Source organism: Malaclemys terrapin, chromosome 1 (assembly GCF_027887155.1).
Source record: "Malaclemys terrapin pileata isolate rMalTer1 chromosome 1, rMalTer1.hap1, whole genome shotgun sequence".
Taxonomy (NCBI): domain Eukaryota; kingdom Metazoa; phylum Chordata; order Testudines; family Emydidae; genus Malaclemys; species Malaclemys terrapin.
In genome coordinates, this window is record NC_071505.1 from 351,767,823 (window position 1) to 351,839,655 (window position 71,833).

The following is a 71,833-nucleotide window of genomic DNA, read 5'->3' on the forward strand; positions in this document are numbered from 1 at the left end:
CCCTGTATCAGCTTCAGGTCAGGAGATGCTGCCCTGCTTCACCTTGGGACACCTGAGCTCCTCTTGCTTCAGGGTGCTGGGCTGCTGCAGCCCGGTGGAGTAAGCAACTGGCCCCCACTCCCCTGCCTTTGGCCATGGTCCCACCAGGGGCTCCCCTCCCACAAAAGTTGTAGAGTGTGTGAAGGAGTCAAAGCAGGGGTGGGCTGCAGCCCTGGGATGGGGAAGAGCTGGAGCGACACAGCAGCCACACAGCAGGCTGAATGAATGGGGCATTTCTATGCTGGACTGTTGAATTAAATTTCTCTCTGTGTCAGGGCATGTAGGTTCTAGGCTGGCTGCAGGGGGTGGGGATCGGGGGAGACAGAGCTGCTTTGAGTGCGTGGGTGGGAGGAGCTGCTAAACAGAGCTACCAGGAAGTGGGGAGCAGAGAGAGATGGGAAAAGGGACACAGGTGGAGAGCAAGAACTGGGAAACATCAGGAAGGGGAGATACCAATGATAGACACGCTTTCAATAACTAGAATGAAAGTGTATCAATGTTGAAAATAGCCTCCCCTCAAAACTGGCAGAGTATTCCTCCAGCACCCACACCTTGCCTTTAAGGCAGGAGGCGCAGAAAGGAGTGAGCACCTGGTGGGAGGCATTTAGGGGAGGGAGTTTGCAAGAAGGTGGTTTTCAGGGGGGTCTAGGGGGATGGGGCAGGAAGAGGTGGAGTGGGGGTGGAGCCTTGGATAAGGGGGTGAAGCCAGGATGGGGCACCCACCCGCAAAACCAAAAGTCAGCACCTCTGAGTCAGGGTGACAGGGTCCCCCCCGCCTGCACAGGGTGTATTTGTTGCCTGTACAAACTTCCCCAGCAGTTGCACAAAGTTGTTGTAATTGTGTCACACACTGAACCCCATGCTGCTACCAAGACCCCCCTTACTCCCCCGCCTGGGCCCACCCAGCCAATCGCTGCCTCCCCAGCGCTACACGTGACCTTTGACTTATGTCAGTCATAGCGCTCTTTCACCATTGCACTCCAGCTTGGTTGGCGCTCTCTGCGCCTGCCCCGTAAGTGCCATCATGTCATTGGTCAAGGGGATGTCCAGAGGGTGGGATTTGGTGGGGACTCTATTCTGAGCGGTGGCGTGTTAAGGGGGCTGGGCCAGGTTAGGGGGGTTGGATATGGGCCTGACAGTCTCGGGAGCAGTCAGGGGATGGGGAATGGGGGCATTGGATAGGGTGTGGAAGTCCCAGGGGGCCTGTCAGGGGGCAGGGGTGTGGCTAGGGGTCGGGGCTGTCAGGGACAGGGGAGTTGGATAGTTGGTGGGATCCTGGGGGGTGATTGGGGGAAGAGGGGGTCTCTGGAGGGGGCGGGCAGGGGACAAGGAGCATGGGGGTTGAATGGGTTGGGAGTTCTGGGGATCCTATCAGGAGGCAGGGAGTGGTTGGATAGGCATGAAGTCCCGGGGGTCTGTCTGGGGGTGGGGGTGTGGCTAAGGGTCGGGGCAGTCAGGGGACAGGTAGGGGGTAAGATCCTAGGGAGGCAGTTACAGTGGGGGGTCTCAGGAGGGGGCAGTCAGGGGACAAGGAGCAGGGGAGTTGGGGTTCTGAGGGGGGCAGTCAGGGGGCGGGAAGTAGAAGGGTGTGGATCAGAATGGGGGCGGGGCTTGGGCGGGCCTCCCTGGGTGCACACCCTAATGAAATGTGCTGTTCACGCCTATGCTCTTCGCTCAGACTGATTGTGCTAAGGGACATGACGCTGTGGCGGAAGTGGGTCATTAAAGACTATCAGACCTAAGAAGAGCTTGCCCGGACAGAAGAAAGCAGTAGCAGGATTCTAAACAAAAGGAAGTTCTCTCCAGCTTCTCTGCAGAGGGGTGGGCATGGAAGGAATGGAACCTCCCCAGAAGAGGGAACAGAGAGAGAATCTGTTGGTCCAGCCTGTAGTGATGCCGCCTCTGGCAGGACACAACTGACAGTATTAATTCAGGACAAATCGCTCAGAGAAAGGCAGTCACAGCCCCAGGCTGGTGGTTCTCCACCTTTAAGGCAAACCAAACCAGCCAGACAGAGGACTTCGGTTTCACCCCACTGGCTAACCATAAGTTATACAAGCAATTCCCTTAGACACTCCAGTTTCCCAGTATAACAACCGGTGCCACTCTTTATGGGGACGAATGGTTATGAGAACCAATACCCCAGTAAAAGAAAAATGGTTCTCCCGATCCCAAAGGACCAAGCCCCAGACCCAGGTCAATATACAAGTCAGATCTTACCCACAAATCACGCTGTTGCCAATCCTCTAGAATCTAAAATCTAAAGGTTCATAAAAAGAAAGAAATACAGATGAGAGCTAGAATTGGTTAAATGCAATCATTTATATACAGTAATGGCAAAGTTCTTTGTTCACGCTTCTAGCAATGATGGAATAAACTGTAGGTTCAAATCAAGTCTCTGGAGTACATCCACAGCTGGGATGGGTCATTCAGTCCTTTGTTCAGAGCTTCAGTTTTCAGCAAGGTTCCTCCAGAAGTAAGATGCAGGATTGAAGACAAGATGAAGGGGTTTCCAAGGCCCTTTATATTCTCTGCCCATGGAAGGACACCCCTTTGTTCTTACTGTGGAAAATCACAGCAGCAAGATGGAGTCTGAAGTCACATGGGAAAGTCACATGTCCATGCATAACTCAGTTTGCAGGCCGACACCATTGTTTACATGTTAGTTTGAACATTCCCAGGAAGGCTCAGATGTGGATTGGCGTCTCCCTAAGTCCATCGTCAGTTAAGTGTTTCTTGACTGGGCACTTACTGAGAATAGCCCTTTCTCAAGAAGCTGACCAAATGCTTCACTGGTGCTACTTAGAATCAAATACATTTGAGATACAAGTACATAGCCAATATTCATAACTTCAAATACAAAATGATACACACATACTGACAGCATAATCATAACCAGCAAATCATAATGTTTTATAGACACCTCACACAACAATCTTTGTACAATATTTGCTGCAAATATATAACAGTGGTTGCAACAATGATCTATACGGTCACAGTTTATGTCAATAACATCACACTAACCATAAGCAATTCCCTTAGTCACTACAGTTTCCCAGTATCACCACAAGGGCCACTCGTTATGGGGATGACCGGTTATGAAAACCAAATCTCCAGGAAAAGAAAAAAAGATTTTCTCCCAATCCAAAGGACCAAGCCCCAGACCCAGGTCAATATACAAATCAGATCTTACCCATAAATCACGCTGTTGCCAATCCTTTAGAATCTAAAATCTAAAGGTTTATTCATAAAAGAAAGAAATATAGACGAGAGTTAAAATTGGTTAAATGGAATCAATTTCATACAGTAATGGCAACGTTCTTGGTCCAGGCTTGTAGTAGTGATGGAATAAACTGCAGATTCAAATCAAGTCTCTGGAGTACATCCACAGCTGGGATGCGTCCTTCAGTCCTTTGTTCAGAGCTTCAATTTGTAGCAAAGTCCCTCCAGAGGTCAGAAGCAGGATTGAAGACAAAATGGAGATGATGCAGTTGCCTTTTATAGTCCTTTTGCCTTGTGGCGTGTGCTGCCTTTGTTCCAATCACAAGCCACCCAGCACATGGCATGGGGAAACCTTAGAGTTCTGACCAGACTTACTCTCTATCCCACCATGCATATGTTGTTGAACTGGGCTTGTCGAGCAGGTGAGCTCCTCAGCAAGACATGGGTACCTGTGAATATTGGGGTAGAAGTGTCTTTCCTGGAATCCCCCTTAGGTAGCCGTGTCCCACACCTCTGTCATTCCAGTATCTGCAGCAACAGCTCACACCAAAAGCTGACACAGTGGTTTGCACCGTTTATAACATAGCTCTGTGCAATCCCAGGGGAGTTCCTTCTCTCTTTTGAAGAGAAGTAACGCATGCATGCAAACAGGCTGGACACCAGAGACACTCTAGCCAATCTCTCTCTTTCTATGTCTGCACTTCTGTGCTCTTTATCCAGCTTTAGGAATAAACAGTAATTAAGGGACCTTCCCAAAGGGAGTTGAGAAGTCTGGAAAAGAATAAGCCAGATGGTTACCACCTATCCATTACATCCCAGGGATCTTTATATCTTAACAAAAGCTAAATGCCCCGATCTATCATGGGCCAAGATCCCTACAGAAGGGCACCAAAATGGTGTTTGGACCTCTGTTAAATTTGAATCTGAAAATGATATGTCCTGTGCCTGCATTGAGTTTAAGGAAGCCGGCCAAGAAGCCTTGGGGAACGGAGCCAGTAATTGGGGACTGATCGCGGGCTGCGTACAAGACAAGGATGACCCTGACTCTCAATACTGTGAAAGAAAGTGGGAGATGTATTCCAGCAATGCAGGTATTGCAGAATCCCCCCCCCCCCCCCCGAAAAAAAAGGATCAGGCAGTTTTAAAGATGTTAAAGGAAGGTTTTAACTCCCACCTGCAAACAGCCCTTAATTTGGGAGTGAACCCAGGCTCTGTTTATGAATCCATCTGTATGTAGGCCTCTGAATGCAAAGCCAGACAGGCCAAAGAGATAAGGAGCAAAAAACTGCAGGCGCAAAACCCAGAAGCCTAGTCAGGGACAGAATCACGGCCAGTTGAATCCCTGCAGTACATCATTGTCTTTTCGACCTGGTCCTGGTCCTGTCCCCACTGCCCCCCCACTTCCCAGTGTTTTGTGTGCGGAGAGACCGGACATTGGGCAGCCGGGTGTCCAAGCCGAATAACCCTGGGTAACCAAGAACAGCTCCACCTGGTGTCTCAACCAATTGCCAACCCTTATTCACACCTGAGTAAAAAGGAAATGGCCAGGCTTTTAAATTCCATGACCCGCTAGGTATAAATCCCTCGTGATATAAATCCCTTGAGGCCACACTTACAACCATGAATAAGGGGCTGGCTATGCACAATTCTCGTGGACCCGGAAGCGTCTGTTTCCATTACTGACCTCCCCCTCCCCACTACTAAAAAGTATATTACTATTTCAGGGATAGGAAGTGCACAACTCATGGCTTATAAAAGCTACCCTGTTCTTAAAAAATCTAATCTATTCTTCTGGACTGTCTTTTTTTTTTATGTAGCTTCAAATGCAGAGGAGACTATTTGGGGCATGGATGTCCTCTGTGACCTTGTAGCAATTCTTAACCTCGCTCAGAGTATAGTTACTGATAAACTTATGTGTACTCATACCATCCCCCTCTGCAATGATACATTTCTTTCTTCTGATACAACTGCCAAATCTTTGGCTCTTACTTGGAATACATCTAACCCTTTTCAAGAATTATGTTCCACGTTCCCCTCTGTTTGGGCAGAAAATAAGCTGTCTTTCAGTTCGATCCCTGCTCATCTTTGCCCACCCATCCAGGTTACCAGTCAATTTCCTCCACCTACCAAGCAACCCCCCTCAAATCTGAGGCCATAGACGCAGTAGGTGACATTATTCACTCTTTACTTCAGCAAGGCATACTGGTTCCTTGTAAAAGTGCACCCTCCTAACCCCAGGACCCTCCAGAGACCCCCTCTTGGGCAGACGTACAGGAGGGAAATCAGGTCATGGTATTGGCCATACAAATATCTCTGTGAAAGTGCAATGAATTCCAACATGGGTTCATAAAACCAGAATTAAAATGTATAAATAAATTCATTTTGTTTTTATTGTATCCTTTTAGGTAACAAATGTGACTCCCCACGTTAATCCTCCTGGCAAACATACGTGATGCAGCCTCCTGGGATCTGCCCTTGGTATATGTTACACAAGATACCTGTTTCAAAGCTGGTCAGTATGCACAACTCCCTACAGGAGGCAGCGGTGAATGGGTAAAGAAACCAGACACTTGGCTTGTCCCCAGACTGGACCACCTGGGACCTATCGTGGTTACAGCTCGCCTACAAGAACATCTGGGCCTGGACATGCTACGAGTCCTAAACAAGAATCACACGGAGAAATGCACCAGCTGAATCAACCCAGCTCCCAGCCTTGTACCTTAAGAATATACCTAATATATAAGGTGTATATATATGAACTGGTTCACCGTTTCATGAATGGAAAGTGTTTATACACCAGCCTCTGTAAACCTGAGCAGATTTACCAAACACTTCAGACAAACTCACTGACAAAGATAAACAGTAAAACAAGTTTATTGATGACAAAAGACAGATTTTAAGTGATTATAAATGATAGGCAAAAAGTCAGAGTGATTATCGAGAGAAAAGAAAATATAGGCAAGCAGTCTAAACAATCAACCCTTTTAGACTGGGCAACATCTAGATTAAGCAGTTTTTCTCACCCCACTGGATATACATGTTTCTCCCTTGAAACCTGGGCCAGTCTTCTCATTGGGAGTCTTCAGTCTTCCGAGTGTCATTGTTGCTTGCAGCGTAGGTGGGAGAAGGAAAAAGGCCCAGCATGTGGCTATTGTATTCTGTTTTATACCCTTTGTGCATGTGCTTGGAGAACACAAGTCCAGGCATGTCTGGAGGCATTGCTGAGTCTCCAGGCAAGGTTGAGCAATTCCTTTGCTGTGGCCTCATGCAGGTGAGTCATTGAATTGTAGACAATGCTGGACCATTGTTTGACACCAGCCCGGGGACTGGTTACTTTCCTTGCCGTTGCCTCTGGGGAGCCAATATCTGGCTGATTCCCCAGATTACAGCATGTTTACTGACAACCATACATCACAATCTTATCAGTTCATATGCACTAATGATATAGACATTTAGATAGAACAGACTTGCATCTGAAGAAGTGAGGTTCTTACCCACGAAAGCTTATGCTCCCAGTACTTCTGTTAGTCTCAAAGGTGCCACAGGACCCGCTGTTGCTTTTTAGATAGAACAGTGACTTTCACCAGGTCATAAGCTCTCCCCTGATACCTTACATGGCATGCTTTATATGCAATATCACAATTACATGTAAATGAGAAATATGGGGGTTACAGGGGAATCCCCAAGGTATAGAGTGTCACATGATGCACATTCAAAGTGTCAGAGAGAAGGAGGTGTGTGTGTGCGGTGGTGGGGGTGAGTTACATAGGAAAGTGAGAGATGGACCAAAATGCATGGGCAGAGCGAGAGTTTCCAAGGGAGAGACAAACCACTTCCCTGAACCCAAACTGTGTCTGCCTGGTTCAGGGAACATTTACTTGAGGACAACCAGGCTGGATCAGTCCAGGAATCAGAGCATTCCAGGAAACACTGAGGGCAGAGGAAAATGGGCCACATTTGGGTGAAGAGAACATCTTGTGGAAACCTTCCCTCAGGTTTGGGATCTCCCAGCCCATCTCCCCTTCCACTCATAGTGGAGGGGCATTGGGGAAGGAGGTGGGGCAGAGAGGTGGCCTTGGTGGAAGAGGCAGGTTAGGGGGCGCGGTCTCAATAGTCCACTCACCAGCACTTATAAAGTGGATACCATATGAGTTGTACAAAGACAAATTCCCCAGTTTGTCACGCTGACAGAGCACAGTAAGGTCAGGAACGGGTTTAATGTCTCTTTGGGCTGGTCTATACTGGCAGGGGAGAATAGCGTAGCTGAAGTCCACGTATCTTTTTTCAACTTACCTCCCGTCCTCACGGCATGAGATTGACAGCTGCAGCTCCCCTGTCGACTCCGCTACTGCCGCTCGCCCTTGTGGAGTTCCAGAGTCGACGGGAGTGCGTTCGGGGATTGATATATGGCGTCTAGACAAGACGCAATATTTCAATCCCCAATAGATAGATCGCTACCTGCCAATCCAGTGGGTAGTATGGACATATCCTTTGACTGCCCAGTAAGTGATTCAGGGAAGAGGGTCTGGCAGCCAGTGGAGCTCAGGGCACCATGTCACCAGCCAGTGGAGCTCAGTCTGAGAGTCAAAGCACAAGGAGAAAAATCTTTAGGTCCCTTTGTGAGAAAAGAGCCGGAGCAGTCTGTTCCGGATCTGTTTGGTTCTCACCCCATAGATGATGGGGTTTAGCATGGGGGGCACAAGGAGGTACACATTGGCAATGAGAATGTGGAAATGCAGGGCCAAATTGTGCCCAAACCGGTGCATGAGGAAGGAGAAGAGAGATGGGACGTAAAAGATTAAGATGACACAGAGGTGGGAGCTGCAGGTCCCAAAAGTCTTCAGTTGGGTGTCCTTTGTGGGGAGGCTGAAAATGGCCCTGAGGATCTGGATATAGGACACAGCAATAAAAAATACATCCAGACCGGTCACCAAAAATGCCACAAAGAGGCCATAGTAACTACTGATGCGGATGTCGGTGCAGGCCAGCTTCACCACGGCTATGTGCTCGCAGTATGTGTGGGGGATAATATTGGTTCTGCAATATGGCCATTGCCTCGCCAGGAAGGGATAGGGCAGTACAAGCATGCCGCCACGCAGCACCACAGCCAGGCCAATCTTGGCCACCACAGGGTTTGTCAGGATGGTAGAATGCCTCAAGGGATCACAGATGGCCACGTAGCGATCCAAAGCCATAGCCACGAAGATCCCAGAATCCATCACTGAGAAGCAGTGAATGAAGTACAGTTGGGTGAGGCAGGCACTGAAATTGATCTCCCTTGAATTGAACCAGAAGATGCTCAGCATTTTGGGCAGGGTGGATGTGGACAGGACCAGGTCAGTGACGGCCAGCATGCAGAGGAAATAATACATGGGCCCATGGAGGCTCGGCTCCATCTTCACGATGAACAGGATGGTGAAGTTCCCCAAGATGGCTATGGCGTACATTGTGCAAAAGGGGATGGAGATCCAGATTTGGGCCATCTCCAGGCCAGGAATGCCCAGCAGGATGAAGGTGGAGGGGTTAGTGAAGTCGGTTGTGTTGGAATCTGACATGTAGCACGGGAGAAATTCCTGCATGTACCTTATGTCCCTTTGACTTTCTTTATGTGCCCAGGGTCTACGATGATGGTCGCAGGACAAATGCCTGGATGGAGACATAATGTTAATATGAGACACTACATTCACAACATCTACAGTAGAACCGTAGAGTTACGAACTGACCGATCATTCACAAATCTCATTTAAGCCATTGGGGGGAGGGATAGCTCAGTGGTTTGAGCATTGGCCTGCTAATCCCAGGGTTATGAGTTTAATCTTTGAGGGGGCTGTTTAGGGAACTGGGCTAAAAATCTGTTTGGGGATTGGTCCTGCTTTGAGCAGGGGTTTGGACTAGATGACCTTCTGAGGTCTCTTCCAACCCTGACATTCTATGATTCCATGAAAGAGCAGAAGACCCAAAACAAAAAAGGCAAATACAGGACACTTCTGTATTAAACATAAACAATTAAAAATATGAAAGGAACATTGTTGAAGTCAACGAATGGCTATGCAGGTAATGTCGGAGAGAAGGCTTTGGATTCTTCGACCATGGGATGGTGTTCCAAGAAGGAGGAGTGCTAGGCAGAGACAGGCTCCACCTAACAAAGAGAGGGAAGAACATCTTCACAAGCAGACTGGCTAGCCTAGTGAGGAGGGCTTTAAACTAGGTTCACGAGGGGAAGGAGACCAAAGCCCTGAGGTAAATGAGGAAATGGGATACCGGGAGCAAGCATGAGCAGGAGCGTGCAAGAGGGGAGGACTCCTGTCTCAGACTGAGAAAGCAGGACAATCAGCGAGTTATCTTAAGTGCCTATACACAAGTGCAAGAAGCCTGGGAAACAAGCAGGAAGCACTGGAAGTCCTGGCACAGTCAAGGAACTATGATGTCACTGGAATAACAGAGACTTGGTGGGATAACTCACATGACTGGAGTACTGTCATGGATGGATATAAACTGTTCAGGAAGGACAAGCAGGGCAGAAAAGGTGGGGGAGGTGCATTGTATGTAAGAGAGGAGTATGACTGCTCAGAGCTCCGGTATGAAACTGCAGAAAAAACTGAGAGTCTCTGGATTAAGTTTAGAAGTGTGAGCAACAAGGGGGATGTCGTGGTGGGAGTCTGCTATAGACCACCAGACCAGGGGGATGAGGCGGACGAGGCTTTCTTCCAGCAACTAGCAGAAGTTACTAGATCGTAGGCCCTGGTTCTCATGGGAGACTTTAATCACCCTGATATCTGCTGGGAGAGCAATACAGCGGTGCACAGACAATCCAGGAAGTTTTTGGAAAGTGTAGGGGACAATTTCCTGGTGCAAGTGCTGGAGGAACCAACTAGGGGCAGAGCTCTTCTAGACCTGCTGGTCACAAACTGGGAAGAATTAGTAGGGGAAGCAAAAGTGGATGGGAACCTGGGAGGCAGTGACCATGAGATGGTCAAGTTCAGGATCTTGACACAAGGAAGAAAGGAGAGCAGCAGAATACGGATCCTGGACTTCAGAAAAGCAGACTTTGACTCCCGCAGGGAACAGATGGGCAGGATCCCCTGGGAGAATAACATGAGGGGGGAAGGAGTCCAGGAGAGCTGGCTGTATTTTAAAGAACCCTTATTGAGGTTGCAGGAAAAAAACATCCTGATGTGTAGAAAGAATAGTAAATATGGCAGGCGTCCAGCTTGGCTAAACAGTGAAATCCTTGTTGATTTTAAATGCAAAAAAGAAGCTTACAAGAAGTAGAAGATTGGACAAATGAGCAGGGAGGAGTATAAAAATATTGCTCAGGCATGCAGGAGTGAAATCAGGAAGGCCAAATCACACTTGGAGTTGAAGCTAGCAAGAGATGTGAAGAGTAACAAGAAGGGTTTCGTCAGGTATGTTAGCAACAAGAAGAAAGTCAAGGAAAGTGTGGACCCCTTACTGAATGTGGGAGGCAACCTAGTGACCGAGGATCTGGAAAAAGCTAATGTACTCATTGATTTTTTTGGATCTGTCTTCACGAACAAGGTCAGCCCAGACCACTGCACTGGGCAGCACAGTATGGGGAGAAGGTGACCAGCCCTCTGTGGAGAAAGAAATGGTTCGGGACTATTTAGAAAAACTGGACGAGCACAAATCCATGGGGCCGGATTTACTACATCCGAGGGTGCTAATAGTTGGCGGATGTGATTGCAGAGCCATTGGCCATTATCTTTAAAAACTCATGGCGATTGGGGGAGGTCTCGGATGACTTGAAAAAGGCTAATGTAGTTCCCATCTTTAAAAAAGGGAAGAAGGAGGATCCAGGGAACTACAGGCCAGTCAGCCTCACCTCAGTCCCTGGAAAAATCATGGAGCAAGTCCTCAAGGAATCAATTATGAAGCACTTAGAGGAGAGGAAAGTGATCAGGAACAGTCAGCATGGATTCACCAAGAGCAAGTCATGCCTGACTAACCTAATTGCCTTCTATGAGGAGATAACTGGGTCTGTGGATGAGGGGAAAGCAGTGGATGTGTTATTCCTTGACTTTAGCAAAGCTTTTGATATGGTCTCCCACAGTATTCTTGCCAGCAAGTTAAAGAAGTATGGGATGGATGAATGGACTATAAGGTGGATAGAAAGCTGGCTAGATTGTTGGGCTCAACGGGTAGTGATCAATGGCTCCATGTCTAGTTGGCAGCCGGTTTCAAGCGGAGTGCCCCAAGGGTCGGTCCTGGGGCCGGTTTTGTTCAATATCTTCGTTAATGATCTGGAGGATGGTGTGGACTGCACTCTTAGCAAGTTTGCAGATGACACTAAACTGGGAGGAGTGGTAGATACACTGGAGGGTAGGGATAGGATAGAGAGGGGTAGGATAGACAAATTAGAGGATTGGGCCAAAATAAACCTGATGCGGTTCAACAAGGACAAGTGCAGAGTCCTGCACTTAGGGCGGAAAAATCTCATTCACTGTTACAGACTAGAGACTGAGTGGCTAGGCAGCAGTTCTGCAGAAAAGGACCTAGGGGTTACGGTGGATGAGAAGCTGGATATGAGTCAACAGTGTGCCCTTGTTGCCAAGAAGGCTAATGGCATTTTGGGCTGTATAAGTAGGGGCATTGCCAGCAGATCAAGGGACGTGATCATTCCCCTCTCTTCAACATTGGTGAGGCCTCACCTGGAGTACTGTGTCCAGTTTTGGGCCCCACACTACAAGAAGGATGTGGAAAAATTGGAAAGAGTCCAGCGGAGGGCAACAGAAATGATTAGAGGTCTGGAGCACATGACTTATGAGGAGAGGCTGAGGGAACTGGGATTGTTTAGTCTGCAGAAGAGAAGAATGAGGGGGGATTGGATAGCTGCTTTCAACTACCTGAAAGGGGATTCCAAAGAGGATGGATCTAGACTGTTCTCAATGGTAGCAGATGACAGAACAAGGAGTAATGGTCTCAAGTTGCAGTGGGGGCGGTTTAGATTGGATATTAGGACGTGGTGAAGCACTGGAATGGGTTACCTAGGGAGATGGTGGAATCTCCTTCCTTAGAGGTTTTTAAGGTCAGGCTTGACAAAGCCCTGGCTGGGATGATTTAGTTGGGATTAGGTCATTCTTTGAGTAGGGGGTTGGACTAGATGACTTCCTGAGATCTCTTCCAACCCTGATAGTCTATGATTCTATGATTTAAAATAAAAGATTTGAGAAGGTTAGGAAACAATGGAAAAGCTGGTATTGGAGTAGTTAAAAAAATAGTCTAGGGATATAATTAATGCAAGTCAGCAACATGGTTTATGGAAAACAGGTCTTGTCAAATACAGCTGATTTCATCCTTTTATGAGAGTTCGTGGTTGGCTGATCAAGGGAACCGCACAGATGCAATATCCTTTGATTTTCTGAGACATTTGATTTAGTAGGGGAAACTATTCAGAATAAAATATGAACACTATTCAGTATCAGTAGTGCACACGTAAAAGGCACTAAAAGCTGGCTGATTGAGAGATCTCAGAAAGCAGTTGTCAATGGGGTCTTGTTAGTGAATGGGGTTGTTTTTATTGGGGTTCTGCAGAGAGAATTTCTAGGCCTGATGCTAGTCAAAGTTTTCATCCATGATGTGGAAGGAAATGGAAAATCACAGCAGATGATCCAAAGACTGACAGAGTGTTTGCAATGAGGAACCCAGGGCAGGCACACCAATTGATCTGGAGCGTTTCTGGGCCCATGGGAAAAAATATTTGAATACAGTCAAATACAAAGTGATCCTCTTGGAACAGAGAATGCAGGCCTGACCCACAGACTAGGGCACTGTATTATGAAGCGCAGGGACCCTACAAAGGATTCAGGAATCATTGTGGACACCCAGCTCATCGTGAGCTCCCAGTGCAATGCTGTGGCCAAAAGGGCTGATGTGATCCTTGGATGCATACAGAGGGTGGGGTGAGTTGGAGCAGGGGAAGGACTTTACCTCTGCATGTGGCATTGGTTAAAATGATTGCATCCAATTCTGGGGTCCGCATTTCAAAAAGGATGTTGAAAACTTGGAGAGGGTCGCGAAAAGAGCCACACAAATGATTGGAGACTGGAGAAAATGCCTCACAGAGCAGAGAGATTTCAAGAGCTTCATCCACTTATCTAATGAAAAATACAATGAAATGGAGACTTTCCTGGGGAGAAAGCCCTGTGTACTAATGGGCTCCGTAATCTAGCGGAGAAAGGCAGAGCAAGGCCCAATGGCTGGAAACTGAAGCCAGACAAATTCCCGCTGAAAATAAGGGCCACATTTTTAGCACTGAGGGTGATTAACCACTGGAACAAACTGCGAAGGGAAGTGGTGGATTTTCCAGCTCCCCATGTCTGCAGATGAAGACTGGAGGCTTTTCTGTAAGGTCTGCTTGAGGGCTCATCTACACTTAAAACACTACAGTGGCACTGCCGTAGCACGTCTGTGTAAACAGTACTCATAGTGATGTCAGGGGTTCTTCCATCAGCTTAGTTCATCCATCTCCCCGAAGGGCGGTAGCTAGGTCGATGGAAGTATTCTTCCATTGACCTCATGCTGTCTGACAGGTGTGGATTTTTTTCTGTTGCACAAAAAGGTAATGCAATTTTCTTTTGCACTAGCAGAGGCAGAGCATGCAGGACACAAGAGGTAATAGTACTGCTCTCCTCGGTGCTGGTTAGGCCTCAGCTGGAGTACCGTGACCATTTCTGGTCACCAATGTATAGGAAGCTGTCAAGGTTCCTTCCCCACTCTGAACTTTAGGGTATAGATGTGGGGACCTGCATGAGATGCTCTAAGCTCAATTACCAGCTTAAATATGGTTTTGCTGCCACCACTCCCGAGTGCTAATTCCCTTCCCTGGGTAGCCTTGAGAGACTCCTCTACCAATTCCCTGGTGAATACAGATCCAACCCCTTGGATCTTAAAACAAGGAGAAATTAACCATCCCCCCTCCTTTCTCCCACTGACTCCTGGTGGATCAAGATCCAACCCCCTTGGATCTTAAAACAAGGAAAAATCAATCAGGTTCTAAAAAAAAGGCTTTTAATTAAAGAAAAGGAAAGTAAAAGAAGGCCCTCTGGGAGAGATTAGCATACCAGCTACTCTCACAGATAACAGATTCCAAACACGGGGGATGTTCCCCTGCGCAAAAACTTAGTTCCACAAAGAATACCCAAATACCCAATTTGTTGATTCCTCTAATTGCACAAGACAGGTTATAAAGAAATAAACATAAACCTATTTATTTCCTTCACTAATACTCACTACTTGATAAGAGGCTAAATTCTGGAGCTTTCCCACGCCAGTCCACAGTGAAACTCACACTTAGACAAAGGGAACTTCCCTCTTTCCCTTTGAACCATCTTGTCCTCCCATTGGTTCCTCTGGTCAGGTGTCAGCTAGGCTAGGTGAACTTCTTAACTCTTTACAGGTAAAAGAGGCATTAACCCTTAACTATCTGTTTATGACAGAAGCTTGTAGAGAAACTGGAAAGGATCCAGAGGTGAGTGACAAGGATGATCAAAGGGATGGAATGCAAGCCATAAGAGCAAACACTGAAGGAACTGAATATGTTTAGTATGGAAAAGAGGAGACTGATGGGGGGACATGACAGTGGTCTTCAGATACTTGAAAGGCTGCCATAAAAGAGATGGAGAAAAAATGTTCTCTTTGGCAATAGGTTCAAAGTACAGCAGAGCAGATCAGGCTACATCTACACTACAGGGGGGAGTCGATTTAAGATACGCAAATTCAGCTACGTGAATAGCGTAGCTGAATTCGACGTATCGCAGCCGACTTACCCCGCTGTGAGGACGGTGGCAAAATCGACCTCTGCTGCTTCCTGTAGACTGCGCTTACTCCCACCTCCGCTGGTGGAGTAAGAACGTCGATTCGGGGATTGATTGTCGCGTCCCAACGGGATGCGATAAATCGATCCCCAAGAGGTCGATTTCTACCCGCCGATTCAGGCGGGTAGTGTAGACCTAGCCTCAGGAAAAACTCCCTAACTGTAACAACAGGAGGAATATGGAACACATGCCTAGGGAGGTTGTGGAAGCGCCTTCACTGCAAGGTGTTAAAAGGAGGCTGGTTAGCCAGCTGTGTTGGATGGCTTACAAACAACAAATCCTGCATCTCAGCAGGGGACTAGGTTAGATTACCCTGTGGTTTTATGGTTCTATGATGTAACATCCTAATGTAGACCAGTTCTTAGTCAAACACAAGTCTTTGGGCTCATACAGGGGTAACAGGGTGAAATGCAATGGCCGGTGTGATACAGGAGGTCGGACTGGATGATCTAATTGTCCCTTCTGGCCTTAAACTCTATGACTCCATCAATAAAAAAGTAGATCAAACAGTTATATTTACTCTGTCTCATAACACATGAACAAGGGAACATTCAGTTACATTGAAAGTCTGAAGATATAACATTGACAAAAGATTTTTTCCCCATAATATATATTTGGCCTGTGGAACTCCTTGCCAAGGCATTAGTGGAGCAACGAGCTTAGCTGAATGGGATTTACAAATGGATTGGCCACTGTAAATTGTGCTGGTGGCACCAATCTTAGTTAAGGCTGTCTGACACCTTCAGTTAGAAGACCTCATTTTCAGTTTGCCACACTTTAACCATTTGGACTGAAATTTCCCATACTGGGTGTTTGCTTCTGGCAGAATTGTTCTTGAAAGTTTCAGGCATGACAGTTAAGCTAACGTCTCTAATGAAGCTAGGAAAGAAGAGGTCTTGGCAGTGAGGAATAGTACCTCCATGCCTTACAGCAGATAACAGTCAGGGAACACCCCCCCCCCCTCCCCCAATTAACAGTAAGAGCCCTATGATGCAAGAGGACGAGGTGAGAGTCTCTGTGCATTAACTCACAGCTGACTCCAAGGGGAGTTTCACCTAATGGGGCCTGAGCAACGTACGAGCCAGGGCCTCAGAATTTGATCTTGTATTGTCCATCTACTAACACCTTTCATCACGAAGGATCCACTGTGCCAGTGAAATGCAGCACTTTGGTGCTGGAGGTCATCAGCCAGGGGAACCCAGACAAGAGGGACATTTTGGTCAATGATTCTGGAGCCAACTCATCACCTGTGGCAAGAGCCCTGGGATATTTAATAGCTGTGGAGAGTGGAAAGTTCTGCAGACTTACTCTCTATCAGATCAGTCCCACGTTGCACTGAGTTTGTTGACCAGGTGAGCTCCTCAGCAAGAGACGAGTATCTCTGAATTGTGAGATGGAAGTGTCTTCCCTGGGAATCTCCTTTAGGCAGCTGTGTCCCACTACTCTCTCACCCCAGCATCTGCATCAATATCTGATGCCGAGAGCCAACACAGGTGTGTGCACCATTTATCTTACAGCTCTGTGCAATCCCAGTGGAGTTCGCTCAGCCTCTAACAGAAATGCAGAATCTGGATGCAAACAGGCTGGAGACAAAACTGCCTGCGGATCTGTGTTCTTTATTCACCTTCAGGAGTAAACAGTAATTAAGGGACCTTCCCAAAGGGACATAAGAATTATGGAGCTCTGTGCTGAGTCAGAGAGGAATTGGCTGCTCTGTGCATTTGTGTATATTTAAAAATCATAGTTAATTACTAAGAAAACGAGGTATAATGTATATGTCTCCATAGGGTCTGATACCCTGTATATGTCCAGGATGGCTGGGTAGATAATAGATAGACAGCTCTGGAGACAGATGTCTGAAGGGAGACATGAACACTTTCTGCAAACAGACAGAGTTGTTGCTAAGGGATCACAGATCAGTAATTCTCATCAGTAACAATCATCATATTGTGCAGCACCTTTCATTGAAGGATCTTGAAAAAAACTAGCAAAGGAAAGTCACTATGAACATATCCTCATTATACAGATAACACTGGTCTACAATTTTTGAGAGGTTGTCTGCTTCAGAGATAAAATGTGCTATTTATTATGTATTTTGATGTGCTGAATTCAAATATGACAATTAAAACAACTGATTTGCTACTGTTTCTAAGATATTGAAGTTTTTACATTTTATGTCTATGTATATTGTGTAGATAGTAGAGTTTTAATCATAAATTGTAAACCTAGGTCTTTTCATGTGTTTATGGTTGCTTTACATGATAAGATTTCACCTGTCCTGTTTATGTAACACTTTAAAAATCAGCAAAAGGGTTATATAAATACAATTTATTATGAAACAATCGGCAAAAAACTATTCTGTACATAGTTTAGTCCTATTCAGTGTCTACTCGGCGCTTCTTGGCTTGTCTCTTGTACTCATTAAATGGAGCATCCCTTGTCACTGTCCAGCAATAGTCTGCAAGCATTGATGGGCTCCATTTGCCTTGATAGCGTTTCTCCATTGTTGCAATGTCCTGGGGAAATCGCTCGCCGTGCTCGTCGCTCACTGCTCCGGAGTTGGGTGGAAAAAAATCTAGACGAGAGTGCAAAAAATGTATCTTTAGTGACATGTTGCAACCAAGGCTTTTGTATGCCTTGAGGAGGTTTTCCACAAACAACCTGTAGTTGTGTGCCTTGTTGTTTCCGAGAAAATGTATTGCCACTAACTGGAAGGCTTTCCATGCCGTCTTTTCCTTGCCACGCAGTGCATGGTCAAATGCATCATCTCGAAGAAGTTCACGAATCTGAGGACCAACAAAGACACCTTCCTTTATCTTAGCTTCACTTAACCTTGGAAATTTTCCACGGAGGTACTTGAAAGCTGCTTGTGTTTTCTCAATGGCCTTGACAAAGTTCTTCATCATTCCCAGCTTGATGTGTAAGGGTGGTAACAAAATCTTCCTTGATTCAACACTTTTCCTCCCAGGCTCCAATGACTGTCGGAGTGGCCAATCTTTCTTGACGTAGTGGGAATCTCTTGCACGACTATCCCATTCGCTGAGAAAACAGCAGTACTTTGTGTATCCAGTCTGCAGACCAAGCAAGAGAGCAACAACTTTCACATTGCCACAAAGCTGTCACTGATGTTGGTCATAGTTTATGCACCTCAAAAGTTGTTTCATGATGTCATAGGTTTCCTTCATATTGACTGCATGACCAACTGGAATTGATGGCAAAACATTGCCATTATGCGGTAAAACAGCTTTAAGACTTGTCTTCAATGCATCAATGAACAGTCTCCACTCATCTGGATCGTGAACGATGTTGAGGGCTGCCATCACACCATCGATGTTGTTGCAGGCTACAAGATCACCCTCCATGAAGAAGAATGGGACAAGATCCTTTTGACGGTCATGAAACATGGAAACCCTAACATCACCTGCCGGAAGATTCCACTGCTGTAGTCTGGAGCCCAACAGCTCTGCCTTACTCTTGGGTAGTTCGAAATCCCTGATAAGGTCATTCAGTTCACCTTGTGTTATGAGGTGTGGTTGAGAGGAGGAGGATGGGAGAAAATGTGGGTCCTGTGACATTGATGGTTTGGGACCAGAAGTTTCATCCTCTTCCTCTTCCTCGTCTGACTCAAGTGAGAATGATTCTGGTGCATCAGGAACCGGAAGTCCTTCTCCGTGGGGTACTGGGCTTATAGCTGATGGAATGTTTGGATAATGAACAGTCCACTTTTTCTTCTTTGACACACCTTTCCCAACTGGAGGCACCATGCAGAAGTAACAATTGCTGGTATGATTTGTTGGCTGTCTCCAAATCATTGGCACTGCAAAAGGCATAGATTTCCTTTTCCTGTTCAACCACTGGTGAAGATTTGTTGCACAAATGTTGCAGCAGATGTGTGGGGCCCACCTCTTGTCCTGATCTCCAATTTTGCAGCCAAAATAAAGGTGATAGGCTTTCTTAACCATAGTGGTTATACTGCGCTTTTGTGATGCAAAAGTCACTTCACCACAAACATAGCAGAAGTTATCTGCACTGTTCACACAAGTACGAGGCATCTCTGCTCACTTTGGCTAAACAGAAATGTATCCCTTTGCAAAATCAAACCCTGACTAATAAGAGAGCACGACACTGTCTGATTTCTAGAGCTGATATAAGGCAATTTGTTCAGCAGAGTGATGTAAGCTTCGTTATGATTGCATCATCCATGACTTCTAGGAATAACATGATGCAATTCATATAATGTATGACGCAATACCAGCTTCAGATTGCATCATTCATTGTTTTGCCTAAAAAGCAAGTACTGTCCAAACCCAGTCATAGATTTATTCATAGAGATCCACTCAAAGATGTATTTTAGTCATTTCTGGTTTAAATTGAGATCCCTTCCCTTTATAACTCACTTATCCTCCGCCATTCCCAAGTCAAGGGTCGTATATACTGACCCAATAGCGTATATTGAAAACTAGAGCCAATCGACAATTTTAAGCATCATTTTCGTTCTCAGTGACCCAGAATTAGTAAAGTTTGACTACATTTATTTCAGAAGCATTTGGCTTTAGAGCAGTGATATTAGAGAGACAAGGTAGGGGAGGGAATATCTTTTATTGGACCAACTTCTGCCTGTTCACCTTGAATGGTATCTTAGAATAGGTGCAAACTACTCACACTAAACTATCTGTTCCACCTTCTTATAGCTGGGACACTCTGAGTACCTTTCCCACACCTGAAGAACTGCTCCATGTAGCTTGAAAGCTTGTCGCTCTATCCACCAGAAGTTGGTCCAATAAAATATATCTTGCCCCCAACTTGTCTCTCTCTCTGTGTATATGTAAGACAGTAGGTGGTAGAGAGAGGGGGAATCAGGAGCTGCTCTTCCTCTCACTACACTAAAACAAGGGACATGCAAGGACGTGAAAGGTGGCAAATAAAAACAAGGAAATACTTTCCCACAAAACAAGTAATTAAACTGTGGAACTCACCGCGGCAGGATTTTGTTGAGGCCAAAACCTTAGCAAGATTCAAAAAGGGTTTGGACATTTTTCTTGGTATCAAAAGCACCCAGAGTTACCAGAGTTAATGACCACACACGTTTTGGAAGGGAGAGTGACCCCCATGGCTCAGGGTTTAAGCCAATCTCTGTTAGATATAAGGATGGGACGCAGGGTGTGAGGGGAAGATTATCCCATATCCCTCTCATGAGAGATTCTCACAGTTTCTTCTGAAGCATCTGGTGCTGGCAACTGCTCAAGATAGGTTACTGGGCTAGATGGACCTGGCTCTGATCCAATCTGGTGGTTCCCATGTTCCTCTACCAAGGAGCAGAGTTGACCTGCTGCACAGCCCTTATGGACTGTGAGAATTGTTGTTTAACCACAAATGAAGCTGGCACTTTCCAAAAGTGAGCTGCTGATTTGGGAGGCCTCTTTTCTCTAGCCCCCAACCTGGGACACACCTCAGCCAAGATTTCAAGAGGTGCTGAGAACTCGCAGGTACCACTGGAGTGGCAGGTGCTCAGCAGCTGTGAAAATCCAGACCCTGGATGACTCAAGCTCAGCATCGAAACAGGAGTGGCGGATAGGGATGCCAACTTTCCGATTACAGAGAACTGAACACCCTTGCCCTGCCCCTCCCCTTCTCCGACGCCCAGCCCCCCGCTCCCTCCATCCCTGTGGCTTCTGGAAGCCCTGCAGACAAATAAACCTGCTGATTTACACACTGGCTGAGAGTCACGGCTGTCTGCAGAGTCGGGGTGCAGGGTCCTTTGGCTTTCCCACAAATGCCTCCTTCACCATGGGGGTTTTCACCATGACCCGGATGATGCCGGGGTTGGCAGGATCACTGGGCAGGTGAGGGTGATCTCTCTGCTGTCAGTCATGCTTCGTGAGGCTCAGGGAGGGCAAAGGAGAGCTGGAGTGTGGGGGGCCTGGGTTTGTTTCACTGTGGTGATATTTTTAGTATTGTTCTTGCTGCTGGGATCACAGATCTATGGGTGGTGGAGCAAGGTTCTCTAACAGGGTTGGGGATAAAACCCAGATGTCCTGAGGCAGAGTCCTGATTCAGAGCCTGTGTGGATTTTGCCGCATTTTATACCTTGAGGGAGCATCCTGTAACCCCCATATTCCTCATTTATATTTAATTGTGATCTTCCATAAAAATCATGCCATGTGAGCTATCAAGGGAGAGGTTATGAACTGCTCAAAGCCACTGTCCTAGCTAAATATGTAGCTCTTTTGTGCATATGAAGTTAAGAGAATTGTGTTGTATGGTTGGGACTAAAACATGCTGTAAGTTGGGGAATCAGCCAGAAATTATCTCCCCAGAGACAACAACAAGGAAAGTAACCAACACCTGGGCGGGGTGTGAAATAGCCCATCAACAGCCATTGTACAGCAAGGGAGCTACAATTCAATGACACACCGGCATGATGCCACACCAGGGGAATTGCTCAACATTGCCTACTGGAAACCAATGCCCCCCAGACATGCCTGGACTTGTGCTTTCCAAGCACATGGGACTTAGGGTATAAAACAGGACACAGGAGCCCCATGCTTGGCCTTTCTCCTGCCCCCCCCCCCAAAAAATGCTACAAAAAACAAGGACACTGAGAAGAATGAAGATGTCCACAGAGGGGACTGGCCCAGGTTTCAAGGGTGAAAACCTTTTCAAGGGTGAGCTGTATAAGTAGGAGAATTGCCAGAAGATGGAGGGACGTGATCATCCCCCTCTATTCAGCATTGGTAAGGCCTCATCTGGAGTATTGTGTCCAATTTTGGGCCCACACTACAAGAAGGATGTGGAAAAATTGGCGAGAGTCCAGCAGAGGGCAACAAAAATGATTAGGGGGCTGGAGCACATGACTTACGAAGACAAGCTGAGGGAACTGGGATTATTTAGTCTGCATAAGAGAAGAATGAGGGGGGATTTGATAGCAGCCTTCAACTACCTGAAAGGGGATTCCAAAGAGGATGGATCTAGACTGTTCTGAGTGGTTCCAGATGACAGAATAAGGAACAATGGTCCCTAGTCACAGTGGGAGAGATCTAGGTTGGATATTAGGAAACACTATTTCATTAGGAGCGTGGTGAATCAGTGGAATGGGTTACCCAGGGAGGTGGTGGAATCTCCTTTCTTAGAAGTTTTTAGGGTCAGGCTTGACAAAGCCCTGGCTGGGATAATTTAGCTGGGGTTAGTCCTGCTTTGAGCAGGGGGTTGGACTACATGACCTCCTGAGGTCTCTTCCAACCCTAATATTCTATGATTGTGTGATTCTATGATCTGTGTATTATGAACTGCAATATCCAGTGGGGTGAGAAAAACTGCTTAATCTAGATGTTGCCCAGTCTAATAGGGTTGAGAATTTAGACAGTGTGCTTATATTTTATTTTATTTTGGTAACCAATCTGACTTTTTGCCTATCATTTAGTATCACTTAAAATCTATCTTTTGTAGTCAATACATTTGTTTTACTGTTTATCTTTACCATTGAGTCTGTATGAAGTGTGTGGCAAAACTGTCCACTTTCCATTGTTGAAGTGCTGAACCAATTAATAAATTTGCACGGCTCATCTTGAGCAGTACAAGACAGTACATTCCTGAGGTGGAAGGCTGGGAGCTGGAGGGATCTGGCTGGTCCCTTTCCCTGTGTGATTCATGAGCGGCTCTGGGAGCATTCATGCAATCTAGCTGGGTGTGGGGCTCCACATGCAGTTGTGCTGAGTGATAACACCTGCGGGGGTTTCCTGTTGGTCAATAGCAAAGCATTGTGAGAGACCGGGGGCACAGCCTGACCAACCTGATTGCCTTCTATAATGAGATAACTGGCTCTGTGGATTTGGGGAAAATGGTGGATGAGATATATCTTTCAGAGGGGTAGCCGTGTTAGTCTGTATCAGCAAAAACAATGAGGAGTCCTTGTTACACCTTAGAGACTAACAAAGTTATCTGGGCATAAGCTTTCATGGGCTAGAACCCACGTCATCAGATGCATGGAGTGGAAAACACAGTAGCAGGTATATTTATACACAGCATATAAAAGGATGGGAGTTGCCTTACCAGGTGCGGGGTCAGTCTAATGAGACAATTTAATTATCAGTAGAATACCAAGGGAGGAAAAATCAGTTTCGTAGTGGTAATGAGAGTGGCCCATTTCAAACAGTTGACAAGAAGATGTGAGTAACCGTAGGGGGAAATTAGTAAGGTAAAATTAGGTTTTGTAATGACCCATCTGTGACGGGTTGGATCACAGAAACCCCCTTGGAAACTGCCAACTGATGTGCCAAGACTACTTCTGCCCCTGCTTTCCCTGCCTTCCCAGCTTGGGACTTCAGTGCCCTGCCTGGTTTGAGCCAGACCCACCAGCCTGCTGCAAGCCCAGACCCAGGTCTGAACCACATCCCCTAACAGCTTCAGGCTTAATTGAAAGCAGGTTAAGAAGTGTTCCTGTCTTTAACACTCAGATGCTCAACTCCCAATGGGGTCGAAACCCCAAATAAATCCGTTTTACTCATAAATTGTTCGCCCTCTATAACACTGATAGAGAGATATGCACAGCTGTTTGCCTCCCCCCCGCCAGGTATTAATACATACTCTGGGTTAATTAATAAGTAAAAAGTGATTTTATTAAATACAGAAAGTAGGATTTAAGTGGTTCCAATTAGTAACAGGTAGAACAAAGTGAATTACCAAGCAAAATAGAATAAAATACGCAAGTCTATGCCTAATACAGTAAGAAAACTGAATACAGATAAAATCTCACCCTCAGAGATGTTTCAATAAGCTTCTATCACAGACTGGACGCCTTCCTAGTCTGCGCACAATCCTTTCCCCTGGTACCGTCCTTGTTACAGCTCAGGTGGTAGCTAGGGGATTTCTCATGACTGCAGCCCCCTTTGTTCTGTTCCACTCACTTATATATCTTTTGCATAAGGCAGGGATTCTTTGTCGCTCTCTGGGTTCCCACCCCTCCTTCTCAATGGAAAAGCACCAGGTTAAAGATGGATTCCAGTTCAGGTGACATGCTCACATGTCACTGTAACACTTCATTACCCACTTGCCAACACACATATATATAGGAAGACTTACAAGTAAACAGAGCCATCTGCAGTCAATTGTCCTGGTTAATGGGAGACATTAAGATTCCAAATCACCATTAATGGCCCACACTTTGCATAACTACAATAAGACCTCAGAGTTATCTTTCATATTTCTAGTTTCAGATACAAGAATGATACATTTATACAAATAGGATGAACACACTCAGTAGATTATAAGCTTTGTAATGATACCTTACAAGAGACTTTTTGCATGAAGCATATTTTAGTTACATTATATTCACACTCATCAGCATACTTTCATAAAATCACATAGATTGAAACGTCACACAATCCACTGCCAGTCTTTATTCAGGCCTAATTTGATGGTGTCCACTTTGCAAATTAATTCCAGTTCTGCAGTTTCACGTTGGAGTCTGTTTTTGACTTTTTTTGTTGAAGAATTGCCACTTTTAAGTCCGTTATTGAATGACCAGGGAGGCTGAAGTGTTCTCCTGCTGGTTTTTGAATGTTGTAATTCCTGATGTCAGATTTGTGTCCATTTATTCTTTTGCGTAGAGACTGTCTGGTTTGGCCAATGTACATGGCAGAGGGGCATTGCTGGCACATGATGGCATATATCACGTTGGTAGATGTGCAGGTGAACAACCCCTGATGGTGTGGCTGATGTGGTTAGTTCCTATGATGGTGTCCCTTGAATAGTTATGCAGACAGAGTTGGCACCGTGGTTTGTTGCAGGGTTTGGTTCCTGCATTAGTGTTTTTGTTGTGTGGTGCGTAGTTGCTGATGAGTATTTGTTTCATGTTGCGGGGCTTTCTGTAAGCGAGGGCTGGCTTGTCTCCCAAGGTCTGGGAGAATAAGGGATCGTCCTTCAGGATAGGTTGTAGATCCTTGATGATGCTCTGGAGAGGTTTATTTGGGGGCTGTAGGTGACGGCTAGTGGCTTTAGATATCTTGACTTTAGAAAAGCTTTTCATACGGTCTCCCACAGTATTCTACCCAGCAAGTTAAAAAAGTATGGATTGGATGAATGGACTATAAGGTGGATATAAAGCTGTCTAGATCGTTGGGCTCAATGGGTAGTGATTAACGGATCAATGTCTAGTTGGCAGCTGGTATCAAGTGGAGTGCCTCAGGTGTCTGTCCTGGGGCTGGTTTTGTTTAACAACTTCATTAATGATCTGGATCATGGGATGGATTGCACCTGCAGCAAGTTTGCAGATAGCACTAAGCTGGGGGGAGAGGTAGATACGGTGGAGGAGTAGGGTGCAGAGTGACCTAGACAAATTAGAGGATTGGGCCAAAAGAAATCTGATGAGGTTCAGCAAGGACAAATGCAGAGTCGTGCACTTAGGATGGAAGAATCCCATGAACGCTACAGACTGGGGACCGATTGGCTAAGCGGCAGTTCTGCAGAAAAGGACCTGGGGATTACCATGGATGAGAAGCTGGATATGAGTCAGCAGTGTGCTCTTGTTTCCAAGAAGGCTAACGGCATATTGGGCTGCTTTAGTAGGATCATTGCTAGCAGATCGAGGAAAGTGATTATTCCCCTCTATTCGGCACTGCTGAGGGCACATCTGGAGTAAGGGGTCCAATTTGGGCCTCCCACTACGGAACAGATGTCGACAAATTGGAGAGAATCTAGCGGAGAGCATCAGAAATGATTAGGGGACTGGGGCACATGATTTATGAGGAGAGGCTGGTTTGATAGCAGCCTTCAACAACCTGAAAGCTGGTTCCAAAGACGATGGAGCTCAGCTGTTCTCAGTGGTGGCAGATGACAGAAGAAGGAGCAATGGTCTCAAGTTGCAGTGAGGGAGGTCTAGGTTGGATATTAGGAAAAGATTTTTCACTAGGAGGGAGGTGAAGCACTGGAATGGGATACCTGGGGAAGTGGTAAAATCTCTATCCTTAGAGGTTTATGAGGCCCGGTTTGACAAAGCCCTGGCTGGCATGATTTAGTTGGGGTTGGTCCTGCTTTGAGCAGGTGGTTGGATTAGATGACCTCCTGAGGTCCCTTCCAACCCTAATCTTCTAAACAAAGGGTAGGAATTAATGGTCCGTTTTCACAACAGAGTAAGGTAAACTGTGGGGTCCCTCATGGATCTGTACTGGGACCAGTGCTGTTCAACACATTCCTTAATGATCTGGAAAAGGGAGTGAACAGTGAAGTAGCAAAGTTTGCAAGGATACACAATTTTTCAAGATAGTTAAATCCAAAGTTGACTGAGAAAAGTTACAAAGGGATCTCACAAAACTGGATGACTGGGCAATGAAATGGATGATGAAATTCAGTATTGATAAGTGCAAAATGACGCAAACTGGAAAAAATCATCCTAACTACACATATATAAGGATGGGGTCTAAATTAGCTGATACCACCCAATAAAGAGATTGTGGAGTCGTCATGGGTAGTTCTTTGAAAACTTCTGCTCTATGCACAGCAGTGGTCAAAAGGGCTAATAGATTGTTAAGAACCAATTGGAAATGGATAGAAAATGTTATACTGCCACTATATAAATCCAGGATAAGGCCATAACTTCAACAGTGTGTCCACTTCTGGTAGCCCCATCTCAAAAAGGACATAGTATAATTTGGAAAGGGTCAGAGAAGGGTAACAAACATGATTAAGCGTATAGAATGGCTTCCATTTGATGAGACACTAAAAAGACTTGGATTGTTCAGCTTAGAAAAGAGAAAACTAAGGGAGGATATGACAGAGGTATATAAAATCATGACTGTTGTGGAGAAAGTGAATAGAGAAATATTATTTACTTATGCTCACAATGCAAAAGCCAAGGGTTACCTGATAAAATAAATAGACAGTATATTTAATAAATACAAGAGAAAGTATTTTTTCATGGAGCACAGAGCTAACCTGTGGAACTCATTGCCAGGGGATGTTATGATGGCCAAAGGATTAAAAAAAGAATTAGATAAGTTAATGGAGGATAGGTCCATCAATGGCTATAAGCTGAGATGATTGGGGGTGCAAACCCATGCTGCTGGTTTCCCAAAACCTCTGACCGCCAGAATCCAGGATGGGACGAGAGGGGATGGATCACTTGATGATTTTCCTGTTCTGTTCACCTCTGTGAAGCACCTGGCACTGGCCACTGTCAGAAAATGGGACACTGGGCTAGGTGGACCTTTGGCCTGACCCAGTATATACCGTTCTTATGAGACATTTCTTCTCAACAGCTGCAGGAATGGAAGGTGAGTATAAAAGGAAAAAAGATTCCCACAGCATTTCTGCTGGATGTTGTGTGACATTAGCAGAAGGTCAAACAAGCCTCCGAGCCCCAGAAGGAGTCGTCATGTTATCCTCAGCATCAAAACATTCCTTTAGCACAGAGTAAGACACAGCTCATCACACACACATGATTCTATTCTCCCTCTCTCTCCCACAGTCGGGAGGAGTGAAGAGTGTGTGTAAATGAGCCCGTCGCCCAATGCACCAGGTCACAGCACCCCCGATCTCTCTGCCACCCAGCCACCCCTTTGAAGCCCTGAGTGTAGGGAAAAGTGCGAGATCAGCCTGGGGAAGTTGGGCTCATCCATGCAAAATGTGTCATAAGGCAGCAAAACACAAGGTCCATGGGATGCAGGCCTTGGCTACGGAATGGGGGACTGAGGCCGGCAAAGCAGTGACCCTGAGAAGGATTTAGAAGTTTGAGAAGGAAAGAAAGTAACCAAAGGTGATACAGCAGGTTGGTGGCAGAACCAGGACTAGAGACCCTGTCTCTAAATGTGCAGCCCAGTGCACTTCCCACTGGCCTTTGGCATGGCCCCTTGGCTGCTGCTTTCTGTTGCCATTAAGAGTCCAGCTCAGATGCAGCTTGTCAGACAGGAGATAAACATACTGTGCTCTCGCTCTCTTTCATGCTGATGTTTATCTTTGTTCTTTCTTGTTTTTCTGTTTCCCTTCAACTTAGAACAAGACTCACTAGGTCTGGCTGCCTTCTGTGGCAGTGCGCAGTGCTGTTGTAGCCATGTCAATCCCAGGATACTAGAGACAAAATGGGGGAGTAAATAGCTTTCATTGGACCCAAATTCTGTTGGCGAGAAAGACCAGCTTTTGAGCTTACACAGTGTAAGTACATAGTAAAAACACCCCTAGAGTTGCAATGAAAACCTGGCTTTAATTTCCAACTCCCAAAGCATTTTCTGTTGCCTCCTTTAGCTCAGCAGGGAGCTTCTGCTGCAGCATCGATAAAACACATTGATCACCCGTTTCAGGATCTCTTTTGTTGTTACCCCATAAACAATGGAGTTTAACATGGGGGGAATGAGCACATAGAGGTTGGCCAGTAGGTTGACAATATAACCTGGGATGATGTGCCCAAACTGGTGTGCTAAAGAGGAGAAAACAGACGGCACGTAGAACATCAGTATGACACAGACATGGGAGCCGCAGGTGCGGAGAGCCTTGAGTCGGGCTTCCTTGGATGGGAGCCGGAAGACGGCCCTGAGGATCAACCCATATGATACAGCAATGAGCACGATATCTAAACAAATTACTAAAATAGCCACAGCTACACCATACCAGACGTTGACGGTGATGTCGTCGCAGGCCAGCCGGGCTATGACCATGTAGTCACAATAGGCGTGAGGCAGGAGGTTGGTTCTGCAGAACTTCAGCTGCTTCATGAGAACGACGAGAGGAAAAATGATACAGAAACTTCTTGTGACAACTGCCAGCCCCATCTTCCCGATCACAGACTTGGTTAGCACGGCAGTATATCTCAGGGGGTCGCAGATGGCAACGTACCGATCAAACGCCATGGCCAGCAGGATGGCCGACTCGGCAATAAAACTGGCATGGATGAAGAACATCTGGGTCAGGCAGGCAGCAAAAGAAATTTCTCCCGCTCTAAACCAGAATACAGCCAGCATCTTGGGCACCGTAGTGGTAGACAACAGCAGATCAGCAGCGGCCAGCATGGACACAAATAGATACATGGGCTCATGGAGGCTTCGTTCTGTTAGTATGATGAATAGTAGGAGAGAGTTCCCAAAAAGTGATGCAACGTAAATCAGACAGAAGGGGATGGCAATCCAGAAATGAGACTCCTCTGTACCCGGGATGCCGATCAGGATGTAACTAACAGGGTCAAAAACAGTGTGATTGTCAGCTGGCATCATGTACTGTCACTTGGATCTTCTATTCATTTTCCTGCAACTCACAGCAAAAGAGAAAATCAGTGAGAACTGTAGTGTCAGCTAGGACTGGAATGCATTTGTTGAGAGAATCATAGATACCATCAAAAACTTCATTGTGTGACAACTGCCTGTCGTGTGTGACCGTAAATCCAGAAACACTCTTATACTGCGGAAGTGTAGTAGGAAGACACCCAGAGACATAAGCCCTTGTATTAGAGGCCTAGCATGAGGCCTGAGGCCTGGGCTAAAGTAACAGTCAAAGTCTTGTTGATATAAAGCAAAATTAGTCTGGTAGCTAGAGGCAGGCCCTGCTCACAGAATCTGGCAAGCACAGGGCTGATATTTCAAAACCACACATTTCTACGAGGTGCTGGGCACAGAGCACTCACGCAAACACAATTTCAGAAGGGTTGTATCAGAACACCTCGATATCAGCACATTCCCTAAAGATAACAGGAAAATGGTTACCCATCCTAAAGATATGGTCAGGTTGACAGTGTGATGGATAGAGGTGTACGAGGTGATGGGTGGTAACCGGCTACGTCAGAGGGTGTCAAATAACTGTGTTAGAGGGTCAGTATGTAACTTGTTTGTATAGATGTATAAAATGGAGCCTGAAAGTGAGTTTCTCTGTCTAGCCTAGGGAGGAATGGAAAATCCCACTGTTGACTGAGCTGGTTCATTATTACTGGCATACATGTATTAGTGTTCGTCTATAGTCTTCAGGATACTAGTACCGTGCTTCATCGACAATAAACCTGGCTGGGTGCCTTCGTACCTTAACGGATCTTGTGGTCATTGTGTGGTTCACTCGAGGTCTGCTATGCCAACTGTCTGTTCAGAGCTGGGACAGGACACAGAGAGAACACACACACACGCAGCCGAACATTTTACCACACTGGTGACCCAGAATAAGTTATGTACTGCCCCTCTGACATAATATCTCCATTCCAGAAGAGGGAAGATGGTTTGGATGGTTCTGGCCCCAGGTGAAGCAGGGCATGCCATCCTGGTGTTGCTGTCCACAGCAGAATCTCTCCTCCGCACGTTTGCTACAGTCCCTCTCAGGGCTCAAGCAGTGACTGTGAAAGTGAGTTAAAGCAGCTACACGACTGGTTCTTCTGGCACTTACACTGGTTTCACACTCACTACTGTGCAGTCACTCCCAGTTAGTAATGGTGTGAGAGCAGAACCTCTTTTAGTCACAATCCCCCCACTGGATCCTACTGGCTCTGAGGCCTTGACCCAACCAACACTCAAGCACACGAGTAAATTCATTCACAAGTAACTCCCACTGATTTCATGAAAATGCTCACCTGAGAAAAGTTGCAAATGTTTTCAGGATTTGGTCCTAAATATGTGGGACAATCTCAATTAAGCTCTGGTCTACACTACAGACCTATATATCGGGATAACTACGTTGCTCTGGGTTGTGAAAAATCCACACCCGTGAGCGACATAGATACACCGACCTGACGTCCTGTGTAGACAAAGCTACTGCCTCTCGGGGAGAAGGATTAACTACTCTGCCTGGGGAGCTCTCTGCCATCAGTGCAGAGCGTCTCCAGTAACGCACCATAGCGGTGCAGCTGCGCTGACGCAGTATTTTAAGCCTAGCCGAGCTGGTAGCTCTGCTCCAGAGAACTACAGCTGCAGGAGTTGGAGGGGGACCAAACATCCCATTTTTAAAGGGACAGTCCTGTATTTAAGCCCTCGTGCAGGTGTCCCAACTTTTTCTTCAAGCAGGCAACGTATCCCGTATTTTCTATCTCCCACCATCCATACTAGCAGGTCCTGATGCTGGCCAGATCCCTCCTTCCCAGATGCCTGCCTACCAACGGTGAGTGGGGGAGTCTAGGCCCAACGATGGGGGTGAGTGTGGAAGGATGGTGGCAGGGCAAAGATGCAGCACACGGGGCCGGCTGTTCCCCCTGCTGCTCCCTCAGCTGAGCCCATCCTATGTGCCGGCTCTTGGCCATCAGGGCCCCACCCACCGTCCCGTGTCCCACCATCACTGGCTGCGCACTGTGAGCTGCAGTGGCTGGTGAGTGTGGGCAGGCACCAGGCCGTGGTTACGTGTCACCTCTGCTGTCCACCCGTCAGCCCTTTACATGCTCCTCCTCTTGCTGTCCTCTCCCTGCTTTGCCCCTTTGCCCTCCCCAACCAGCCCCACTGCTCCTCCATGTCCCCCCCAGCGGGGCACGTCCCGCTCCCAGCGCTGTGCGGAGAACCAGCCCCACTGCTCCTCCATGTCCCCCCCCGCAGGGCACGTCCCGCTCCCAGGGCTGTGCGGAGAACCAGCCCCTCGTCAGAGCACTCAGCTCACCAGCAGCCTGGCTGGCAGGCTCCTTCCTTCCCCCGCTGCCTCTGGCTGGGCCGGCGCCCCGGGAAAGCCCCAGACCCTCCGGCCCGGGGCGCTGGCCAGGAGGTGCTGAGACCTGCATGTGCCGAAGCCCCGCACAGCGCTGGCCTGGGGAAGCCTCTCTGCCCCTCAGCTAAGCTGTGTAGTGGGGGGGGGGGAAGCAATTTCCAGCCTGTTAATGCCCCGAACCTGCAGGTTTCACAGCAGCTCCCAGGGCAGGGGCTTAGCACCACCTTCACCCCCCAGCCTGGATCCTGCCCCTGGGGGTGCTGGGCTGCTCCATCCTCTAGGCATCCTCCCCTGCTGAGCCACCTCTCTATCCTGGAGCACTGAAGCCCCTGCAGTCAGCTTCCCTGGGTCCTGGTGCACAATGCAGCCTTAGGGCTTAACCCCTTCCTGCCCACACTGTAGCCGGGGGACAGGAGACTGCTGGGTTACGTCGGGTGGTCAGGAGCAGCCTGGAGGTTTAGATGCCTTTTGATACTGTGCGGGCAGGAAGGGACAAGCTGCTTCCAGCAAAGGGAATGCCGGGGGGCGGGGGGTTGAGGGGAGGGGAGAAGAGAAGAGACAAGCTCTGCAAAGACACAGGCCAGGTCATCTTCACAGCTGAGGATGTGAGGGAGATTCCCAACCTGAGCCATTCATTTTAGGTGAGGAATCTGAGGAACTGTCCCAAATTGAGGTGTCATTAGAGGAGGTTTTGGAACAAATTGATAAACTAAACAGCAATAAGTCCCCAGGGACAGGTGGGATTCACCCAAGAGTTCAGAAGGAACTCAAATGTGAAATTGCAGAACTACTAACTGTAGTCTGTAACCTACCAATTAAATCACCTTCTGCACCAAATGACTAGAGGATAGCTAATGTGATGACAAATTTTAAAAAGGGTTCCAGAGGTGACCCCGGCAATTACAGGCCGGTAAGTCTGACTTCAGTACCTGGCAAACTGGTTGAAATTATAGTAAAGAACAAAATTGTCAGACACAGAGACGAACATAATTTGTTGGGAAGAGTAACATGTTTTTTCTAAAGGGAAATCATGCCTCACCAATCTGCTAGAATTATTTGAGGGGCTTAACAAACATGCAGACAAAAGGGATCCCGTGGATAGAATGTACTTAGATTTTCAGAAAGCCTTTGACAAGGTCTCTCACAAGAGGCTCTTAAGCAAAATAAGCCGTCATGGGATAAGAGGAAAGATCCTTTCATGGATTGGTAACTGGTTAAAAGATAGGAAACAAAGAGCAGGAATAAATGGACAGTTTTCAGAATGGAGAGAGGTAAATAGTGGTGTCCCCCAGGGATCTGTATGGGGCCCAGTCCTATTCAAGATATTCATACATGATTTGTAAAAAAGGGTAAACTGTGAAGCTGCAAAATTTGCAAATGATACAAAACTTCTCAAGATAGTTAACTCCCAGGCAGAGTGCAAAGAGCTACAGAAAGATCTCTCAAAACTGTGTGACTGGACAAGAAAATGGCAGATGAAATTCAAAATTGATAAATGCAAAGTAATGCACATTGGAAAACATAATCCCAATTATACATATAAAATGATGGGGTCTAAATTAGCTGTTACCACTCAAGAAAGAGATCTTGACAGCATTCTGGATAGTTCTCTGAAAACATCCACTCAGTATGTAATGGCAGTCCAAAAAGTGAACAGAATGTTGGGAATCATTAAGAAAGGGATAGATAGCAAGACAGAAAATGTCATATTCCCTCTATAGAAATCTATGGTACGCCACGTCTTGAATACTGCATGCAGATGTTGTCACCCCATCTCAAAAATTGATATCTTGGAACTGGAAAAGGTACAGAAAAGGGCAACAAAATGATTAGGGTTATGGAACGGCTGCCATATCAGGAGAGATTGATAAGACTGGGAATTTTCAGCGTGGAAGAGAGATGACAAGGAGGGATATAATAGAGGTTTATAAAATCATGACTGGTGTGGAGAAATTAAATAGGGAAGTGTTATTTACTCCTTCTTATAACAAAAGAACTAGGGGTCACCAGTTGAAATTAATAGGCAGCAGGTTAAAAACAAAAAAGAGTAAGTATTTCTTTGCACAAACCACAGTCAACCTGTGGAACTCTTCGCCAGAAGATGTTGTGAAGGCCAAGACTTGAACAGGGATAAAAAAAGAACTAGATACATTCATGGAGGATAGGACCATCAATGGCTACTAGCCAGGATGGGCAGGGATGGTGTCCCTAGCCTCTGTTTGCCAGAAGCAGCGATTAGGTGACAGGGGATGGATCACATGCTGATTCCCTGTTCTGTTCATTCCTTCTGGGACACCTGGCAGTGGCCACTGTCAGTAGACAGGATACTGGGCTGGGTGGACCTTTGGTCTGACCCAATCTTGCCGATTGTATTCTCTTATCCCTTCCCCGTCCCTCCTACTCCCCTGCAACTGGAAGCAGCTCCTGTCCCTTCCCTCCCGCTCTGTGCTGAAAGGCTGGTGCTGCACACATTCTGGTGTGACCCTGGCAGAAATCTGGGGGGGAGGTGGTATGTGACCTTGCATCCCCCTCCCCCCCACAGGTTGCCTTGCAAAGACACAGCGCAAGGTAGCAGAAGAGGCAGGTCCATCCCAGGGTCCCAGGCAGGCGTGAAGGGCATAGCGTGCCAGAGAGAGAGGGTCAGGTCAGTTGGTCGGTAACCCCCCCGTCTGAGAGAAGTGTACAGGAGTGTGTGTGAGCTCTCCCCGTCTGTGTGTGTGTGGGGGGGAGGGCTGTGTGTGTCACCCCTCCCTGTGTGAACCCTAAAGCCTTAAAGAGAAGAAGGTAGTTAAAAAGAATCCAACTATGCCGTAGTTGTTTTTAACAGGGGCTCAGTCAACTTGTTGTTAATTTGAACATTTGTACTGCATAGTTCTGATTGATTGCGGTGGAACTTACTTGAATATGGAAGTGTTGCCTGAGTGAAGGCCTTGGGATTTGGGGTGTAGAATATTACAGGGCCTGAGTAGATTTACTCTGAAAAGTCATGTAACCAAGAATGGCCCAGTCCAGGGCCCACTGAGGTCAGCAGCAAGACCCCCAGTTACGTCCGTGGAAGTGGATCAGGGTAACCCGGCGACTTCTTCCTCACACCGAACCTCAGCGCAGTCACAAGAGTGTTATCTCAGTGCCCCGGCTCCCATCCTACCCCTGCACTCAGAGTTACACACCCCCATTCTATCCAACCCCAGCTCAAACATTGCACAGGTTTCATGTCTTCCATTCGCCCCTTCACAGATTCATTCCATGCAAACGACTCACCAGGCTCCGGCCCCAGCTGGGGAGGAGGAATCTCTGCCTGTGACCAGGTCGGGGAGCTGCAGGCGGCGGGGAATCCGCACTGGCCAGGGCTGAGGTACAGGGATATTTATACTGCTGCCCTGGGAATCCCAGGGGGAGCTCAGAGCCAGCACAGAGCCCCAGGGACCTGCCTCTGTGACTGGCTCAGGTGGTGAAGAGCAGCAGAGAATTAACCCTTTCCTCCTCTCACCTGTTTGATCTCATCATTTCTACTTTTGTATGTTATTTACAAAGGTCCTTGTGACACTGAGGGCCCCAGCAAAGAGTTCCCTCTTCCTTGCAAACAGCTCACATCTCAGGCCTGACAAACTCACTACACCACACACAAGGCTTATGGAATATTTACCCATAAAGAGTAGCATGTGAGGTGTGTGCGGAAAGCTCGTAACTTGCCAAGCTTCACAACTATTGCAAAACTCATGTCTGGGTAATAGTTAACAAGTAACATATTGATATTGATAGTGAGCTTTATGGACTTGGAGTAGAAGTTAGTCAACAGGTCATAGTGTGTCTTGGTGATGGCCATTCCAGGAGGGCGTTGTCACCCCACCCTGGTTAGCCGGGGATGTAATGCCAGGCTCAGTTCTCCACCCTTGGTCCAGCCCAAGATTATCATTGGAAAACCATCCTAGACAACTGCAAACAATGATGGAACATTACAACAGACAGGATTACCCTGCGTATGAACAGAGACAAAAGACTGTCTCATGATAACACAGAGTGGGGAGCGGCCGTCTGGATCCTTTCACAGAGGAGACATCTCCTGGTGCTGGGACATCTCCTGGTGCGGGGACGTTCTTATGAAAAAATGGATCCTGGAGTCAGGGGGTAACAGGGTGACTCACAGTCCTGGGAGCCGTGAAAACCATCACAGTCGTTTTTACAGACAGCCTTTAGTGTCACTTAGTGCAACCATCCTGAAAACCTATATGTGTGTGTGCCATGTCATTGTAGCTCCGTCAGTCACAGGATATTAGAGAGACAAGGTGGGGGAGGGAATATCTTACTGAACCAACTTCTGTCGGCCTGTTCACCTTGAACGGTCCCTTTGAACAGGTGCAAACTACTCACACTAAACTATCTGTTCCACCTTGTATTTAGTAGGGACATCCCGAGTACCTTTCTCAGACCTGAATATCTCCTCCATGTCGCTCGATAGCTTGTCGCTCTCCCCAACAGAAGTTGGCCCAATAAAATATGTCACCTCCCCCGCCCCTTGTCTCGCTCTATATGTATGTGTAAGATAGTAGGTGGTAGAGAGAGGGGAAATCAGGAGCTGCTATATCTCATTAAACAGGAACAAGAGACATGCAAGGAAAGTAAAAGGTGACAAATAAAAACCAACACAAGGAACTACTTTCCCACAAAACAAGTAATCAAACTGTGGAACTCACTGCTGCAGGATTTTGTTGAGGAAAAAACTTTAGCTAGATTCATAAAGGGATTGGACATTTATCTCGGTATCAAAAATACCCAGAGTTACCAGACCTAATGAGAACACACATTTTGGAAGGGAGAGTGACCCCCAGGGCTCAGGGTTGAAGCCAATCTCTGTTAGAGATAAGGATGGGACGCAGGCTGTGAGGGGAAGATTATCCCATATCCCCCTCATGAGAGATTTTCATAGCTTCTTCTGAAGCATCTGGTGCTGGCCATTGGCTACGGGGCTAGATGGACCCGGCTCTGATCCAATCTGGTGGTTCCCATGTTCCTCTACCAAGGTGCAGAGTTGACCTGCTGCAGCCCCCAACCTGGGACTTACCTCAGCCAAGATTTCAAGAGGTGCTGAGCTCTCGCACCACCCACGCTCTGCCACTGGAGTTGTGGGTGCTCAGCGGCTGTGAAAAGCCAGATCCTGAATGACTGAAGCTCAGCATCCAAAGAGGAGGGGGAGAAGCTCCAAAAAGTGTGTGTGGCGGGCGGGCACACCGGTGCCTGAACTGTGGCCTGCCCCCCTCAACTGCCCCTTTCCCCAAGGCCCCAACTCTGCCCCTGAAAACCCACCTCACCCTTCCTCCCCAAGCCGCTGCCTGCACCGCCCCTCCACCTGAGGCCCCACCCTCACACGGCCCCTTCCCCTGAGGCCGCATCCCACCCCTTCTCCCCGAGCCCCCATTCACTCCTCTCTGCCCCCTTCCCCGTCACTCGGCCTTCTGGCTGGTAAACATTGGGAGGACTTAGCCCTCCAACTTTTAAAAGCGATGGGGCCAAGGCTCTTGGTTCCCCTCATTCCGGTGCCCCGGCATCCCATCCTGAAACCCTTTGAATCAGCAGCCACTTTGGAAACTGTTTGCCTTCAGTGTAGGGGCCTGGACTAGATGACCCGTTGAGGTCCCTTCCATTCCTACATGTCTAGGATTATCACTGGGTAATGTCCCCTCGGGATTCCGGGTCCGGTGGGCTGTCCTGATTGCTTCTGTCTGTGAGGGGCAGAGTCAGAGAATTTGTCTTCTCAGTCCAGACTTGACTGGCAGGAATAGTAAAGGGCGCCAGGAGAGAAGGCTGCCATTGGCCTGTTTGACTCTGTCCATTACTGTCTGAGTGTCAGGGACCACAGGTCTTGAACATCAGTCTACAGGGCCCTTTGGCGCTAGTACGCACCTGTGACACAGTGGGTTTTTCCTCCTTATTATGTTGTACACAAGCGTATTTGAGTCTTACGTATTTGCATGAATACTGTGTGTGCCTCAGTTTCCCTGTGTGCTGCACCAATGACTAGGTGGTGGGACTAAGGGTGTGTGACTTTTACAGAGGCCCTCTGGGCCAGGTGAGGCGGCTCCAGCTGCCTGCACGTAAGCGATGGCCGACGCCCTTCGTTACCTGAGACCAAAGAGGGGGTGTGATGTTGCACTCCATATGCTTTATGAAAATACACTTATAAATGTAAATATGATGTAACTGGAATATGCTTTATGCAAAAGGTCTCTTGTAAGGTATCATTACAAAGCTTATCATCTATTGAGTGTGTTCATCCTATTTGTTTGCATGTATTAGTTCTATGTCTAGAGTTAGGAGAATAAGGCCTTGTCTACACTACACAGCTTTTAGTGACAAGGCTTGGGGAGCAAACAGCTGTGCATATCTCTCTATCAGTGTTATAGAGGGTGGACATTTTATGAGTTTATCCTGTATAAGCTTTATACAGAGTAAAACAGATTTATTTGGGGTTTGGATGCCATTGGGAAATGGGTGTCAGGGTGCTAGAGAGGTAATCTGCTGAGTTGTTTTTGGTTAAAGTCTGCAGCTTTGTGGGGTGGCCTAGACTTGGGTCTGAGTTGCAGCAGGCTGGCGTATGTGGCTCAACAAGGCAGGGTTCTGGAGTCCCAGGTGACAGTCCCAAGGAGGTCTCTGTGATCCAAGCCATCACAGGGGCATGCAACCAGGTGACACTTTGCCAGGGAGGCGCTACAAACAACAGGAGGAGGAGCAACAGGCATGTCACACGTCGGGCCTCTGGAAGCTGGGCAATCTGCTGTGGGGCACTCGGAGAGAGGGGAGTCCGGGGTGTCCAGCCCAGGGTCCCCCAAGATGGACTTTGCTGAAAGTCACTGATTTCTGCATTAACAAGTTCTGTTCTACATTCTGTTCCTTTGACAAATAAACCTTTTGTTTTACACGCTGGCTGAGAGTCACGGCTGACTGCAGAGTCGAGGTGCAGGGCCTTCCCAGCTTCCTCACAAACGCCTCCTTCACCGTGGGGGTTTCCACCGTGACTCGGATGATGCGGGGGTTGGCGGTGATCACTGGCAGGAGAGGGTGATCTCTCCGCTCTCAGCCATGCTTAGTGAGGCTCAGGGACGGCCGAGGAGAGCCGGAGTGCAGGGGGGCTGGGTTTGCTTCACTGTGGTAATATTCTTAGTCTTGTTCTTGTTCCTGTGATCACAGATCTATGGGTGGGGAAGCAGAAGAAGGGAACTGACCTCCCCTTGCCCTGCGTAATGCCAGAATCCAGGCCCAAATCATGCATACCAGCCTCCACTTTTCTACTCCCCGCCATCTGGGCCGACTGTGACATCACCGATGACATCTTTGTGAGTAGCCCCTACCTCCTGCTCCCCGAAATGGGCAGACCCCAGAAAGATGCTGATCCATTGGAGAGGGCTCAGAGAAGATCCACGGGAATGAGTAAAGGCTTAGAAATCCTGCCTGATAGTGACAGGCTCAAAGAAAACAATCGGTTTAGTAACAAAGAGACAGTTAAGTCTGTTCACAGTGTGTAAGTATCTACACAGGGAACAAACATTTAACAATGGGCTCTGCTCCCTAGCAGAGAAAAGTCTCACACTATCCAATGCTGGAAGTGGAAGCTAAAGACATTCAGACCGGAAATAAAGTGGAGATTTCTAACAGCGAGGGGAATTAACCATTAGAACAATTTACAAGGGTTGTGGTGGATTCTCTATCACTGACCATTGTTCAATCAAGACGGGATGTTTTTCTAAATCTTCTGCTCTGGAAATTATTTGGGGGCAGGTCTCCAGTCTCTGAGGTGCAAGGAATCAGACTGAATGAGCACAATGGTGCCTTCTGGCCCTGGAAATAATGAATCTGAGAATAACGAGGATGTGAAGCCAGCAATGGGCCAGCTCCCTGTGTTAGGCCTGGTCTACACTATGAGTTTAGGTCAAATTTAGCAGTGTTAAATCGAATTAACCCTGCACCCGTCCACACAATGAAGCCCTTTATTTTGAAATAAAGGGCTCTTAAAATCAATTTCTGTACTCCTCCCCAACGAGGGGAGTAGCGCTGCAATCAACATTGACATTTTGAATTAGGGTTAGTGTGGCCGCAATTTGACGCAATTGGCCTCCAAGAGCTATCCCACAGTGCACCATTGTGACCGCTCTGAATAGCAGGGATCTTCCCTGATACCAGCCACATGGTGGGGGGAGGGATAAAGCAATCATCCCAGAGTATTGGATGCGGGGGGTTAGTTTGGTTTCTGCTGCTGGATGTTAACAGGAAAACCACAGCACTCAATGGGCTTTGCTTGGTATGTGGGAAAAGAGGGCGCTGCTTTTAGGAAGGTTGCAGAAGCCGAAAGACAGTGGCTTACCATGGCTGCATGGAAGCCGAAATCTGTTGCCTGGACCTGTGTCTGTGATCTCTAACACCAAAGCCACAGGCACTCAATATTAAGATGCAAAATGTGACCTTGTACCAAAATCACATGTGTTATATAAGGTGAATAGTGTTGTTCACCGTGAAAGAGTATAAGCATTGTTCTGTAAAATGTATTTTTTTAAATACTTCTCTCCCTTTTTTCCAGAGCTGCAAATTTTTCAAGCCTCCCTCCTCCGTCCTGAAGGCTATCTCAGATAAGGCGGTGAAAAAAAAGGACGCGAGATGAAATGTTCTCTGAAATCATGGAATCGACCCGCAATGAAAGAGCTCATCTGAATGAGTGGAAGGATACGGTATCAAAGTACAGGAAAGATGCCAGAGAACGTGAGGCCATGAGGGACGCTCGAGATGAGAGGTGGCAGGCTGCAATGCTGGGGCTGCTGTGTGATCAAACGGACATGCTCTGGCATCTGGTGGAGCTTCAGGAACAGCAGCAGGATCACAGAGTGCCTCTACAGCCCCTGTATAACCACCGTCCCCCCTCACCATGTTCGATAGCCTCCTCACCCAGATGTTTAAGAATGCGGGGGGGGAGGCTCCGTGCACCCGCCCACTCCACCCCAGTGGACAGCCCAAGCAAAAGGTTGTCATTGTTTTGAACGTTTTTAGTGGCCTTTTCCTTCCCTCCTATCCTCCTCCCAAACCCCACCCAGCCTACCTTGTCAGTTCTCTTCCTATGTTTATAATCAATTAATAAAGAATACATTATTTTTAAATGATAGTGACGTTATTTGAAAGCAAGCTATGATGGAAGGGGGGAAGTGGGTTGCTTACAAGGAATGAGTCAATCAAGGGGGCGGGTTTTCATCAAGGAGAAACAAACAGAACTTTCACAACGTAGCCTGGCCAGTCATGAAACTGGTTTTCAAAGCTTCTCTGATGTGCAGTGCTTCCTGGTGTGCTCTTCTAATCGCCCTGGTGTCTGGCTGCGCATAATCAGAGGCCAGGCAATTTGCCACAGCTTGCCACCCTGCCATAAAGGTATACCGCTTACTCTCACAGAGATTGTGGAGCACACAGCAAGCAGCAATAACAATGGGAATATTGGTTTGGCTGACGTCTGAGCAAGTCAGTAACGTGCGCCAGCAACCTTTTAAACGTCCAAATGCACATTCTACCACCATTCTATATTTGCTCAGCCTGTAGTTGAACAGCTCCTGACTACTGTCCAGGCTGCCAGTGTATGGCTTCATGAACCATGGCATTAAGAAGTAGGCTGGGTCCCCAAAGATAACTATAGGCATTTCAACATACCCAGTGGTTATTTTCTGGTCTGGGAAGTAAATGCCTTGCTGCAGCCATTTAAACAGATTAGTGTTCCTGAAGACGCGAGCGTCATCGACTCTTCCCAGCCATCTCATGGTGATGTTGGTGAAACATCCCTTGTGATCCATCAGTGCTTGCAGCACCATTGAAAAGTACCCCTTGAGGTTTATATACTGGCTGCCCCGGTGCTCCGGTGACAAGATCAGGATATGGGTTCCATCTATTGCCCCACCACAGTTAGGGAATCCCATTGCAGCAAAGCCATCCACTATGACCTGCACATTTCCCAGAGTCACTACCTTTGGTAGCAGCAGCTCAGTGACTGCTTTGACTACTTGCATCACAGCAGCCCTCACAGTAGTTTTACTCACTCCAAATTGATTCCCGACTGTTTGGCGTTGCAAGCTTCCACAGGGCTATCGCCACTCGCTTCTCAACTGTGAGGGCTGCTCTCATCTTGGTATTCTGGCACTTCAGGGCAGGTGAAAGCAAGTCACTAAGTTCCATGAAAGTGCCCTTATGCATGCAAAAGTTCTGCAGCCACTGGGAATCGTCCCACACCTGCAACACTATGCAGTCCCACCAGTCTGTGCTTGTTTCCCGGGCCCAGAATCCATGTTCCATGGCTATAACCTGCCCCATTAACAGCATGATCTCCAAAGCCCCAGGGCCCACGGTTTCATAGAATTCCATGTCCATGTGCTAATCACTCTCGTCACCGCGCTGTCGTAGCCGACTCCTCCTCGCCTGGTTTTGCAGGTTCTGGTTCAGCATAAACTGCACGATAACGCGCAAGGTGTTTACAATGTTCATGACTACTGTCTTGAGCTGAGCGGGCTCCATGCTTGCTGTGGTATGGCGTCTGCACAGTTCATCCAGGAAAAAAGGCACGATACAGTTGTCTGCCGTTGCTTTCCCAGAGGGTGGGGGACGATGTACCCAGAACTACCTGCGACAATGTTTTTGGGACCATCAGGCATTGGGATCTCAACCCAGAATTCCAATGGGCGGAGGAGACTGCGGGAACTATGGGATAGCTACCCACAGTGCAACGCTCCGGAAGTCGATGCTAGCCTCGGTATATGGACGCACACCGCCGAATTAATGTGCTTAGTGTGGCCACATACACTTGACTTTATAAAATCAGCTGCCAAAAATTGAATTCTGTAAAAGCGGAGTAATCCCGTAGTGTAGACATACCCCTGGATACTCCTTGGCCTTGGTGAGATGTCTGGCCTAGTTAGTAAGCTCCTCGGGGCAGGAATCACATCTGAGTTTGGGATATGCCTGGCACAGGCCTTTGGGCCCCAATGGAAACACGATTAAATAATAATAATTTTGAGCTGTTTCATTGGTGAATCTCGAAGCACTCTACAAAGGACGTCAGTATCATTATTTCCATTTTGCAGATGGGGAAACTGAGTTACAGGGAAGCAAAGTGATTTGCCCAAGTTTCTCCAGCAGGTGGTGGCAGAGCTTTGGGATAGAATGCAGATCTCCTGAGTCCCACCCCAGATTCACAGCCTGTGTGGATGTCATCCAGGGTCTATATCTCCCTGCCATGCAGACCCTTTACCCTGGGGTTATAGGACTGGCCTAGGGAGAAAGGAAAGATCCATTTTCTCTTGTCATTTAGTGATGTACAGCGGGAAAAAGAGGTAACTAACTTAGAGCCGGTGTATAACGTGGTCTGTAACTAACTCTCTGCCTGCCTCTTTCCTCCCAGAGCCAGAGGGTCCCCCACCCCCCAAACAGAAGCTACTGGAAAGATGGGGAAAATTAAACAGGTTGTGAACTTCCACTTCATTGAGTTACAAACCTGCCCCTGTCCTGCCTCCACTGCACACTCTGGCTCCACCCTTGCAATGGTGGCAGCCCCCAGCCAGGATCCCCCCATCCCGAGGTATCAGCCCCCTTGAGCCCACTCTGCCCCCAGAAATTTCCTCATCATAAAGTGAGCTGGATACGTTGATGGAGGGGATGGTATAATGAGATTGCCTACAATGGCATATGGCCCATCTGAGACTGCTAGCAGCAAATATCTCCAATGGCCTTAAAAGATAAACACAATATGTTGGGAAGAGTTAACACAGGTATTGTAAAGGGAAATCATGCCTCCCCAAGCTACTAGAATTCTTTAGGGCATCAACAAGAATGTGGAGAAGGGTGATCCAGTGGCTATAGTGCACTTGGACTTTCAGAAAGCCTTTGACAAGGTCCCTTGCCAAAGGCTCTTAGGAAAAGTAAGCTGTCATGGGATAAGATGGAAGGCCCCCTCATGGATCAGTAACTGGTTAAAATATAGGAAACAAAGGATAGGAATAAATGGTCCATTTCACAGTGGAGTGAGGTAAACGGGGGGGTCCCCCAAGGATCTGTACTGGGCAAAGTGCTGTTCAACACATTCCTTAATAATGCAGAAAAGGGAGTGAACAGTGAAGTGGCAAAGTTAACAGGGGATACAAAATTATTCAGGATAGTTAAGTACAAAGCTGGCTGTGAAGAATTGCAAAGGGATGTCACAAAACTGGGTGACCGGCCAACGAAAGGCCGATGAAATTCAGCATTGATAAGTGCAAAACGATGAACACTGGAAAAAATAATCCTAACTACAAATATGTAAGGATGGGGTCTAAATTAGCTGATACCACCCAATAAAGAGATTGTGGAGTCGTCGTGGGTAGTTCTTTGAAAACTTCCAGTCTATGCACAGCAGTGGTTAAAAAGGCTAATAGATTGTTAAGAACCATTAGGAAATGGATAGAAAATGTTATATTGCCACTATATAAATCCATGGTACGGCCACACCTTCAATAGTGTGTCCAGTTCTGATAGCCCCACCTCAGTAAGGATATAGTGTAACTTGAAAAGGGTCAGAGAAGGGTAACAAAGATGATTAAGGGTATAGAATGGATTCCATGTGAGGAGAGACTAAAAAGACTTGGACCGTTCAGCTTAGAAAAGGGACAACTAAGGGGGGATATAACAGAGGTCTATAAAATCATGAGGGGTGTGGAAAAAGTGAATAGAGAAATGTTATTTACCTTTTCACACAATGCAAAAACCAGGGCAGCAGATTTAATACAAAAAAGAGAATGTATTTTTTTATGGAACACAGAGCTAAACTATGGAACTCATTGCTAGGGGATGTTGTGATGGAAAAGGATTGAAAAAGACTCAGATAAGTTGATGTGGGGATAGGTCCATCAATGGCTATTAGCCAGCCTGGTCAGGGATGCAAGCCCATGCTGCTGGTGTCCCAAAAACTCTAACCACCAGAAGCCGGGATGGGAAGATGGGGATGGATCACTTAATGATTGCCCTGTTCTGCTCACTCCCCTGAAGCACCTGGCATTTGTCACTGTCGGAAGACAAGACACTGGGCTAGATGGACCATTTATCTGACCCAGTATATGCCGTTTTTATGTTCTTGTGAGACATTTCTACTCCAAAGCTCCAGGAATGGAAGGTGGGAATAAAAGCAGAAACAGTTTCCCGCAGCATTTTTGTGGCATTAGCAGACGGTTACACAAGCCTCTAGTCCCCAGGAGGACTCATCACATTATCCTCAGTTGCCAAAGGGTGACTAGCTGAAATTCTAGGGCCTACTTAAACACTGCATCACCGGTTTGCTCTGGGGTAGTGTGTGGGGGTCTGTGCTGCCCGAGCCATGTCCTCATGTGGTGGATCTCCAGGTTCAGGAGGCCCATGATGGCACATCAAAGCCACCCCTGCTCGGGTTCCGGGCTGTGCAGAGGAGGGCCATGCAATCCCTGCACTGTCTCCCTGAGGTGACTTGCTCCTGACTTCCATGCTGGCCCCAAAGTGTGCTCACTTTGCCAATGAGGAAAGTAAGGAGGAAAGAAACTCTCCCAAGGTGACACAGCGGGTTGGAAGAAGAACGAAAACTAGGGCCCCTGTCTCCCAGTGTGCAGCACAATGCACTTCCCATGGGTGTATGGCATGCTGCTTTCCTTTGCCATTAAAAGTCCAGCTCAGATGCAGCTTGTCACAGAAGAGATGCACACACCGTGCTCTCTCACAGGGTGATTTTACTTTAGTTCTTTCTTGTTTTGCTGTTTCCCTTCATCTTAGAACAGAGACTCATTCAGTCCAGCTGCTTTTTGTGGCAGTGCGCAGTGCTCTTGTAGCCATGTGAGTCCCAGGATATTAGAGAGACAAACTGGGGTAGGAAATATCTTTCATTGGACCCAAATTCTGTTGACGAGAGAGACCAGCTTTCGACCTCATGTAGTGGAACTACATAATAAAAACCTCCCTATAGCTCCAATGAAAACCTGGCATTAATTTCCAACTCCCAGAGCATTTTCTGTTCCCTGATTTAGCTCAGGGGGAAGCTTCTCCTGCACCACCGCTGAAACACATTGATCACCTGTTTCAGGATCTTTTTTGTTGTCACGCCATACACGATGGGGTTTAACATGGGGGGAATGAGCACATAGAGATTGGCCAGTGGGTTGAGAATATAAGCTGGGATGATGTGCCCAAATCGGTGTGCAAAAAAGGAGAAAAAGGCTGGTGTGTAGAACATCAGTATGACACAGAAATGCGAGCTGCAGGTGTGGAGAGACTTGAGCCGGGCGGCCTTGGATGGGAGCCGGAAGATGGCCCTGAGAATCAGCCCATAAGATACAGCAATGAGCACAGCATCCAAACCAATTACTAAAATAGCCATGGCTACACCATACCAAACGTTGACGGTGATGTCGTCGCAGGCCAGCCGGGCTATGACCATGTAGTCACAATAGATGTGAGGCAGGAGGTTGGTTCTGCAGAACTTCAGCTGCTTCAGGAGAAAGAGGAGAGGGAAAATGAAACAGAAACTTCTTGTGACAACTGCCAGCCCCATCTTCCCGATCACAGACTTGGTTAGCATGATGGTGTATCTCAGGGGGTCGCAGATGGCAATGTACTGATCAAACGCCATGGCCAGCAGGATGGCCGACTCTGCAATAAAACTGACATGGATGAAGAACATCTGAGTCACGCAGGAAGCAAAAGAAATGTCCCCCGCTCTAAACCAGAATACAGCCAGCATCTTGGGCACTGTAGTGGTAGATAACAGCAGATCAGCAGTGGCCAGCATGGACACGAATAGATACATGGGCTCATGGAGGCTTCGTTCTGTTAGTATGATGAATAGTAGGAGAGAGTTCCCAAAAAGCGTCACAACATACATCAGACAGAAGGGGATGGCGATCCAGACATGAGAATCCTCTGTACCTGGGATGCCGGTCAGGATGTAAGTTAAAGCGTCAAAAATGGTGTGATTGTCAGCTAGCATCATGTACCATCACTTGGATCTTCTATTCAGTTTCCAGGAACTAACAGCAAAAGAAAAAATCAGTGAGAACTCGAATGTCAGCTAGGACTGGAATGCATTTCTTAAAGTGTCACGAGTTCCCACATAGGTGCCACCTGGAACTGCGGTTTCATTGAGCCCTCTGACCCTGCACTCCCTCTCTCATTGTGCTGCTGTGACAAGCTGCAGACCTGCTCCCGATCTCACACTTACACCAGCACACACACAGGTAGGGACACACCCAGCTGCAGTTACATGCAGGCTCTAACCAGCCGCTGCTTGGGAACCAACAATAGAGAGGCTGCAGCCAAATTAACCACCAGCTTCCCAGATTCATACCCCCCACTGGAGTATAAACCCAAAATGTTAGTCTTACCCTGCACAGAGAACTGAACAGTGTAAGCTCATAGAATTCGCACCCTCCCTGAATGTGGAAAGGAATATACAACAGCCTTTGCCCCTCGAGCTCTGATTTTCCCATGCACTTCATTCCAACTCACTAGTTTAGATAAATCAAAAACAAGTGTATTACCTACCAAAGAGAAATTGTAAGTTATTATAAGGGATAGCAAACAGATCAAAGCAGATTACCTGGCAAATAAACAAAAATGCAACCTAAGCTTAATTTAAAATCTATCTTTTCTTGTTAATAAGCTTGTTCTGTTATAATCGAAACCAGTGAGCTTTGACTGGAGTGCTTGTGGGAAATCTCGGCTTGGTTATCCCAAATGTGCATGCTCCTCTTCACATTGAGTGAGAGGTGACCGGGTATTAAACACACATACTGGCCAGATTTGACCAGGGCAGGACGGCACTGCTCTGGGGTCCCACCTGGAAAGCTAGTGGTTAGAGAGCCTGCGTGTAATTGTAGCTGGGTGTGTCTCTACCTGTGTGAATGCTGGTGACAGTGCAGGCTCGAGGGCTTTGCAGCATGTCAGAGCAGTACAGGGTGAGTGGGAGCCCAGGCTGGTGGGTCAGCGGGCTCAGTGGTACCCCAGTTCCAGATGGCACCATGGGGGGAACCCATCACAAACAGGATCAAAGCAGCCCTTATAATTGGCTGCTCCTGGATTATACAGTTCGGACATTCACAGCTATGCTGTTTAAAGCCAGCTAATTTCTGCTACCCAGAATTGACTCAGTCATGGGGTCGTTATTGATTTTAACAGAAGTGTTGCCTGAGTGAAGGCCTTGGGATTCGGGGTACAGAATATTACAGGACCTGAGTAGATTTACTCTGAACAGTCACATTAACCACATGACCCAGTCCAGAGCCCACTGAGTTAAACAGCAAGACCCCCAGTGACGTCCGTGGGAGTGGATCAGGGTAACCTGGTGACCTCTTCCTAACACTGAACCTCAGCGCGGTCACAGGAGCGTTATCTCAGTGCCCCGGCTCCCATCCTGCCCCTGCACTCAGAGTTACACACCCCCATTCTATCCAACCCCAGCTCCAACATTGCACAGGTTTCATGTGTTTCCATTCGCCCCTTCACAGATTCATTCCATGCAAACGACTCACCAGGCTCCGGCCCCAGCTGGGGAGGAGGAATCTCTGCCTGTGACCGGGTCGGGGAGCTGAAGGCGGTGGGGAATCTGCACTGACCGGGGCTGAGGTACAGGGATATTTATACTGCTGCCCTGGGAATCCTGGGGGCACTCAGAGCCAGCACAGAGCCCCAGGGACCTGCCTCTGAGACTGGCTCTGGTGGTGAAGAGTAGCAGAGAATTAACCCTTTCCTCCTCTCACTTGTTTGATCTGATTATTTCTCCTTTTGTACGTTATTTACAAATGTCCTTGTGACACTGAGGCCCCCGGCAAAGAGTTCCCTCTTCCTTGCAAACAGCTCACATCTCAGGCCTGACAAACTCACTACACTACACACAAGGCTTATGGAATATTTACCCAGAAAGAGTAGCATGTGAGGTGTGTGCAGAAAGCTCGTAACTTGCCAAGCTTCATAACTATTGCAAAAGGAATGTCTGGGTAATAGTTAAGGATGATGGCCATTCCATGAGGGCGTTGTCACCCCGCCCTGGTTAGCCGGGGATGTAATGCCAGGCTCAGTTCTCCACCCTTGCTCCAGCCAAAGATTATCAATGGAAAAACATTAGAGACAACTGCAAACAATCAACACCTCTTGGAGGTAAATGAGTGAACATCACAACAGATGGGGTTGCCTTGCATATAAACAGAGAGAACATATTGTTTCAGGATAACACAGAGTGGAGTGAGGCCCTCTGTATCCTTTCACTAAGGAGACATCTCGTGGTGCGGGGACATTTTCATGAAAAATTGGATACTGGTTCTTCTGAATCCAGACAGCTATGCAAGAGACTAAACTTGGGGGGTGGGGAACCTACTTTATTAGCTAGAAAAGGGAACTATTGACCCAAGTTCTCATTTGGTGATTTTATATTGTAACCATTTGTTTCCACCTCTCTCTCGTTTCTAGTTAACTCTCCTTTCTTCTTAATTAAACAGTCTTGTTTTATTATAAGTGCTCACAAGCACCGTGTGTAATACAGGAGTGGTGATTTACAGCAAAACTGGTTGTGACATACTAGAGTGATGTTCCCCTGGTATTATCTGGACTGGTGATCGTCTAGGGCTCTCCAATCCTCGACTCTGGGAGCCACCCTTACCCCTCTTTGCTGTGAGAACCCCCACTCTAGGTCTGTACAAGCACAGCCTCTAGCACGCAAGCTGCTCCCAGCTACGTGAGTGAGCACTTTTGTACAGGTACTGCTTGCATTGTGCAACCGAATGACACTAGCCAATATCTGCAGTCCCCGACCCAACCCCAGGAACCTCCCTCTTGCATTATCCAATTATGCACGCTGGACACTGCAAACTTATATGAGTTCATCTGTTTAACAAAATAATTGATATGTACCAGGATTGCTATCCCAAAGGGAGTCCCTGACACGCTTCAAACCAAACGCACTGCTTCAGGTAGAATCAACACACACATTTATTAACTACAAAAACGTCCAACTCGGCTCTCTGGGCTGTTTCTCTGACTGCTGTGGCTGCTCCCAGCATGGGCCTTCTCCCTGGGACGTTTCTCTGACCGCACCGGCTCTGCCTGGCCTGGCTCTGCTCCCAGCTCAGCCCAGGATTCTGTTTTCTCCTTAGCTTGGCCCGCTCTGGCCCAGGCATCCCCAGCTCACACGGAGGATGGGACCCTCCTGACCTCCTCATTGGCCTTCCTGTGCTGTCAATCAGGCTGACTGGGAGTGTTGGCCTCTCCCCATTGCCCCTGGGGTCTGTCACTCTCAGGGGCCTGGTTTCTCATCGGCCATTCATTTAGGTACTGAGAAAGGGCCAATCAAAAATCCTCACTAAGTTTTACTGAGGGGCCAACAGTCCCCTTACATTCCCCTCTGCTAAAATTCTGCCACAGCCATTATATTAACACCAGCACATCTGGGCCCCATATTAACAAGATTAAGCAGCATCACTTTATATAAAAAAGCCATTAACAATCAATAAAAGAACATTTAACATCCAATGTCCACTTCTTTTTACTATACATGACAATATTCATTAAAACATCACTTAGAACAAATAACCTAATCATCTCTAGGTTTAACAAGCAGTACACCCCTGGTAGTTTTCTGGGACCTTCTTAAACCTGGTGGCTTGTGACCCAATTTTTCTATTCCCCTGTCCCTGGGTAACACCATTACCATTTGTGGGATCTGTCCATTTGCATCAGGGTTTGGGTTTGCCCCATTGGTTTCAGTCTCCTTGGGACACACTGCTCTATCCCTCCTATGAGCCCTGATCAGACTATATGTCCAATATTTAACTGGTCCCTATGCACAACTCTCTGAGGACCTCCTTGTCCAGTCTGGATAGTGTAAACCGGCAGTTTGGGATTGTTGTGGGTGACCACTGAACTGCTACATGGTTACCAGGTCTGTTGAGAGCCCCACTGGACTTTTCCTACTTTGGGCTGCAACTTTAGTTTCAGTGAGAGCAACTTTGCCAGCTGTTTTGGCCTGTCATGGACACCTTTGAGCCAGACATGGAAATTGGTCACCTCATCCTTAGAAAAAAAAAAGATTTCTTGATGCTTCTCTGGCAGCACTCTTAAGTTAGCCATCTGCACAAGAACCAGCCCTTGGAGCACCGTTTGAACAGGAACTGGAAGCCTCATGCCATCCAGAATCATATCTTTTACCACATCAATAATCCACATCTGCATTTCCATGCATGCCAGGGCCAAGGAAACATTGCTCTGTAGGACACCAACAGCCTGCAAGAGTTGGACGTGATCCTTTTCTTAGGATTGTTCTCATTCCCCTAAAACCTGTGCCACCCCATTCTGTATGGAAATTAGCTGATCTAAGGATACCTTCAGGGGCACTGCTAAATCCTTTAGGTGTTGACCATTAGCTTTCATTTTATTTTCAGCCACCTCCTCATTTATATATAAAGAACTCCTACCCCAAAACCATCTGTTCCTAAAATATCCCTTTCCTTTCAATCCATATGGGGTCCGGGAATATCATGAAGTTTTATCCAATTCCTCAAGCCCTTATACTATGATTGAATAAACTTTCCACAGTGGGGTTCTATTACTGAAATATTTGATAAGGTAAGATCCACAATTACCTTCTTCAGGGTGTGGGTTGGATTAATTACCAATTGGTTCTTTATGTTGGTTTCAACCACATATGCTGCAGTTTAATTATTTACAAGTGGTTCCAAAATCCACACCTCCATGCATTTTACTCCATGGGGTTCCTGAAGGAGCCATTTTCCTCTTATAATGGGTTACACAGAATCATAGAATCATAGGACATTAGGGTTGGGAGAGACCTCAGGAGGTCATCTAGTCCAATCTCCTGCTCAAAGCAGGACCAACACCAACTAAATCATCCAAGCCAGGGCTTTGTCAATCTGGGCCTTAAAAACCTCTAAGGATGGAGATTCCACCGCCTCCCTAGGCAACCCATTTCGGTTCCTCAGCACCCTCATCGTGAAACAGTTCTTCCTAATATCCAACCTAGACCTCCACCCCTACCACTTGAGACCATTGGTCCTTGCTGTGTCATCTTCCACCACTAAAAACAGCCTAGCTTCTTCCTCTTTGGAAATCCTTTCAGGTATTTGAAGGCTGCTATCAAATCCCCCATCTCTGCTCGCTATTCTCTTCTGCAGACTAAATAAGCCCAGTTCCCTCAGCCCCTCCTCATAAGTCATGTGCCCCAGCCCCCTGATCATTTTTTTTGCCTTCCGCTGGACTCTTTCCAATTAGTCCACATCCTTTCTGTAGTGGGGGGCCCAAAACTGGACACAATACTCCAGATGTGACCTCACCAGTGCTGAATAGTGGCTGCCAACTAGACATCAAGACATTGATCACTGTCCATTGAGCCAGATGGTCTAGCCAGCTTTCTATCCACCTTATAGTCCATTCATCCAATCCATACTTAACTTGCTAGCAAGTACACTGTGGCAGACCGTATCGAAACTTTGCTAAGTCAAGATAAATCACATCCACCGTTTTCCCCATATCCACAGAGCCTGTTATCTCATAATAGAATAAAGACTTCCCTTGATCTTCTGGCAATGCTCTTACTAGTGCAGCCCAATATGCCGTTAGCCTTCTTAGCAACAAGGGCACATTTTTGACTCATATAGATGTGTAGAATCATAGAATATCAGCTGTGGAAGGTGTGACTGGTTGGATCACAGAAACCCCTTTGGGGCTGCCAACTGATGTGCCAAGACTACTACTGCCCTTGCCTTTCCTGCCAGCTTGGAACTCCAGAACCCTGCCTGGTTGTGCCAGACACGCTTGCTGTTTACAAACACAGACCCAGGTCTGAACCATGTCCCACAAACTGCAGACTTAACTGAAAGCAGCTTAAGAAGTGTTCCTGTCTCTGACACTCAGATGCCCAACTCCCAATGGGGTCCAAACCCCAAATAAATCTGTTTTACCCTGTATAAAGCTTATGCAGGGTAAACTCAGAAATTGTTAGCCCTCTATAACACTGATAGAGAGATATGCACAGCTGTCACCCCCCCATACATACTGTGGATTAAATAATAAGAAAAAAGTGATTTTATTAAATACAGAAAGTAGGAATTAAATGGTTCCATGTAGTAACAGACAGAACAAAGTGAATTACCAAGCAAACTAAAATAAAACATGCAAGTCTATGCCTAATACAGTAAGAAAGTTATTACAGATGAAACCTCACCCTCAGATGTTCCTGTAAGCTTCTTTTACAGACTATCCTCCTTCTAGTCTGGGTCCAGCAATCACTCAGACCCCCGTGGTTACTGTCCTTTGTTCCAGTGTCTTTCAGGTATCCTTTGGGGTGGAGAGGCCAGCTGAAGACAAAATGGAGGGGTCGCCGAGCGTTTTAAATACACTTTCTCTTGTGGGTGCACACTCCTCCCTCCCCATATTTAGAATCCCAGCTACAAGATGGAGTTTTGGAGTCACATGGGCAAGTCACATGTCTATGTATGACTCAGAACTTAAAGGTAGCAGCCATGGTTCACATGCTACCTTGAATGTCCTCAGGTAGATTTCTTATAGGGATTGGAGCCTTCCAAGATCCATTGTCCATTAAGTGTATCTTGACTGGGCACTTAACTTGCACATTCCTCTCTAAAGAAGCTGACCAAATGCCTTACTAAGGCTACTTAAAATCAAACCAATACACAGCCAATATTCATAATTCAAATACAAAAATGATATATGCATACAAATAGGATGAATAGATTCAATAGATCATAACCTTTACAGACATATGTTACATGACATATGTAGCATAAAACATATACCAGTTATGCCATATTTACATTCATAAGCATATTTCCATAAAGCCTTATGGGGTGCAATTAAATGCTACAGTGCTGGGCTGCTGTGGTGTTTTCCCTGCCACAGGGATGTTAAGTTTAATTATATTATGGTCACTATTACCAATGCTTCACTTAGGACTAAATCAAGAACTGCCTTTCTACTTAATATCTGCATCCTGTCCTGAGGTGACATGTACCCAGTCAATATGGGGATAGTTGAAATCCCCCATTATTGTTCTGAGGTTTTTTTTATAGCATCTCTAATCTCCCTGAGCATTCTAAGTCACTATCACCATCCTGGTCAGATGGCCGGTTATATATCCCTACAGCTATATTCTTACTATTCAAGTAGAGAATTATCGTATATACTCGTTCATAAGCCGAATATTTTTGTAAAAAAGTGACTCATCAAAGAGCAGGGGTCAGCTTATAAATGGGTCTACACCAAAATTTGATGATTTTAAACTCTATGGAATCATTGAATTGAATATCTAATACATTGCCATTTTGTTTACCTGGAGCGTCTGCAGGCATGGAGCCCCTCAGCTCCCTGTAGCTGCGGTTCGCCGTTCCCAGCCAATGGGAGCTGTGGGAAGTGGTGCGCCACTTCCCGCAACTCCCATTGGCTGGGAACGTTGAACTGCGGTCACAGGGAGCTGAGGGGCTCCATGCCTGCAGATGCTCCAGGTAAACAAAATGTATCGCCAACAGCTTACCCTGACAGGCCAACGGGAGCCAAAGTTTGCCAACCCATTTATTGATGTCAATACTGCAGCCTTTTAAAGTTGCAAAGGCTTTGTTTAGTGGACTAGATTGGCTTGAAATGGACCTCATAAGTCTCAAGCCAACATGAAAATATAACATGCAGAATCGATGGAATCTCTAATAAAATTGAAATAGCCTGTTATCCCTACAGACCTGCCAATCTACAGAGCTGCTTTGAAATAAACAAATGTGACAAAGTTCCTCCTCTATCTTGGTGGGTCCTGCACTTATTGGCGGATTTTCTAACCTCAGAGATTCACCATGTGGGTTGGGGAACAGCCCAGAGACCTTCCCCTCTGGAAGAACCCACAGTCCAAGTCAATTGGGAGGTTTGGGGGGAACCCGGGCCCGCCCTCTACTCTGGGTTCTAGCCCAGGGCCCTGTGCACTGCAGCTGTCTATAGTGCCTCCTGTAACAGCTGCATGACAGCTACAACTCCCTGGGCTACTTCCCCATGGCCTCCTCCAAACATCTTCCTTATTCTCACCACAGGACCTTCCTCCTGGTGTCTGATAATGCTTGTGCTCCTCAGTCCTCCAGCAGCACACCCTCTCACTCTCAGCTCCTTGCGCCTCTTGCTCCCACTCGCACCACAAACTGACGTGAGCTCCTTTTAAAACCCAGGTGCCATGATTAGCCTGCCTTAATTGATTCTAGCAACTTCTTCTTAATTGGCTCCAGGTGTCCTAATTAGCCTGCCTGCCTTCACTGGTTCTAGCAGGTTCCTGATTACTCTAGTGCAGCCCCTGCTCTGGTCACTCAGAAAACAGAAAATTACTCATCCAGTGACCAGTATATTTGCCCTCTACCAGACTCCTGTACCCCACTGGTCTGGGTCTGTCACAAATCCCTCCCCCCTGCTCAACGTCAAGGGGTTGGGCAGCTTGGGACGCCAGACAGTGCACACGTGACAAGCCATCGGCGTTGCCATGATGGCTCCCTGCTCTGTGTTGCACACAGAACTGGAAAGGTTGGAGGGATAAGAACCATCTGGTCACCCTTGTGTTCTTCTCCTTGTTCCGCTGCATCCATTGAAGAGGGGCATGGTCAGTCAAGAGGACAAATCTGCGCCCGAGCAGGTAGTAGTGCAATGTTTCCATGGCCCATTTTACAGCGAGGCATTCTCTCTCCAACACTGCATATTTTTGTTCCCTTGGAAGGAGTTTCCACCTGAGGTATAGAATTGGGTGTTCCTCCTCCCCGACCATCTGTGATAGAACTGCCCCCAACCCTACTTCCAATGCATCCATCTGCAGGATAAACTCTTTGGTGAAATCAGGGGCTATCAGTACGGGGTTACTGCAGAGGGCAGTCCGTAGGTCTGTGAATGCTTCCTCTGCTGCGTCAGACCATCTCACCAGATCAGGTCCACGGGCTTTCACTAGGTCTGTCAGGGGGCTTGCCATTGTGGCAAAGTGGGGGATAAATTGTCGGTAATATCCCACCACACCTAGGAACGCCCGGACTTGTTTCTTGCGACTTGGTCGGGGCCAATTTTGGATGGCCTCTAACTTGTTCACTTGGAGTTTTACCAAACCTTTTCCCACAATGTAGCCAAGATATTTGGCCTCTGTAAACCCTACAGCGCACTTGGCAGGGTTTGCTGTAAGGCCAGTTCGCCTGAATGTATCGAGGACTGCCTCCAACTTCTCCAGGTGGGTTTCCCAGTCTGGGGTATGAATGACCACATCGTCCAAGTAGGCAGCAGCATAACTGTTATGCGGGCGCAATAGCTTGTCCAAGAGGCACTGGAAGGTAGCTGGGGCCCCAAGTAGTCCAAAAGAGAGGACAGTATATTGAAAAAGACCCTCTGGTGTAGAGAACGCAGTCTTTTCCTTTGTGTTTTCTGCAAGGGGAATCTGCCAGTACCCCTTTGTCAAGTCTAGGGTACTCAAGTACCGGGCATTACCCAAATTGTTCACTAGCTCATCTATGCGAGGTATGGGGTACGTGTCGAACTGGGATCATAGAATCATAGAATACCAGGGTTGGAAGGGACCTCAGAAGGTCATCTAGTCCAACCACCTGCTCAAAGCAGGACCAATTCCCAACTAAATCATCCCAGCCAGGGCTTTGTCAAGGCGGGCCTTAAAAACCTCCAAGGAAGGAGATTCCACCACCTCCCTAGGTAAAGCATTCCAGTGCTTCACCACCCTCCTAGTGAAATAGTGTTTCCTAATATCCAACCTAGACTTCCCCCACTGCAACTTGAGACCATTGCTCCTTGTTCTGTCAACTGCCACCATTGAGAACAGCCGAGCTCCATCCTCTTTGGAACCCGCCCCCCAGGTAGTTGAAAGCAGCTATCAAATCCCCCCTCATTCTTCGTTTCTGGAGACTAAACAATCTCAGTTCCCTCAGCCTCTCCTCATAAGTCATGTGCTCCAGACCCCTAATGATTTTTGTTGCCCTCCGCTGGACTCTTTCCAATATTTCCACATCCAACTTGTAGTGTGGGGCCCAAAACTGGACACAGTACTCCAGATGAGGCCTCACCAATGTCGCATAAAGGGGAACGATCACATCGCTCGATCTGCTGGCAATGCCCCTACTTATATAGCCCAAAATGCCATTAGCCTTCATGGCAACAAGGGCACACTGTTGACTCATATCCAGCTTCTCGTCCACTGTGACCCCTAGGTCCTTTTCTGCAGAACTGCTACCTAGCCATTCGGTCCCTAGTCTGTAGCAGTGCATAGGATTCTTCCGTCCTAAGTGCAGGACTCTGCACTTGTACTTGTTGAACCTCATCAGGTTTCTTTGGGCACAATCCTCCAATTTGTCTAGGTCCCTCTGTATCTGATCCCTACCCTCCAGCATATCTACCACTCCTCCCAGTTTAGTGTCATCTGCAAACTTGCTGAGAGTGCAGTCCACACCATCCTCCAGATCATTAATAAAGATATTAAAAAAAAACGGCCAGGACCGACCCTTGGGGCACTCCGCTTGAAACCAGCTGCCAACTAGACATGATGCCATTGATCACTACCCGTTGAGCCTGATGATCTAGCAAGCTTTCTATCCACCTTAAAGACCATTCATCCAGCCCATACTTCTTTAACTTGGCGGCAAGAATACTGTGGGAGACCGTATCAAAAGCTTTGCTAAAGTCAAGGAATAACACATCCACTGCTTTCCCCTCATCCACAGAGCCAGTTATCTCCTCATAGAAGGCAATTAGGTTAGTCAGGCACGACTTGCCCTTGGTGAATCCATGCTGACTGTTCCTGATCACTTTCCTCTCCTCTAAGTGTTTCATAATTGATTCCTTGAGGACCTGCTCCATGATTTTTCCAGGGACTGAGGTGAGGCTGACTGGCCTGTAGTTCCCCGGATCCTCCTTCTTCCCTTTTTTAAAGATGGGCACTACATTAGCCTTTTTCCAGTCATCCGGGACCTCCCCCGATCGCCAGGAGTTTTCAAAGATGATGGCCAATGGCTCCTCAATCACATCCGCCAACTCCTTTAGCACCCTCGGATGCAGCGTATCTGGCCCCATGGATTTGTGCTCATCCAGTTTTTCTAAATAGTCCTGAACCACTTCTTTCTCCACGGAGGGCTCGTCACCTCCTCTCCATACTGTGCTGCCCAGTCCAGCAGTCCGGGAGCTGACCTTGTGTGTGAAGACAGAGGCAAAAAAAGAATTGAGTACATTAGCTTTTTCCACATCCTCTGTCACTAGGTTGCCTCCCTCATTCAGTAAGGGGCCCACACTTTCCTTGACTTTCTTCTTGTTGCTAACATACCTTCTTGTTACTCATAACATCTCTTGCTAGCTGCAACTCCAAGTGTGATTTCGCCTTCCTGATTTCACTCTTGCATGCCTGAGTGATATTTTTATACTCCTCCCTGGTCATTTGTCCAATCCTCCACTTCTTGTAAGCTTCTTTTTTGCGTTTAAGGTCAGCAAGAATTTCACTGTTAAGCCAAGCTGGACACCTGCCATATTTACTATTCTTTCTACATGTCTGGATGGTTTGTTCCTGCAACCACAATAAGGATTCTTTAAAATGCAGCCAGCTCTCCTGGACCCCTTTGCCCTTCATGTTATTCTCCCAGGGGATCTTGCCCATCTGTTCCCTGCGGGAGTCAAAGTCTGCTTTTCTGAAGTCCAGGGTCCGTATTCTGCTGCTCTACTTTCTTCCTTGTGTCAGGATCCTGAACTCGACCATCTCATGGTCACTGCCTCACAGGTTCCCATCCACTTTTGCTTCCCCTACTAATTCTTCCCTGTTTGTGAGCAGCAGGTCAAGAAAGGCTCTGCCCCTAGTTGGTTCCTCCAGCACTTGCAATAGGAAATTGTCCCCTACACTTTCCAAAAACGTCCTGTATTGTCTGTGTACCGCTGTATTGCTCTCCCAGAAGATATCAGGGTGATTAAGGTCTCCCATGAGAACCAGGGCCTGCGATCTAGCAATTTCTGTTAGTTGCTGGAAGAACGCCTCGTCCACCTCATCCCCCTGGTCTGGTGGTCTATAGCAGACTCCAACCACGACATCACCCTTGTTGCTCGCACTTCTCAACTTTATCCAGAGACTCTCAGGTTTTTCTGCAGTTTCATACCGGAGCTCTGAGCAGTCATACTCCTCTCTTACATACAATGCAACTCCCACACCTTTTCTGCCCTGCCTGTCCTTCCTGAACAGTTTATATCCACCCGGGACAGTACTCCAGTCATGTGAGTTATCCCACCAAGTCTCTGTTATTCCAATCGCATCATAGTTCCCTGACTGTGCCAGGACTTCCAGTTCTCCCTGCTTGTTTCCCAGGCTTTTTGCATTTGTGTATAGGCACTTAAGATAACTCATCGATCATCCCTCTTTCTCAGTATGAGACAGGAGTCCTCCCCTCTTGCGCTCTCCTGCTCTTGCTTCCTCCCAGGATCCCATTTCCCCACTTACCTCAGGGCTTTGGTCTCCTTCCCCCGGTGAACCTAGTTTAAAGCCCTCCTCACTAGGTTAGCCAGCCTGCTTGCGAAGATGCTCTTCCCTCTCTTCGTTAGGTGGAGCCCGTCTCTGCCTAGCACTCCTCCTTCTTTGAACACCATCCCATGGTCGAAGAATCCAGAGCCTTCTCTTCGACACCACCTGCGTAGCCATTCATTGACTTCTACGATTCAACGGTCTCTAACCAGGACTTTTCCTTGCACAGGGAGAATGGAGGAGAACGCCACTTGTGCCTCAAACTCCTTTATCCTTTTTCCCAGAGCCACGTAGTCTGCAGTGATCCGCTCAAGGTCATTCATGTCAGTATCATTGGTTCCCACGTGGAGAAGCAGGAAGGGGTAGCGATCTGAGGGCTTGATGAGTCTCGGGAATCTCTGCATCACATCGTGTATCCTAGCTCCTGGCAAGCAGCAGACCTCTCAGTTTTCCCGGTCGGGGTGGCAGATAGATGACTCAGTCCCCCTGAGGAGGGAGTCCCCGACCACAACCACCCTCCTCCTCTTCTTGGGAGTGGTGGTTGTAGAACCCGCATCCCTAGGACAGTGCATCTTTTGCCTTCCAATCGGTGGAGTCTCCTTCTGCTCCCTTCCTTCAGATATGTCATCTAGTCCACTCTCTGCATTAGTACCTGTAGAGAGAACCTGGAAACGATTGTTCACCTGTATCTCCATTGCTGGTGCATGGAGGCTCCTCTTTCTCCTTCTGGAGGTCACATGCTGCCAAACTTCTTCACCATCCTTCTGTCCCTGCTGCGCCTGCTCTGAATCTTCAGAACATTGTGGCCATAGAAGCATCTCCTGACGTCTCTCCAGGAAATCTTCATTTTCCCTTATGCAACGCAGAGTTGATACTCGGTTCTCCAGACCTTGAACCTTCTCTTCCAATATGGAGACCAGCTTGCACTTTGTACAAAGTCGCTTCTGTCCTGTGAAAGAAAGACAAACATGGCACAACCTGTGCAGGTTACAACAGCTGATCGCTCACCTTCCATATCACCTTCCTCTTAAGAGCTTCCTCAGCTGTTGCAGGAACTACTCAGATACTTCGTTTAGTCACTGGAAGTCGTTGCAAAATCTTGTGGGGCCATCAGGTTTGGGCACCAGCATGATTGGGCTGGACCACTGACTATGGGATTCTTCAATGATCCCCAACTCCAGCATTTTTTTTACTTCTGCTTTTATTTCCTCCCTTTTTGACGCTGGCACCCGATAGGGCCTCATTGTTACTCTGGCCCCAGGGTTCATGACGATGTGGTGATATGTCTCGGTTGTTGACCCGGTTTTGTCGAGAACACATCTTGGTTCTGGAAGATCATCTCAGACACCTCATTCTTCTTGACTGGTGTTAAATCGGGAGTCACTCTCACAGGTTTGGAAGGCTTGTTTTCCTGGGTTAGGTCTTTTTGGACCATTGTGCATGCCTCTTGTGCATGCAGGGTTTCAGAAGGTTAATGTGATAAATCTGTTCTTGTTTTCTGCGTCCTGGCTGCCGCACCTTGTAGGTTACTTCCCCCACGGGTTCAACCACCTCATAGGGCCCCTGCCATTGGGCCAGAAGCTTGCTTTCTCCCGTGGGTACCAACACCATAACCCGATCCCCTGGTTGGAACTGTCTCACTTTTGCCTGGCGATTGTAATGGGTTTGCTGGGCCTCCTGGGCCTTCTCCAAATGTTCCCGTACAATAGGGGTAACCCGGGCTATCTGGTCTCGCATCTGCATTACATGCTCAATTATATTTCTCCCCTCATTGGGTTCCTCTTCCCAGATATCTTTGGCGATATCTAGTATGCCACGGGGGTGACGCCCGTATAATAACTCGAAGGGGGAAAACTCCGTTGAGGCCTGAGGTACCTCCCAGAGAGCGAACATAAGGTAGGGTAGTAGAGTGTCCCAATCCTTCCTGACCTGACTTACCATCTTCCTTATCATAGCCTTGAGGGTTCGGTTAAACCTTTCTACCAACCCATCAGTCTGTGGATGGTAGACCAAAGTTCTCAGGGTATGTATATGGAGCAGCGTACAGAGGTCCTTCATTAGCTTCGACATAAATGGGGTTCCTTGGTTGGTTAATATCTCCTTTGGTAGCCCCATTTGGGCAAAGATCCCCACCAGATCTTTGGCTGTAGTTTTAGAGGCCGGGTTCCGCAGGGGGACAGCTTCTGGGTAGCGAGTAGCATAGTCCAAAACAACAAGTATATATTGGTGGCCCCAAGCTGTCTTCTCCAGGGGTCCCACTAGGTCCATGGCTATTTGCTCGAAAGGGACCTCTATGATGGGAAGGGGTAGTAAAGGTGCCCTGAAGTGGGGATGGGGACTGTGCAGCTGATACTTCATGCAGAAGGCACAGTACCTCCGCACTTCTTCATGTACTCTGGGCCAGAAGAACCATCGTAAGACTCGTGCCAGGGTCTTCTCTACCCCCAAATGCCCCCCAAAAAGATGATCATGAGCAAGACTTAATACAGTGTTCTGGTGTTTTTGAGGTACTAGGATCTGCTGTACCTTCTGCCCCTGTACTTTTGCAACCCGGTATAAGAGATCCTTCTTCATTATGAAGTAGGGTCCTGGTCCCTGGGTTTTCCCTTACACGGGGACCCCATCTATTTCAGTCACCTCCTTCCTAATGTTGTCATACCTTGAGTCTTCTGCCTGGTCCCATCCAAAATTTCCTCTCCCGGAGCTAATCTGCCCAAGATCTAGGGGCCCAGTCTCTGTTGCCTCTACTGGTTCAGAAGCATTAGGGTGGGGGTCAGACTCAGGTGCTTCTCCCTCCTGCGTGGCCTCCTTTTCAGCTGCATGGGTCCGCCTACCTACAAGAGCAACCCTCTGGCTTTGGGTCAGTATTCGGGTTCCCAAGGCCTTAGCTGCCCTTCTTTCCCTTTTTGTCTTTCTACCCTGTCTGGGAGTGGAGAACAAATCTGGGGATATTTCAGAGAAGATTGGGGGTTGACAGTCTGCTGTGGATGCCTCGCCAATTTTAGGGTCCCCATCTTTCTCCAATCCCCCTACTGGAAGTAAGTTCCAAACCCTGGGAAGTCCCTCCCTATGAGCACCGGGTATGGGAGTTTAGGGACTACACCTGCTGCTACCTCAGTAGTGTTCCCTTGGATCTCGATTTTTACTGGGATGGTGGGGTAATAACTAACTGTCCCATGGACACATGTTATCCCCGTACATTTAGCCTGTAGCAGCTGACTACGCTTCACGAGCTTCCCTGAGATAAGCGTGATAGCACTCCCCGAATCAACCAGTGCCGTGGTCCCTACCCCATTTAGTTTCACTGGTCTGGTGTACATATGTGGGGTTAGTGAGACCCCCACAAGGTGGATTAGGGAGCATGGGTCTGCCCAGTTCCCCAGGTTACACTGCATAGGCTCTTCAGCATTGGGACACTGTGAAGCTATGTGTCCCCACTCTACGCAGGCATAACATCTGTATGGAGCCCTAGGCGTTCCCCGGTCTCTTGGTTTGGGCAGTCTAACATCATGATCCTCTTCTCCCTCAGTGCTCCGACTCCTTGTGGCCTCTGATGGGCCTTCAGCCTCTCTCTTTTTCCACCTGGGCCCTCCTGGTGGCCCAGTCACCCGAACTTTAGGGCTTGGCGTTGCTAGTTTAACCCGGGGTGCCTCTTACTTAACTGGTCAGGTCAGCTCCCTCTCTGTCCTTCGCCTCTCTACCAGGGCGACAACCTCGTCATAGGTGGAGGGTTCGTTCTGGCATACCCAGGCACGAAGGTCTGGTAGTAGTCCCTTCATGTATCAGTCGATGACCAGAACCGTTAGTATCTCTTCCGGACTCCAGGACTCTGTTTGCAACCACTTTAGTGGTTTGCATATTTGCCCTCTACCAGACTCCTGTACCCCACTGGTCTGGGTCTGTCACACAAAGAACAGTAATAATTTGACAGTGATAAAGCAGGTGACATTCCTATATAAAGTCCTACAAAATCTATAACTATAATAATAATAATTAATAATCTATTTTCATACTAGTATTTAAAATGAACAATGGTGAAATCAAAACAAAAAGGTCTTCTTATCATGCAGCGTTCAAACTTAAAGTTGTTGAATATGCTGAAGCAAACAGTAATTGTGCCGCTGCTCATGAATTCTGTATCAATGAGAAGCAAGTAAGAGAATGGCAAAAAAATAAAACAACACTAAAAGACATGCCAAGAAGCAAGAAAAAATGTCCAATGATGTGCGCTTCATTTCCTGAGCTAGAGAAAGATCTCAATAATTGAGTTGTTGAATGTTGACAAAATGGGTACATTGTCACTAGAATTGGAATTTGTCTGCGTGCTCTGCAAATGTCGAAAAATGACAAATACATGTCAGTAAAGCCATCAATGTTTGTTGCATCAGCGGGTTGGTGTACTCACTGCATGAACTGTCATGGTCTCTGTCTTTGTCAGTGAACAAAGTGCAAAAGCTGCCTAGAGGTCTGGAAGAAAAAATCGAATCTTTCCAAAGGTTTATTATAAAATATCGAAAGGAATATGCATTTGAACTGCCACAAATATGGAATATGGACGAAACACCAATGACATTCAATCTCCCAAGCAACAGAAGGTAACCGGTGTTGGTGAAAAAACAGTTTTAATTAAAACCACTGGCCATGAAAAAATCCATTTTATGATGGATTTATCATGTTTGGCAAATGGATCAAAGTACCCTCCTGTTGTTATTTCTAAAAGAAAAACCTAGCCTAAAAAGATGAAATTTCCTGCTGGTGTCATCGTACGTGCACATGAAAAGGGATGGATGGATGAAAGTGGGACTATTGAATGGCTGGAAAAAGTGTGGAATAAGAGACCAGGAGCACTTTTCAAGAAACCTGCAATGTTCGTTTGGGACATGTTCAGGGCACACAAGATGGATGAGGTGAAAAATGTGGCCAAAAATATGAAAACTACTTTGGCTGTAATACCTGGAGGCTTAACTTCAGTTCTACAACCGCTTGATGTCTGCATGAAGAAACCCTTAAAGACAGGCTACGCAAAATGTGGTCTGAATGGATGTGCTCAGGCATGGCGAAGTTGACAAAAGGCGGGAATCTTATGAAGCCAGAAATCAATCTGGTTGCCCAGTGGATCAAGGACACGTGGGTGTCCATTCCCTCAGAAATGGTAGAAAAATCATTTAGGAAATGGTGTATCACCAATGCACTTGATGGGTCAGAAGATGATGCCATATATGATGATGACACAACAGAGGCTGATGATGAGAAGGAATCTGAATTCCTGCAGCTCCCATTGGCTGGGAACTGCAAACCGCGGGCACTGGGAGCTGAGGGGCTCCGTGCCTGCAGACGCTCCAAGTAACCAAAACATCCCGACCCGCCAGCATCTTACCCTGATGGGCCGGGAGCCAAAGTTTGCCAACCCCTGAAATATAGGGTCAGCTTATGAAAGGGTCATACAGTTTTTGCTATTTTTACCTAACCATCTTGGGGGGTTGGCTTATAAATGAATGGGCTAATGAACGAGTATATATGGTACTATCCATAGAGATTCTATGGCATAGTTTGGTTCATTTAAGATTTTTACTTCATATGATTCTATGCTTTCTTTCATATATAGTGCCATTCCCCCACCAGCATGACCTGCTCTGTCCTTTTGATATATTTTGTACCCTGGTATTACTGTGTCCCATTGATTATCCTCATTCCACCAAGTTTCTGTGATGACTAGTTGTAGTGAGCGAAGACTCACCGGCACGGCACCTCCTGCTGGTCGTCTTGGGAATTAGTTCAACTCCAGCTCCGGAGCGCCTTCTGCTCATCGGTGGCTCACCTGTCTCAGGCCCCGTGTGCCTCCCGGACCCTGGTGCCCCTTTAGCTCAGTGTTGTGCCCCAGCAGTACCCCCACATGCTGGGTCTTCCCTCCCTGGGGAAGCCCCAACCCTCTACACCCACCTTGCCTCAGTGACTTCTGCCAGTCATCATCTAGCCCCCGCTCCCTGGGGCAGAATGTAAAGGCCACTCATCATTGGCAAGGGTGTCGGACCAGCTGCCTCCGCCTAACCTCGGGCTACAAATCTGCAACCCCAGTTCCTGCTTTGGCCTTAGCAAGGCCCTCAGCCTGGGGACTTGCCAGGCTGCAGCTCCCCAGGTCCTCTTGTCTTTCCCCAGCACAGCTCCCAGGCAGCCAGGTCCTTCTCTCTCCACAACTAGAGAGAGACTGCTTGCCTTCTGGCTCTGCAGCCCTTTTATATGGCCTTTCCTGATTCACTCTAAGCCCCAGTCCTTTCCAGGGCTGGCTTTTAACCCTTGCTGGGCAGGAGCGGGGTGACTGTCCCACTACACTAGTATATCAATATCCTCATTTAATATAAGCAACAGAGGGTCCTGTGGCACCTTTAAGACTAACAGAAGTTTTGGGAGCATAAACTTTTGTGGGTAAGAACCTCACTTCTTCAGATGCAAGTCTTGCATCTGAAGAAGTGAGGTTCTTACCCACAAAAGCTTATGCTCTCAATACTTCTGTTAGTCTTAAAGGTGCCACAGGACCCTTTGTTGCTTTTTACAGATTCAGACTAACATGGCTACCCCTCTGATACTCATTTAATATGAGGCACTCTAGTTCACCCTTTTTTATTATTTAGACTTCTGGTATTTGTATATAAGTACTTTAAAAATTGTCACTTTTTAACTGTCCGACATTTCATGATGTAACATGGTTTCTGTAAAGGGAAATCATGTCTAACTAATCTATTGGAGTTCTTTGAAGGGGTCAACAAATATGTGGACAAGGGGGTTCCAGTGGACATAGTGTACTTAGATTTCAAGAAAGCCTTTGACAAGGTCCCTCATCAAAGGCTCTTACGTAAATTAAGTTGTCAAGGGATAAGAGGGAAGATCCTTTCATGGATTGAAAACTGGTTAAAAGACAGGGAACAAAAGGTAGGAATAATTGACAAATTTTCTGAATGGAGAGGGGTAACTAGTGGTATTCCCCAAGGGTCAGTCCTAAGACGAATACTATTCAACTTATTCATAAATGATCTGGAGAGAGGGGTAAACAGTGAGTGGCAAAGTTTGCAGATGATACTAAACTGCTCAAGATAGTTAAGACCAAAGCAGACTTTGAAGAACTTCAAAAATATCTCACAAAGCTATGTGATTAAGCAACAAAATGGCAAATGAAATTAAATGTGGATAAATGTAAAATAATTGCTATTGGAAAAAATAATCCCAACTATACATACAATATGATGGGGGCTAAGTTAGCTACAACTAATCAGGAAAGAGATCTTGGAGTCATTGTGGATAGTTCTCTGAAGACGTCCAAGCAGTGTGCAGCGGCAGTCAAAAAAGCAAGCAGGATGTTAGGAATCATTAAAAAAAAGGATAGAGAATAAGATGGAGAATATCTTATTGTCCTTATATAAATCCATGGTATGCCCACAACTTGAATACTGCATACAGATGTAGTCTCCTCATCTCAAAAAAGATATACTGGCATTAGAAAAGTTTCAGAGAAGGGCAACTAAAATGATTAGGGGTTTTGAATGTATCCCATAAAGGAGAGATTAAAAAGAGTATGACTTTTCAGCTTGGAAAAGAGGAGACTAAAGGGGGATATGATAGAGATATATAAAATCATGAGTGGTGTGGAGAAAGTGAATAAGGAAAAGTTATTTATTTGTTCCCATAATATAAGAACTAGGGGCCACCAAATGAAATTAATTGGTAGCAGGTTTAAAACAAATAAAAGGAAGTTCTTCTTCACACAGCGCAGAGTCAACTTGTGGAACTCCTTGCCTGAGGAGTTTGTGAAGGCTAGGACTATAACAGGATTTTAAAGAGAACTAGATAAATTCATGGAGGTTAAGTCCAGTAATGGCTATTAGTCAGGATGGGTAAGGAATGGTGTCCCTAGCCTCTGTTTGTCAGAGGGTGGAGATGGATGGCAGGGGAGAGATCACTTATTTATTACCTGTTAGGTTCACTCCCTCTGGGGAACCTGGCACTGGCCACTGTCGGTAGACAGGACACAGGGCTGGATGGACTTTTGGTCTGACCCTGTGCGGCCGTTCTTATATTCTTATGAATGGGACTCTTTTTTCATTTGAGTGTTTCTCATCAGATCCTACCTGTATTTTATCTTCCATGCTCTCCTCCTTACTAGGACACAGAACATCTCCATTAACAGATCTTCCCCTAAGGGATGCCTCTGTCTGAACCATGTGGTCCTCCGCACCAGTCGGCTTTCCCCCAGCCCTTAGTTTAAAAACTGCTCTATGACCTTGTTAATTTTAAGTGCCAGCAATCTGGTTTCACTTTGGTTTACATGGATACCAGCCTTCCTGTATAGGTGCCTTCTTTCTCAAAAGGTTCCCCAATTCCTAATAAAACTAAATCCCTCCACCCTACACCATCATCTCATCTATGCATTGAGACCCTACAGTTCTGCCTGTCTATCTGGCTCTGTGTGTGGAAGTGGAAGCATTTCAGACAATGCCTTCATGGAGGTCCTGGACTTCAATTTCTTTTAAATTTGGCCTCCAGTACTACACATAAGTCTATCTAGATGTCTCAAGATATTCACAACCTTCTATCAAAGTCAGACTCAAGACTCACAATTTTCAGACAACTCAGTTTATTAGCAAAAGCACTCTGCTAATACATCCAGATAATGTGAGTGCCATGCAAGGCCCAAACTACCTTATTTATACAGATAAAAAGGGCACAAACATAACAAGATGACAAAGGGAGCAGAACTGATAAGTTTACCTGGGGCTAGACACACATATCTTATTTCCTTATTAACTCTTACCGATCTCCTGTTAATGTCCCACCATCAACTTAAGTGGACCCATTGTTCAATACCTAAATGTTTCTCTTCCTGTCAACTTTATCTCAACATTCCTCATTCCTGCTTAAAGGAACATACAGCATTTCTTTAATCCATTCTACTTTTACAATACAATTCATTCTACTTTCTCAATCCCTAATTTTGGTCAAGCTGTGCAATGACCAACCATTACTGGGTTTTACATATTAACCGTTCTTTGTCTCTTTGTTCATCAGCCATATTGAAAAGCATTATATTAGCACTCTGGTTTGGGGCAGCTACCTACGTGGCATGTCCTACACAATTCTGGATACAACAGGAGATTAACTGAAAACATACAAAAATGATTAGGATTCCAAACAGGATAGTCAGGGCTCTCTGAAACAACCAGCTTTCTATGCCAGAGAAATTGAACAGGTTACTTAGCCACTTTCAAAAAAACTCGGCTCTTCATTGGGAAGATATGCACTTTGTTTTAAGTGGCTAGCACGATTTATTACCTCATTGGTGTTGTCAGGTATATACACACAACATTATTTTCCAATGAGTGCACAGGTTCCTTCTTTGGACACCAGCACTATGTCCAATCCCTGATGGTTTTGAAGGGGCATCTGTCGGACCACCCCTGTTTCTTTGGCCAGGGCTCTTAAATTTTCTTCGGTTTTATTTGCCATTATTTTAACTACTGCTTGTAACCTCAAGAGCCTTTTTGCATAGTGTAGTACTCCCCCGGTGGGATAAAGGACCTGCCAATGGCCTTTTTCCAAGTTAAGGGGCGTATGTTATTTACATACCACTGGGCATTTGATAAGTCCCTTTTTTTTTGTCTGAAATTACAGAGGCGTTCTCCTGGGAATTACCCTAGCACTCGTAATTCTGGGAAGAGTCAGGCGGGATAACAGATACCTGACCAGTTAGCTGGTAACGCAGTATAAGCTTTCGTCCCACAAATCCAATGATGGCCTATTAAGACTGGGAAAAGTCAGTTGCATTCATTTGTCACATAGGTGCCTGCAAAGGAGGAGTAATATCCCCCAAAGGGCACATGGTAATTCTCCTTAGGAGGAATGGTGTTATTTGAATGGCATTGAAAGACTGTATTGTTTTCACTAAGGTTACTGTAGGGGGAACATGGGATTGATTTTTCTGTTTGATCCCAGGTTGAGAAAAAAGTCATATTCCCATACCTGATCCACCACTTTTTAGTTTTGTTCTAATAATCCCATACACCATTGGCCACAATATGCTGAAGGCAACAGCTCCCTCCCAGATCCAGCCCTGTCCCATTACACACCCAACACCAATGACCTTTTCCCTCCACCACACTTATCCATTTAGGTACATTTATTCCCACCGCTTCTCAAGTGTCATTGCTGTTCCATGTTTTGTTAAATTGAGGAGGTCCTCCAGTGAGGTCTGGGGAATTGAGTGGGTTTGCCAGGACAGTAACACCAGCTTGAGAGTGGGCTGGGATGTGGCGGCAGACCCAACAATTAGAGATATTAAGGGTCTGAGCTATCCACACTTATTGCTGGATAAAAGAATTTTCATTGTGGACTTCCTAGACTTTAAGACACCAGCAGCCGAGGAACAGGCACCACCAGAAGCACACATTAGAGGCAAGGCCCTTCTGTTTCTGACGACCTGAACTGAGGGAATCGCAGTCATGGTTTCACGTCCACCAGGCAGCAGGTGCTAGGCTCACTACTGCTTCTTCTTGGGCCTTGCTTTAGGTCATCATTTGCTTCTGGCATCCCTTACGAGAGTGTAGATTGTAAGGTATTGCAGACTATTTCTCTACGTCTTCTTCTGGAGTCAGAATTGACTCTGCGTGGTCCTGAGGTGATGATTGGTTCACTGGGGGTGGTGCCTTCTTACACTGCAAAGCATGTATCCACGCTGCGATGCCAGATAGTTTAACAGCTGTCTGGGTAGTAAGCAGTACCTGATGAGGACCCTTCCACCGGGGTTCCAAGGTGTGTTTTCGATGATGGTGCCGTGTGTAGACCCTGTCACCTGGTTCGAGGTCGTGGAAAGCATCAGAGTTGGGTTTTGTCGGCCAGGCGGCTCGAACCTGTGAATGGAAGTGACTTACGGCTTGCTTTAGTCCCTTGCAATATTGAAGGAACGTACTGTGAGTTAAGTTCAAGTCTGGGACTGGAGTAATGGTAGCCATAGCTCACATAGGGCATTCCATAACAATTCCAAAAGGACTCAATTTATGTCTTCGGGATGGAGTGGATCGTATTTCCATAAGGGTCAGTGGTAAAGTTGCTGGCTAGCTTAACCCTGTAGAGTCACAAATCTTAGCAAGCTTATTCTTAAGTACACCATTTCGTCTTTCAACTGCACCTGCGCTCTGTGGGTGGTAGGGACAGTGCAGCAGACGTGTGATATGTAATATACGATTCAGGTTGTCATAACTATAAAGGGAAGGGTAACAGCTGTCCTGTGTACAGTACTATAAAATCCCTCCTGGCCAGAGACTCCAAAATCCTTTTCCCTGTAAAGGGTTAAGAAGCTCAGGTAACCTGGCTGGCATCTGACCTAAAGGACCAATAAGGGGACAAGACACTTTCAAATCTTGGGGGGGGGGGGGCTTTTGTTTGTGTTCTTTGTTTGGGAGTGTGTTCGTTCTCGGGACTGAGAGGGACCAGACATCAATCTAGGTTATCCACATCTTTCTAAACAAGTCACTCCTATTTCAAACTTGTAAGTAAATAGCCAGGCGAGGCGTGTTAGTTTTCCTTTGTTTTCTCAACTTGTAAATGTACCTTTTACTAGAGTGTTTATCTTTGTTTGCTGTACTTTGAACCTAAGACTAGAGGGGAGTCCTCTGAGCTCTTTAAGTTTGATTACCCTGTAAGGTTAATTTCCATACTGATTTTACAGAGATGATTTTTACATTTTTCTTTAATTAAAAGCCTTCTTTTTAAGAACCTGATTGATTTTTCCTTGTTTTAGATCCAAGGGGGTTGGATATGTATTCACCAGGAGTTGGTGGGAGGAAGGAGGGGGGATGATTAATTTCTCCTTGTTTTAAGATCCAAGGGGTTTGGATCTGTTTTCACCAGGGAATTGGTGAAAGGTTTCTCAAGGCTTCCCAGGGAGGGAATCCAATTGGGAAATGGTGGCAGCGGACCAGAGCTAAGCTGGTAGTTAAGCTTAGAAGTTTTCATGCAGGCCCCTACATTTGTACCCTGAAGTTCAAAGTGGGGATCCAGCCTTGACACAGGTGCTGAACAATTTGTCCGGTAAAATGTGTACCCCGATTACTGGACAGAGTGGCAGGAATTCCCTTGGCAGGCAGAATATGATTAACAAACATTTGGGAACAGACAGTGAGTCAGCCTTGCGACAAGGAAAGGCTTCAATCCAACCAGAAAATAAACATACCGTAACCAAAATAAATTCATATTGTTGACTCTCAGGCATTTGTACAAAATCAAGTTGCCAATGCAAGAATGGTGCCTGGGGCAGGCCCCGGAACCCCTGAGCCACTTTTCCAGGTTTACCAATATTGCGGCTTTGGCAAGTGGTACAGGCGGGACAGTGGTGGGCTGAAAAAGAGCTGAAATGCGGGGCCCACCATCCTGCCTTAGTTACAGCAGAGACCATCCCCTCCTTTCCGACATGCGAAACACCATGTAGCAGGGCGGACAGAGACAGGTAGAGTGAAAAGGGGGACTCAAAGGCGACGGTAGGTGAACGCCAAAGGGAATCAGGATGTAGAGAGCAACCTTGGGCAGCCCAAGAGTCTTTTTCAGCTTGTGGGGCAGAGACTTGGAGCAGGGTGAGGTT

At 47.0% G+C, this 71,833-nt stretch overlaps 3 protein-coding genes across 5 annotated transcripts; all 3 read right to left on the reverse strand.

Moving 5' to 3' along the window:
* Nucleotides 1–7,868: 7,868 nt before the first annotated feature.
* Nucleotides 7,869–11,302, reverse strand: LOC128830274 (olfactory receptor 52R1-like). Of its 3 annotated transcripts, none has more exons than XM_054016069.1 (2): nt 11,286–11,302; nt 7,869–8,787 (listed from the first exon to the last, which is right to left on the reverse strand). In XM_054016069.1, the coding sequence occupies exon 2, from the start codon at nt 8,742–8,744 to the stop codon at nt 7,869–7,871; it is 876 nt and encodes a 291-aa protein (XP_053872044.1). In that variant the 5' UTR covers nt 8,745–8,787; nt 11,286–11,302. The 3 variants fall into 3 exon arrangements, with proteins under 3 accessions (XP_053872044.1, XP_053872043.1, XP_053872042.1); XM_054016068.1 differs by lacking the exon at nt 11,286–11,302 and adding an exon at nt 10,459–10,511; XM_054016067.1 differs by lacking the exon at nt 11,286–11,302 and having other exon boundaries at nt 7,869–8,840.
* Nucleotides 11,303–28,324: 17,022 nt separating this feature from the next.
* LOC128833084 (olfactory receptor 52B2-like) lies at nt 28,325–29,290 on the reverse strand. Its single transcript, XM_054020991.1, has one exon. The coding sequence runs from the start codon at nt 29,288–29,290 to the stop codon at nt 28,325–28,327; it is 966 nt and encodes a 321-aa protein (XP_053876966.1).
* A 16,421-nt stretch (nt 29,291–45,711) lies between these two features.
* Nucleotides 45,712–46,677, reverse strand: LOC128833092 (olfactory receptor 52B2-like). Its single transcript, XM_054021003.1, has one exon. The coding sequence runs from the start codon at nt 46,675–46,677 to the stop codon at nt 45,712–45,714; it is 966 nt and encodes a 321-aa protein (XP_053876978.1).
* Nucleotides 46,678–71,833: the final 25,156 nt, after the last annotated feature.

Coding starts and splice junctions, on each gene's coding strand:
- LOC128830274 (XM_054016067.1), bottom strand. CDS start 8,840: ATGCAGGAATTTCTCCCGTGCTACATGTCAGATTCCAACACAACCGAC.
- LOC128833084 (XM_054020991.1), bottom strand. CDS start 29,290: ATGATGCCAGCTGACAATCACACTGTTTTTGACCCTGTTAGTTACATC.
- LOC128833092 (XM_054021003.1), bottom strand. CDS start 46,677: ATGATGCTAGCTGACAATCACACCATTTTTGACGCTTTAACTTACATC.